Source organism: Rosa chinensis, chromosome 2 (assembly GCF_002994745.2).
Source record: "Rosa chinensis cultivar Old Blush chromosome 2, RchiOBHm-V2, whole genome shotgun sequence".
Classification (NCBI taxonomy): domain Eukaryota; kingdom Viridiplantae; phylum Streptophyta; class Magnoliopsida; order Rosales; family Rosaceae; genus Rosa; species Rosa chinensis.
Genome location: NC_037089.1, coordinates 67916642 through 67974820, shown reverse-complemented (window position 1 = coordinate 67974820; position 58179 = coordinate 67916642). Strand labels below are relative to the sequence as shown.

At 38.8% G+C, this 58179-nt stretch overlaps 2 protein-coding genes, 1 long non-coding RNA gene, 1 other non-coding gene and 1 pseudogene across 5 annotated transcripts; 3 read left to right on the top strand and 2 right to left on the bottom strand.

Annotated features, from left to right (window-relative positions):
- Positions 1-6090: 6090 nt before the first annotated feature.
- On the top strand, positions 6091-26533 carry LOC121051887. Of its 2 annotated transcripts, none has more exons than XR_005807377.1 (3): positions 6091-6156; positions 24972-25927; positions 26231-26533. It is a non-coding gene; the product is annotated as an uncharacterized LOC121051887 (long non-coding RNA). The 2 variants fall into 2 exon arrangements; XR_005807376.1 differs by lacking the exon at positions 6091-6156 and having other exon boundaries at positions 24897-25119; positions 25793-25927.
- A 536-nt stretch (positions 26534-27069) lies between these two features.
- On the top strand, positions 27070-30855 carry LOC112190227 (receptor-like protein kinase). The gene is made up of 2 exons (XM_024329651.2): positions 27070-30155; positions 30244-30855. Exons 1-2 carry the CDS (start codon positions 27470-27472, stop codon positions 30591-30593), a joined length of 3036 nt encoding a protein of 1011 aa, XP_024185419.1. The 5' UTR covers positions 27070-27469; the 3' UTR covers positions 30594-30855.
- A 98-nt stretch (positions 30856-30953) lies between these two features.
- On the bottom strand, positions 30954-39789 carry LOC112184838 (annotated as a pseudogene).
- A 3852-nt stretch (positions 39790-43641) lies between these two features.
- LOC112186802 (exocyst complex component EXO84B) lies at positions 43642-49727 on the bottom strand. The gene is made up of 7 exons (XM_024325323.2): positions 49381-49727; positions 49100-49197; positions 47064-48114; positions 46062-46577; positions 45423-45611; positions 44613-44749; positions 43642-44153 (listed from the first exon to the last, which is right to left on the bottom strand). The coding sequence occupies exons 1-7, from the start codon at positions 49525-49527 to the stop codon at positions 43991-43993; spliced, it is 2301 nt and encodes a 766-aa protein (XP_024181091.1). The 5' UTR covers positions 49528-49727; the 3' UTR covers positions 43642-43990.
- A 2759-nt stretch (positions 49728-52486) lies between these two features.
- On the top strand, positions 52487-52605 carry LOC112191039. Its single transcript, XR_002932755.1, has one exon. It is a non-coding gene; the product is annotated as a 5S ribosomal RNA (ribosomal RNA).
- The last annotated feature ends 5574 nt before the right edge of the window (positions 52606-58179 follow it).

Below are 58179 nucleotides of genomic sequence, written 5' to 3'. Positions count from 1 at the left end.
CTAGGAGCGTATAGAGCTTCGATGACATTAATATTCGTGCCATTTGGCAACAAAAATTGAGCTGGTCCTCGACCATGAATCAATTGTGATGATCCTGCCATCGTAGTTATTGAAGATCGACTAGGCGTCATCCATAAAAATAATTGCATGTGTCGTAATATAGTATGTGTGGTGCCACTATCAAGAATGCATTCAATTTCTCCGAAAAACATGCTGAAAAAGAATAAATTAAAGTTCGGAATATTAACACATGTCCATGACATTGAATGCGATACTTTATTGATAAGGAAAATAACCAATGATTACATCAAGGTTTCCAAAGTCTATTCCAAAATACAATCAAACTTTATACAAATTGTAATTGCTCATTCCGTTTGGTAATTCCAATGAAATATGACCAGGGAAGTAGAAAGATGTTGGTGGAGCGAGGCTCGCTTAAATACCATGATCTCAATTACTTTCCTAGACATCATATTTCATTGGGTACGCCACATGAGAAAAAGTCAATACAATTGTTATTGATTAAGGCACATTTGCCCTTGGAAAATAGAAAAGACTATTCTAATCAAAGTCTGCTGCATCCTCGTGCATTTGTTTAGCTTTGAAGTCCTCTATTGTGAGATTGACATCTTCACTATCTTCATTTTCGGCAAGGTTGGATTCTTGCTCCCTGAATTGCCTATACTCTTTGTAGCTTGCAGCTAGTTGAGTACTTGCACGGCATTGTTTGAGCCAATGCTCGATTGATCCGCACCTATGACACACGTCATTATGGTTGCCTCCTTTCATTGGAGGTGCAGTTTGTCCATGTTGTGGATATTCCCTAGGAGGGTTACTGCTACTACCACGCCTTATGATGCGACCTCCACGACCCATATTGTTATTATATTCACCTCTCCCACGTGTGGAGTTGCCACCACGTGTGAAGTTGCCACCACGAGTGTCCGCTTTAAAGTTGCGGTTTCTCTCTTTATTGGGGTGGTTATATGGGCCCGTACGCCTTTCTTGTCCCTTATTATTAGGGTGTTGCTACTTACGCCCCTTTTTGGGTGCATTATAATTTGTCTCACGGACGCTCTTGGTTCCAATGGGCCTCGAATGATAATTCTTTACAAGGATGTTGTCGTGCTTTTCAGCTACCGACAAAATATTAATAAGCTCATTAAACCTTGTAATTCGTCCAGCATTGAGTTCGGTACGATATTGCTTTGATATCACAATTGCTGAGACGAGAATGGTGGAGAGAGTCTTCTCAAGTAGCTCCTCTTCTGTGAGAGGCTTTCCACAGAACCTCAACATGGCTTTGAGGCGAAGAGCTTCCGAATTATATTCTGCAACAGACTTAAAGTTGGAGAAGCGTATATTATTCCACTGAACCTTCAAGTCAGGGAGGAGGGTATCTTGGATATTACCAAAACGCTCTTCTAGCGCTACCCATAAGTCTCGAGCATCTCTGATTGACATATATTCTAGTCTGAGTGCTTTATCCATATGGCGCCGCATCAAGATAATAGCTTGTGCATACTTTGTAGGTGTTCGTTGGAACACAAGGCCTAGATTAGGAGCTTGAATTATGGACAATATTCCTCTTGAAGTGAGGTGGTTCTCAACGTCGGTTACCCAACTATGGTATTCCGAACCCGTTGAGTCAAGCATTTGAAAGTCGAGTCTAGGTTCATTCGACATCCTGAAGATAAGAGAAGATATATTAGTTTCGGAGTTTAAACTTCCACGAAATCTAAAATCAATAATCTTTAGACCAAAACAATGATGTTTTGCGGACGCTCTTAGTCCGAATATTATGAACACTCTTAGTTCATAATTACGAACGCTCTTAGTTCGTTTAGCGTGAATTTCTTGGAATTCCGCTTTTAATTGTAAGTTCCCGAGAAAAATAAAGAGAAGAAGAATAGAGTAAAAACTAAAAAAAAAAAACGGGAACTTTTAGTAAATAATACCTTGGAATAATATTGCCAGAAAAGTTGTCCAAACGTTGTCCGAAAATCGCCGGAAAAGTTGCCGGAAGTTGTCCGAAAGTGGCCGGAAAGTTGTCCGAAGTCGCCTGAAAAGTTGCCGGAAAAGTCACCGGAAGTTGTCCAAAAGTCGTAGGAAAGTTGCCGGAAAAGTCGCCTGAAAGTTGTCCGAAAATCGTCGGAAAAGTTGTCGGAAAAGTTGCCGGAAAGGTGACCGGAAAGTTGTCCGAAGGTCGCTCGACAACTGCTCGGTAGGTATCGACAGCTGCTCGGCAGGTCTTCGGCAGGTGCTCGGCAGGCCTTCGGCAGCAGCTCGGCAGGTCCTTTCGGCAGGTCTTCGACAGCTTCTGTGCAGCTGCTCGGCAAGACTCGGCAAGACTCGGCAGCAGCTCGGCAGATATCGACAGCGGTCCGGCAGCGGTTCAGATCTTCCGGCAGCCGGTTCGGGCGGTTCTGAAACCGGTTCTGAGCTTCTTGAATCAAGGGCTTTGATATGAGCTAGGGTTTGGAGGTTTTTTGTGAGTTTGCAAAAATGACTTCGATCGGATTATGAACTACCTCTACTCTATTCAATTTCGATTCTAATTCTAGAGCAATTTCGTGCGGATAACGTGTTTGAGGACAAATATAAATTGATACAGAGAGAGAGAGTAATATTTCAAAGAGAATGGAGTTTCAAGTGTATTTATTCATCTCATACAAAGGGGTATATATAGGAGTACATTTGGTAATGTGAAAGCTCAAATAGAAACTCAATTTGATAACTATAACATTTACAGCTGCAGCTCTACATTGTGGCTGTGATGATGATAATTGCCATGCTTGTTTCCCTTTGGCATAAAGCTTGTCACACAAGTCTCTATACCTACATTATACACTCAAGTACCTATTGTATACATGATATAGACATTTATACCATGACTCATGTTGTACATGTAAATCATATATACTACAACACTTCTGAAGTAATTCTCAGCAGAAGTTTCTTTCTATTTGTAACAGGTACTAGGAGATATTATAGAGTCTCTTGGAGGGGCAATTTTTGTTGATTCTGGATACGATAAGAATGTTGTATTTCAGAGTATACGTCCTCTGTTAGAGCCCTTGATTACTCCAGAAATGATAACTCTCCATCCTGATAGAGAGCTGAATGAACTTTGTTCAAAAATGCATTATGACAGGAAGAAATCAATATCATTCAAAAATGATATGGCTACCATTACTATTGAGGTTGAAGGTAATGGTGTCACATACAAGCATACATCAACAGCTCTTGATAAGTGGACGGCAAGTAAATTAGCATGCAAAGAAGTTTTGAGGTCCTTCAAAGAGAGTGCTCATTTATCAAAAGACGCTCTCCCGTCTTCAAACAACCCCTTCACCACTCCACAACTCGTTTCCTTCACCAAGTCGACTCAGGAAATGGTTCTAGCCAGTGGAGCAGCAGCAGCAGCTCCCCCAACAGGAAGTGCCGCAGCTGCTGCAAGCTTGCGCTGAAGGAGGACGACGAGTGGTGGTCCTTCTGGAGGTGCAGCCGAGACTATGCTCCAGTCCTACTCTGATGATGTTGCAGGACTTAAGATCTCCCCAAATGTTGTTTTCATCATGACCATTGGTTTCATTGCCTTTATTTCTGTTCTTCATGCTATGGGAAAGCTCTACTTTGTGCGCAGAGAGGCTTAGAGAGGTTATGTGAGTCGATACTTCACACTACCAGTCAAATCTGCTCTTTTGGTTAAATGATATTCAAATCTTAAATGTTCTCACCAAGGCGCATAAAACACAGTTGTTTTCATGCCTACTCTTATTTACCAACTCATGATTTCCTTTGCTTTCTTTACTGAGGAGGGCTGGCTTCACTGCAATCAAGATGCCATCTGATAGTAGATCAAATATAGAAAGTAGAGTCCCGTTCCTAACCTTAACCAGAAGTCCAGACACTGAAGTATCATATTCATTAACCTACAAGTACTCTTTCGTTTTATTTGCAGTTTTTAAGCCTTCACACAGTCCACACACTTGACTGTGTGAAATTGCTGAATCTAATTTTGGCTGATATATTACTCAAACTCAACAATCTTTCCATGTAAATTCATTGATCATGCAATGTCAATTTGATTTGAAGTTTAAAAGGACATGATCTTTGGAATGCGGCTGGCTGAGAATTTCATAAACACCAAGCTGTTCTTCCTAGCTGATCATAATGCAAACTCTTGAGTGCAGCTCTGACAAATTGCAAGCTTCTTGTTGACTTATTTGTCTAGTTTTTTTATTTTTTTATTTTTTTGATACAAGACTTATTTGTCTAGTTGAGATCTTATATGAGATGCATTAGAAAATATACCATTTTCTGTACTTGTGGCAATCCATAAGTGAAATCGATCAATGGACATTGTATGAAGTTACATGCAGTTCCAGCTTTCCAAGTGCTAGCTGGTGTGGGAATTTTCTATCCTCATTAAGCTTGATGCAGAGCGGATGGCGGCCCAATTTGAGGAACAGTTAGATCGAGCTAAAGGAGGAAAACGAAAAGTGACTAGTAGACAGGAAACGGCAGTTCGGTGTCTGACGCACCTTACCTTTCCGGAAAGGGAATCGCGCTAGAAACAAGACTCATCGCTTTATCATGAGCTGTAGCGTTTTTCGGGCTTTTGGGATTGTTTAGGGCCTCAAAACTGCATTTTTCTATTTTACCCGTTTTTGGTTTTCTTAGTTATTTTTGGGTTATTTTCGTTTTTATCCATGGGCCTTAGGGTTTCGTTGTTAGTCGTCCTAGGGTACTTTTCTCTTATTTATGCAGCCGCAAGCGGCTGCAGAACGCATCTTTCATCTTTTATCAATAAAATTGAGATTATTCTCTTTTATCCCTGGTGGACTCCAGAATCTTTTGCTTAGATTTATTGCTGGTAAACCTAGTTATCAATCCGACTGTGTCAAAGCTTCTCCTAGCCAAAAGCAGAAAATTTGGCATTGAAATCCTTATCAAGCCTTTGATTCAATCATCCTTAATTGTGATCTCTAAGCAAACCACCCCCACAAAGTTTACCAGATTTTCTGAGTCTGGCTCCATCCACATTTAACTTTGCAACACCTGTTTTAGGAATCTTCCAATAGAGAATAGTTTAACTATAACTATCCACCTACTACATATTGGCTTGAGCACACCTCCATTCAACAGAAGCATTGAGAATAACTGGAGTGGTATTATAAGGCATCTAGAAACTGGCATCAAACACATGTTTTGCACACACGCGCATCATATATAAAAAAACCTCCACATCTTTGCTCTCTCAAGCTTTAGTTACTGCTAATTTATGAGTTACTGAGAAATCTAGTTATGGTTGATCATGAGTTACTTTCAAAAATCATCTCAAGCAAATCCATTGATTATGAAATGTCAATCCGGTATGCAGATGTGGTAACTTCTTTAGTTATATGCAAGCATCTGCACGGCGAAAATGTTTTCACAGAGGTGCCTAAATGTAAACTATGAAAGGCTAGCTAGCTTGTTTTTCTGCCACAAAACCAGTTTTCTCTGTTCTTATTTGACTACATATGCATAACTAATGACTCAAAATGATTCTTCATCCTCCTAATAATCCCATTGTTTTCAGATAAATGACAATATATTCTACTGAAGAAAGAAGAATCTGGCAGCTGTAAGTTGAATGGGATTATTTGACCACTAGTTTAGCTGATTCCACTACGGTACTGGTAGGAGTTTCCATCTAATTACCTCGCTTCCTTATGTTTACTCATACAATACTAATATTTGTTGAAAAAATACAATACTAATATAAAGAATTTCGATTTATGGAATCTGTCTTATGATGGACTGGAAGCTGGTGAGTGGCAAATAGCATTTCATTTTGTTGTGTTTCCCAGTTACTTTCTTCATCTCAGCTTCAATTTCTTTGTTTCAAATCTGTTAAATAATTCTTCTAGTTTGGTGTAGCTGTTCATGGTGGTTAGAGGCCTTCGTTTTTGGAGCAGTTATCAATTCTAAAGTTAGTTCAAGTCATGCATGCCTTAGTTGACCGTACATGATACTCTAGCCTTTTTGACCATATATACCTCCCTGGTATCAGAACTGTTGTAGTATATATGATTCACATGTACAACATGAGTCATAGTATAAATGTCTATATCATGTATACAATAGGTACTTGAGTGTATAATGTAGGTATAGAGACTTGTGTGACAAGCTTTATGCCAAAGGGCAACAAGCATGGCAAGCTGTGATCATTGCAGCCACCATGTGGAGCTGCAGCCCTCAATCAACCAAGAGAGATTGTTATCATTTTGAGTTTCTCTTAGAGCATTCACACTAGGTTTGTATTTCTATATAAACCCTCCATTGTGAGATGAATAAACACACATGAATCAGTCATTACTCTCTCCTCTCTCTCTGTTATTTTGTTCTTGTCCTAAAACACGTTATCAGCACGAAATTGCTCTAGAATTAGGATCGAAATTGGAAAGAGTAGAGGTAGTTCATAATTCGATCGAAGTCATTTTTTCAAACCTACAAAAAACCTCCAAACCCTAGCTCATATCATAGCCCTTGATTCAAGAAGCCCAGAACCGGTTTCAGAACCCCCAGAACCGGCCGGAAAACGCCCGAACCGGCTGCCGGAAGTTCTGAACCGCTGCCGGACCGCTGTCGAGTCCTGCCGAAGTGCTGCCGAGTCCTGCCGAGCAGCTGCGCAGAAGCTGTCGACAGCACCTGCCGAAGACCTGCCGAAGCACCTGCCAAGGGCCTGCGCAGCAGCTGCCGAGCACCTGCCGAGGGCCTGCGCAGCAACTGCCGAGCTGCTGCCGAGCAGGTGTCGACAGATCTGTCTAGCGATTTTTCAGGCGACTTTCGGACAACTTTCCGGTGACTTTTCCGGCAACTTTCCGACAACTTTTCCGGCGACTTTCGGACAACTTTCCGGTGACTTTTCCGGCGACTTTCGGACAATTTTCCGGTGACTTTTCCGGCAACTTTCCGACAACTTTTCCGGCGACTTTCGGACAACTTTCCGGCGACTTTCCGGTGACTTTTCCGGACACTTTTCCGGCGACTTTTCGGACATTTCCGACAACACTATTTCAAGGTATTATTTACTAAAAGTTCCCGTTTTTGAGTTTTTACTCCTTTTTCCTCTCTTTCTTTTTCTCGGGAACTTGTGGTAAAAAGGCTGAATTATAGAAATTCACGCTAAACGAACTAAGATCGTTCGTAATCTATGAACTAAGAGTGTTCATAATGTTCGGACTAAGAGCGTCCGCAAGCATCTATCTATGAATTAAAAGCGGAATCGTGGGGATTCACGCTAAACGAACTAAGAGCGTTCGTAATCTATGAACTAAGAGTGTTCATAATGTTCGGACTAAGAGCGTCCGCAAACATCATTTTTTTGGTCTAATCCAAATATTATTGGAAATAAATTTCTTGGTAGCATAGCTCGGAAATCTTATTATCTTAGCTTTCGTGGAAGTTTAAACTCCGAAACTAATATATTCTCTCTTCTTATTTTTCAGGATGTCGAATGAACCTAGACTCGATTTTCCAATGCTTGACTCAACAGGCTCGGAATACCATGGCTGGGTAACCGACGTTGAGAACCATCTTATTGCAAAAGGGATATTGCCCATAATCCAGGCACCTGACCAGGGCCTTGTGTTCAAACGAACACCCATAAAGCATGCTCAAGCAATAATCTTGATGCGACGCCACATGGATAAATCTCTAAGATTAGAGTACATGTCGATCAAAGATGCAAGAGATTTATGGGTAGCGCTAGAAGAGCGCTTTGGAAATATCCAAGATTCCCTCCTGCCTGACTTGAAGGTTCAATGGAACAACATACGCTTCTTCGACTTCAAGTCTGTTGCTGAGTACAACTCGAAAGCTCTTCGCCTCAAAGCCATGTTGAGGTTCTGTGGAAAGCCTCTCACAGAAGAGGAGCTAATTGAGAAGACTCTCTCCACCATTCCCGTCTCAGCAATTGTGATATCAAAGCAATATCGCACCGAAGTTAATGCTGGACGAATTACAAGGTTTAATGAGCTTATTAATATTTTTTCGGTAGCTGAAAAGCACGACAACATCCTTGTAAAGAATTATAATTCAAAGCCCATTGGAACCAAGAGCGTTCGTGAGACGAATTATAATGCACCCAAAAGAGGGCGCATGGAGCGGTACCCTAACAATATGGGTCCATATAACCGCCCCAATAAAAAAGGAAACCGCAACTTTAGAGCGGACACACGTGGTGGCAATTCCACACGTGGGAGAGGTGAAAACAGTAACAATATGGGCCGTGGAGGTCGCACCATGAGACATGGTAGTAACAGCAACCCTCCTAGGGAATAGCCACAACGTGGACAACCTACACCTCAAATAAAGGAAGGTAACCACAATGACAGGTGTCATCGGTGTGGATCAATTGAGCATTGGTTCAAGCAATGCCATGCAAGTACCCAACTAGTTGCAAGCTACAAGGGGTATATGCAATTGAGAGAGCAAGAAACCAATCATACTGAAGATGAAAATATCAATCTTGCTGAAAATATAGATGGTGAAGATAACACTCTCACCACTAAGGACTTCAAAGCTGCAAATAAAGAGCACGAGGATGCCGCAGACTTTGATTAGAATAGTCCTTTTCTATTTTCCAATAAACGGCAAATGTGTGCCTTAGTCAATAAATGACAATTGTATTGACTCTTTCTCATGTGGTGTACCCAAATGAAGTATGATGTCTAGGAAAGTAATTGAGATCAGGGTATTTAAGCGAGCCTCGCTCCACCAACATCTCTCTACTTCCCTGGTCATATTTCATTGGAATTACCAAACGGATTGAGCAATTACAATTTGTATAAATTTGATTGTATTTTGGAATAGACTTTGGAAACTTTGATGTAATCATTGACTATTTTCCGTATTAATAAAGTGTCGCATTATTATTCAATGTCATGGACATGTGTTAATTTCCGAACTTTATTACTTGAAAGATATAAAAGCCAATGGTTTTCATGTGAAAACACATTGTAAGAATGGACAAGAGTTCCTTTGCATCGCCTCTAATGACTATGGACATAAACGAGTATTAGAGAAACTTATGTGTCGCTCTAGTGGGTTGCATACAACCACTATTCGAGTCATTGAATCAAACCATGTCATAAGAGATGACTTATGGGATTCTGACACATATAGGCTTTGGCAAGACCTGTGATGCCCCAGAAATTCGTATTTATTTTCCGAGGATTTTCCGGAATTTAAATTATGGGTATTGGACGGTTCCGTGGCTCGTGGATGGAGCGGAAGTGTTTCGGGCGAATAATTAATTGAAGAATATGGTTTTAGGGGGGTTGTCAAGGGTTGACTTTTTATTCGTTGAGATTCTCCGAAAACTTCCTTCACGAAAGTTGTAGAGCGCGTCGATACGAGTTCGTGGACATGCGGAATACGTAAATCGGAGTTCGTATGAAGAAGTTATGGCTATGAAAAGAAGTTTCCATTTTAGTATAAATATGGAAAATCAGATTTTTTTTCATTATTCCTCATTTCCTTTTCCGGAAACCGCATTCCATCTCTCTCTTCTCTCTCGTCCGCGCCCTCAGAGTCGAAGATTTTCGACTGACCCGACCCGAACCCGGCGTTCCGACCCGACTTTTCCGGCCGACTGCGGCGGTCTCCGGCCGTGAAACTTGGCCAGACAGGATCGCCTCCGCCGTCTGGTCGTCCCTCTGGTGTTCTCTTACGGCGATTCCCCGTCTCAGTGGCAGTTCAAGACGGTGCAGACCGGAGAAATAAGACCCGACCGGAAAACACAGTTCCGACGTCGGCACGGCTTCGATTTTCTTGGGTTGAGTTCAGAACAAGCTCCCTGGTCGATCCTTGGTGTTTGTTTCGACCGGTTTACGTGAAAATTCGATCAACTCAGATTGGATTATTATTCACGGCTTGTGAGGTAGTTTTCGATCCCTTAAGCTTGTTTTCTGACTTCGATCCAGTTTTGAAAGTTCACAAGCATGCTGAGATGAAGCTTTTTGATGTTGGGAGTTTTGTGAGATTTTGAGTTTTGGCCGGCGGCGGTGCGCCACCGCCTGTGGCGGCGTTCCGGCCATGTATGGGACTGTTTCTAGTATTATATGTCTTCTACTCGTTGATACGAGCGTTTCGATATATAATATGCAAATTTTGGAGTTCGGATGGATTTGTTATGATTTTTGCCGTTTCATATCGGTGAATTTATTCGATCCGTGAGGATACGAGCGTCCGATCGACTTGTGGCTTGGTCACATCGATCGTGGGCGTATTCCGAAGACTTTGGGAGGTCTCGGATGTGGTTTTGCCTCGATTGGCGCAACTTTGGGGGTTTTAGTTCAAAACAGGGGTTTCGAACTTAAATCAATTGTGAATTATTACTAAGTGGAAACCGATTGTGATTAGGTACTTGACGAAGTATTTGGACGAGTTATTGGTGATAGTTTTGGTTCGGTTCTGTATAGAAGACGCAGCGGGAGTTTCGAGGTGAGTAATCTCACGAAGTTCATATCACGAACGGGTTGACCCTATTGCTTTGAGAGTTATTTAGTTAACTGCAAACTATAGATGGTGTTAGTGACATTTCTGAGTAGATGACTATGTGTGTATATATATATATTATGGGATGTATATATATGCATACGTATTCAAGTATTAGTTGTGGATTTGTGGAACAATATGCATGAGCGATGCTTTTTATTGTTTTGGGTTGTGGCTTTTGGAAAACAATTGGCCGGAAATGGTATTTCTATTGTTTTGAAAAGTGTTTGAGGATTTGAGAGTCACAGGTTGTGATTTCTCCTTTTGATTTGATTTGACGTTTTGATCTGAGGGTCAGGTTGGCCTAAGGATCCGGGGTTGCAGGTTGCATCCTCACGGCAATATTATATCGTAAGATTGAACCTTGGCCGGGTGACAGGTTACGATTCAGTTAGAGCTCTAGTCTGTCTGCCATCGTACTTTAGGGATCTAAGTAGGTTACTTAAGATTCCTGAGTACATGTTTTGTCCAGGTTGGACCGATTTGTTGTTTTGTCCAGGTTGGACTGATTTGTTGTTTTATCCGGGTTGGATCGATTTATCATATTCTACTTGTTAGGTTAACAATGGGTATGATTTATTTGTACTGATGCTCTGTCCAGGTTGGACCTATTTACTGTTTTGTCCAGGTTGGACCTATTTACTGTTTTGTCCAGGTTGGACCTATTTGTTGTTTGTCCAGGTTGGACCTATTTACTGTTTTGTCCAGGTTGGACCTATTTGTTGTTTGTCCAGGTTGGACCTATTTACTGTTTTGTCCAGGTTGGACCTATTCGTTGTTTGTCCAGGTTGGACCTATTTGTTGTTTGTCCAGGTTGGACCTATTTACTGTTTTGTCCAGGTTGGATCGATTTATCATATTTGAATTGTTAGGTTAACGATTTATATGATTTTGTCACGGTGTGACTTTCGTTGTTTCTTTTGGGAAAAGAGTATTGTTTTTGAAAGCATGGTATGTTTTCCTTATTCGCGAGTTGAAAGGTTTTCCTCGTTTTTGGCGTGAGTTGAGCATGTGTGGTTTGAGTTACTCATACGGGCTTGCAAAAGCTTACCGGGTTTGTTGTGTGGAAACCCGGTGCACCATTCCAACGGTGTAGGGGTTAATCCCGCAGGTTAGGATAATCGCGTTGAAGCTGAGGTAGCGCCTTCGCAGCTTTACGGTAGGAAGCCAATTTTGTGACTTTATCGTTATAAGGACTTCCGTTGTATAGTTACTCTGAGTAGCCTTTACGTTTTATTTTGTTGTTGACAATTTAATTCATAAGGTTGTGTAATATATAACTCTTTGGAGCGAGTGTATATTAACTTTGGGGGTTCAGAGCATCAATATGTGTGTAAGTTAAGGGAAAAAGATTTCAGGTATTTTGTATTGATGACTGGACTTTCACGCATATATAATTATGGGGTTATATATATCGATTTTCATGTGTGTAAAATCAGGGGCGTGACAGATTGGTATCAGAGCGTAAGGTGCATATTTGGTGACAATCAATACTCCTCGAGTGATGGCCCGTCTGCAGCGGATCCCCATCTGATGCTCTTCGGTATTGATATAGTCATTGGGTATGCAATGAGTGTTGGAATGTGAGTCTTCAGGGTAGTGTTGGCTCAGTGAGTAAGTTGTAGGAGCTTAAGGTAGCTTCTAGGAGTTATAGTCTTTTGAGGAATGAGGACCATTAGATTTAACTCTTATTTACGTAGGGGATAGAATTGTATCTTCTGACGTAGTGTGTGATTGATTTAGTCATAGCGATGACTTATACTTGTATTTGAAGATTTTACAAGTATTAACCAAGGTTGCTATGCTCCTTAGGTTATGGATTCACAAGGAGGACGAGCTAGGGGTCGAGGTAGACCCAGAGGCAGGGGTAGAGCCCGAGGTAGGGGCAGGATTCCTCCTCCTGTTGAGGAGATATTCGAGGATGAGTTCGAGGCATCGAATGTTGAGCTTCCTGTTCCACCTGTGGTGGAGGTTGCTAATGTTGTAGATCCTACTCGTTTGTCAAAGTTGGCAAAGGAGATTTCGAGGTTGGGAGGAGTTCCATTCCAGGGAGGTACGGATCACATGTTGGCAGATCAATGGATCGAGAACATGAAGACCTACTTCGAGATGGTCGTCTGCGACGACATTGAGAAGAGAAAGATTGCGGCGTTTATGCTCCAAGGTGATGCAAGGGTATGGTGGAGCGGCACACAGAGAGTTATGGATGTGTCCACTGTGACCTGGGATGGTTTTGTTGAACTGTTCAGGAAGAAGTACTTTCCACCTTCTGTGAGGGAGCGATTGGAAAGGGAATTTGTCTCGTTAGTCCAAGGGACTAAGAGTGTGAGGGAGTATGAAGCTGAGTTTTCAAGGTTGTACCGCTTTGTGAGACAGATGGATGCTGAGAGCTTAGCTTCGAAGTTTCAGTGGGGACTGAATGCTTCGATCAGGCGCGATGTCGGTGTTTTGGAATTGAAGACGGTGGAGAGCCAATAGCGCTGCCACAAACGCCTATGGTAGGTCCTTATAAATAAGTGAGCAACTTAGTTGGATTTGAGACTCCAACAATCGTCCGCCACTTAAATGCCCTTGCAAGGCGATCTCTTTCCCGTTTGATTTACGGATGTCACTTTGATAAGACAGTCTTCCCATCGTTAGGGGGAGATAAGAACTCGAATGTTCAGCAGGAACGACAGGAATTGTCGTGGTCTGTCCCCACTATGTCTCATCTCGATCCCTATTAAAAGTGACGAGATCACACACATTTGCTGCAAAAATGCCTGCAAGGAAGGACGTCCCTATAAGAGGACGTAGCACCACCCTACACAGAGGTAGGCAAGGTGCCAACGCCATAGAAAGTGGCACTCTGGTGTTATAGGCCATGGCCCCAGCTAAGATGCGTGGGAAGCCTGTGGATTCGAAGGATACTTTGGCACAATCCTTGAATCATCGACACTCAAACATCCGTCTTATGAGCATCTTCCAGATTATGGTTATCGTTGGGGGACGCCTCAACGTCAAAACCTATTTCTGAGAATATAGAGCTCTATGAAAATTACACTAGTGTACATAAGACGTGGAATAAAAACTCCATCATAATTGATGATGTATTTGCGCATTTTGATGCACATGAGTTTGTTGAGATCGATGATTTCGAACCACGCTCCGTTGAAGCATGAAAACCAACGTAGAGAAATTTGGCCTAAATGGAAAGATGTGATCCAGGTTAAGTAAGATTCTCTAACGAAGAGGAAGGTCTTTGAGCCAGTGATGCCAACACCTCCTTACATAAAACCTATTGAATAATGGGTCTTCGTTAGAAAGTGTGTTGAGAAAAAGAGATAGTAATCTCGCCTTATGGCGCAAGGCTTCTCACAAAAACACCCTGGTATTGACTACGAAGAGACATATTCTCTCGTAAATGGATGTCATTACACTCCACTACCCTGTCAGTTTGGTAGTTTCCAAATAAACTGAACATGCAGCTTATAAAATGTGGTCACTATGTATCTATGTGGGGATCTAGATACAGAATATACATGAAAGTTCATAGTGAAACTTTGGTTACCCAAATCAAGTGGCTCTAGACCACGGAGCGCGTTTGCAATAGAGTTGAAACGCTTACTAAATGTGACTACTTGATTGGGAAGGGATATGCCCGCGCGTTTCCATAACAAGTTTCGGATTTTATCACGGCTGTCATGCTGGACATGATCTTCATTAGAAGCCCTTAAAGAGTTAAGGGAAACCACTGAACACTTGAAATCCGAGTTTGAGATAAAGGATTTTGGGGGAACACGATTATGCCTCAGTTTGGAACTTGAGTATCGTGTTGATAAATGCTTAGGCATTTTGACAAAGGTCAAACCTTCAAGCACCCCATAATCATTCGTAGTCTTGATCCTAAAAAGGATCCTCTCCGTCTGAAGGATGATCAGACGAAGATGTGCTAGAGGCAGAAGTGCGAATAAACGCATTATTGTAAAAGATATACTTGTTAGCTAAAAGTATAGCTCTGCGCCAACGCGACACCATTGGATTGGTGTAAAAGATATCTTTCGGTACTTGAAATGTACGATCGATATGGGCTTATTCTATCCCTACAAAGAGATGATGGAATCAGACCCATCACACACTAGAAACGCCGCCAAACGCTGGCCTGCGTTTTCTATTTCTATCCCAAAATGACATAAGTGTTTTTGGAAGGTTTTGCTGATATTGGGTATCTGTTGACCCATACAAAGGCCTCCCCAGAGTGGTGAAGTGTTCACCATGGGTAAAGACCGCGATATCTTGAAAGTCTACAGAATAGACCTTAGTCACTATATCTTCGAACATTGCAGAGATTATTGCTCTTCATGAAGTAGTTCGTGAATGTATATGGACTGGATCCATAGTTACGCATGTTCGAATAATTGTGGTTTGAAGTCTACCACAGATGAGCCTATAAGCATTTAAGATAAATGCTGCTTATTTTGAAACAAATGAAGCAAGGCTGCATGGAAAGCGACAACATCAAGCATAAAAACAGCAATAACAGACTCTCCTCAAAAATCAATAAGAGGGGGAGATGTCTACATATATGGTCTCGAAACGTGAATAGTGTGTTGTGCTCTTTTTCCCTTTCGACCGAGATTATTTACTCGGCAAGGTTTTTAAATGAGGCAACGAGAGAAGCACCACGTTTGGGAGACACAAAGGAGATGTTGAAATCAGGGGGAGTATCCAGAAGTATACCCACTTGACCATCGTGTACTCTTTTTGTCCTTCGTCCAGGATTATTTTGTCTCATTGGGTTTTGTTACCTGGCAAGGTTTTAACGAGACACATCTTTAGCATGGTCGCCCCACTTATACTACATCCTGAAGATGTTTTGATTTCAACATATATGCTTTTGCTCATCTTTTCCCTTCGACCACGGGTTTTTCCCACTGGGTTTTCCGGGCAAGGTTTTGTTGCAGCAACTCTATTTGCATCCCTCTCGTAGACATATTATCTACTTATGAGGCTGATAAGAAGACTCCACTTATCTCCGAAGCTGTGATATTACTACTCCACACTCATGCGCGTTGTTCTCTTTTTCTCCTTCGACCAAGGTTGTTTTGTCCCACAGGGTTTTATTACTTGACAAGGTTTTTAACGAGGCAATTTCGAGGCGCACGACCTAGACAATACTATTGACATGAAATATCCAAGGGGGAGTGTTGTAGTATATATGATTCACATGTACAACATGAGTCATAGTATAAATGTCTATATCATGTATACAATAGGTACTTGATAGGAGCATTTTAATGCGACGTTTTAACTGCATTTCCCTACATTTCTTACGTTATTTCCTTATTAAAACCCTGTTTATGAAAGTTTCCATTCTTTGATTGGGAAAGTTTCTATTTGTAGAAAGTTTATATTTTTGTAGTTTCTATTTATCATTTTTAGTAAGTTGCCATTTTTCATTTTAGGAAAGTTTCTATTTTTCTTATTAGTTTCTATTTTTAGGACCTAGCCTCCAAGCAAGTGGAAAATCTTGAGGAGGAAAATCAAAGTTGCAACCAAGTGGAAAATCTAGAGGAGGAAAATCAAAGTTGCAACCAAGTGGAAAATCTTGAGGAGGAGAATCAAAGTTGCAACCAAGTGGAAAATCTTGAGGAGGAAAATCAAAGTTGCAACCAAGTGGAAAATTTTGAGGAGGAAAATCAATTCAAGTTGAACAAGTGATAAACAAATGGGAAGATATTTTTTACAAATTTGTCTAACATATCTAGCCCTTCATTTATGTTCATCTCCACCCTCCATTCATCATTTTTTGGGCTATAAATACACTTCTCCTCTCACTCTCAAAACACATTCCTTCATCCATCTCATCTTCTTTGTCTCTCCATTTCCTTTCCATTTTCCCACACACATTCCTTCATCCATTTCATCTCCTTGTCTCACCATTTCCTCTCCATTTTCCTTAGAGACCAATTCCTTCATCCATCTCATCTTCTTTATCTCACCATTTCCTTTCCATTTTCCTTAGTCACCATTACCAATTCCTTCATCCATTCCATCTTCCTTGTCTCACCATTTCCTCTCCATTTTCCTTAGTCACATCTTCCTTCATCCATCTCATCTTCTTTGTCTCTCCATTTCCTCTCCATATTTCTTTTCATTCTCTAGTTTTCTTGTTCTTCATTTTCAAGCCAAGAGAAAGAGAAGCCATGCAATACATCAATTTCCTAACCGCCATCCACCCTTGTGTCGTCCCTAGAAGATTGCTTGCTTTCAAGGATCTTCAAGTTCTTCGTCTCAAGGCTTTATCATTCATCTTTCAAGGTGTATTATATCCTTTCTCTTGTTTTCTTTGTTTGATTTTGTAAGACTATGAATTCTAGTTAACAAATAATGTTAAGGGCAAAGTTTAAAGCCCGTTTATATGTTTTGAAATAAAGTTGTGATTTCTATATGTTGATTTTTATGTTGCTTATGTGTGATTGTTCGATTGAATTTGCTTGATAGAAAACTTTTATATGTTTATCTTATTTGGGTCGACACTTATAGGATTTGCATGTAATTGGTGCTAGGTTTAAGAACATGAAATCGACTTTTCGTTTTGTGTAACTTGAATCAAAAGTAGTAAAGGTTCTGGACAAGAATCGAATTTAATTGAAGAGGATTGCAATTAGGTGGACTTTTCCATAACTAAGTTGTACACTTGAGTTGATAGCCTTTCTCTATGTCTAATGCGTTGAACATGTCATGATTGACTAGCTTTCTAGGGCTTGATTGCATGTTTGATAGGATTAATCTAGGTGCTTTCGCTTAGGTTAATTAGCATTGAAAAGTAAAATATGGGAAATCATTTGCTTTCGAATGTTTCACATGATCAACTCCTCTCTCATGACATTTAAAATCAACTATAGGAATTGTAATTGGATTTCTTGCATATGGATGTGGTTTTGATCTTTGTTCCTTGCGATTCACCCTTGTATATATGTTTTTACATTTTCTTTATTTTATTTATCTTAATTTTCAATTCTATAAATCTTAAACCCCCCCATTTATTTGTGTTTACTTGTATATATTTATTCTTTATTTTATTTTTGTAAATAATACTTTATTATTTTAATTCTTTATTTGTTTATACAATTGTATATATTTATATTCTTTATTTTATTTTTGTAAATAATACTTTTCTTTATTTGTTTCACAATTACAAGTGTACCCTCAATCCCCGGAATAGAACGATCCCTACTTACTTATACTACTAACGACATTTCAGGGTTAAATTATGCGCTTCCCAAAGGCGCATCAATTTTTGGCGCCGTTGCCGGGGATTGAAAAATCACTTGCTAAATTGTATCATTTATTGTATATATTTGTTGTTTAAAAATTGTTTAAAACTTAGTTTAAATATTATTTATATTATTGAACACGAATTTTAATTGTAGGTTGTAAATTGAGAGGAATAGGTGAAGTCTCTTTTGTTAATATTGGCCTAAACCCCTTATTGGTACCTAGCTCAGGTCCCTTGAGGTTGAGGGCAGCCTTTATTAACACTTGTTGAACTGTCTTCACACTTATGAACTTTCTCATCTTAGTAAGAAAGCCTATGTGAAATGGTGTCTAGGAAGGGGACAACGTTCATGACGGGTTTTTGAATCCAGAAGTGCTTGCAAATGGGCCTAAACCACTATGTGGGAGTAGCTCATGCCAAAATGGATTTTTCCTCTCTTGTTCGTCCTCCCCCACCTGGCCATTTCAGTAAGGTTGCCCAAACGATTTGAAAGGGAGTTTGTGTCTAGGCGACTATACTTGGGCCGCACGTCCACTTGATTTGCCGCTTGGAATTTGATTCGATATCAATAATGTTTATAATAAAAGAAATACTTGTGAATACTCTATATGTGTAAATTATTTTGTTGTTTCACACTTTAAACTTGTAAAAATACTTTTCACGTTTTATACTCACTTGTATACTTAACTTGTGTCTTATGTACAATATACTTGTTAATTATACTTGTAGTTTGTAATTAATAGTTATACTTGTTTTTATTTTGTATTTCTTTGTTAATTATAGTTACTAACTTTATTTAATGTAGGTATCGTCTGGCTGCAAGACGTAAAATACAAGCGCTACTTGGGAGGCAACCCATGCAAATCAGATTTGCTTTCTCTTTCCCTATTTCTTTTTATTTTTCAATTTTTCTCTTTAGTTTTTATTTTAGGATTTGTTTTCGTAAATGTCTTCTATCTATGCTTACTTATTACATTGCATGCTTTTACTTGATTACATTGAGGATAATGCAATATTTAAGTGTGGGGGAAGAGATTTATATTTTTGTCTTTCATTTTGAGTCCTATATATATATTTGTCTTTTATTTTTGAGTCCTTTATATATAAAAAAAATAATAATAATAAAAAATATTAAAAAAAATTTGCATTCATTCAGTCTTATTAAATTCAGCTATTTACAAAAAAAAAAAAATTTAAAAAAAAAATATAATAATAATAATAATAATAATAATACTAAGCCATGTCTGCATCTTTGTAGGAGTTGAGACTGAGCTCAAGGGAAATGTGAGAGCCACCGCCATAACCGCCACCTCCCTCGGAAGTAGTCTTCATGTTGCCCAAGATGTCCTCACCATGCATGGGGAATAGTGGAAGGGTTTCAATCTCCTGGTGATATTCTCCTCGTTGTTCCATGATCGATCCATCAGCACCATATCCGACACGTGACCCAAAGTTTAGATCAATGGATCTGTCAGTGGATCTATCATTACTAGTAGAACCAGTGGAACCAAAATTGAGATCGAGAGATCCACCAACCGGAACGTTCCGAAATTCCTTCAACTTCTGCTTCTCACGAGCCTTGAGGTTCTGGAACCAAAAGAAGACGTTTTTGTCCTCGATCTGCCCATACTGTTTCAGATGAAGGCAGATCTCTTGAATCTGCTCTGGAGTTGGGTACTTAAAACCCTTATCATAGTAAAGGCCCTTGAGGATTCTTAGTTGAGGCGGTGTGGGAGCCCACCGGTTATTAGTCCCGGCTGCTTGGTTGTTTCCTCCACCCTCGATTTGTTGCTGGGTTTGTAACTCCATTAGTTGCAGAGTTCGTGGTTCCATGTTGATGAAGAAAGGATTTGAGTTTCGAAAGAAAGGCTGAAGGGTTGAGAGAGAAAGGCTGGAACTCGGAAGAATTTTCTTTTGGAGTGAACAGTCGCTCAGAATGCACCTAATTATAGAACGAGTGAGCAGATCTCCACCGTTGGATGGACGACCTCTGAGATTAAATCTACGCGTTGGATTAAAGTCACCCGCAAACACGGAAAAGTTGTTGGCGCGTGGAAGACACGTGGGGGAACCAAACGAATCTCGAGGAGCTGTGACAGACAAGCTACAGCCGAAAGCAGGTTTAATTGCCGTGAATCAAGGAAAAGAAAGGACGCGTGGGGGAATCAAACGAATCTCGAGGATCCGTGACAGACAAGCTATAGCCGAAAGCACGCCATAAATCCAGGAAAAGAAAGGAATATTTACACGTGGGGGAGTTTCTTGGGCCGTGAACTATCATAACTCTTCTCCTTCCCGGAGAAGCTTTGTTAAAACCGTGTGCCTGTTGAGATTTCTACCCTATTTTGTGCTTTACATATACATCCTTTTTTGTCTCCTCCAGATTTTACTAAGGTTTGTCTAAGCGTGCAGTTTCAAATTCCTTCTACTTCCTCATGGCTCGAACCAAGGTAACCCCTCGCAGGGGCGTCAATCAACGCCGTGTTCTCTCTTTGGAAGAAGAAGGTCGTCAAGCGGCCACTAGAGCTGGGCTTACTCGTCCATGGGACCATCGTCCTATCCGTGAGCGTACCCGCAGTCCCCCTCCTCTGCCTCGTCGCTCTCCCAGACTGCATCCCGGAGAGTCTTCTTCCTCACCAGCTGCTCGTGCTCCTCGGCCTATGGCCACCCTGGAAAGCTTGTCGGATTTGATTGATGATTTGCGTTCCTCTCTCCGTGATGGTATTATGGTGACAGATTGGAGAGTCAATTGCATGATCGATTACATCTCTGAGATGAACTGCTCTTTGATCCGCTGTCACACTGCAATAAACAAGCTTGCTCAGGAAGTCAATAACTTGCAGAGTTATCCTCCTGGGTTTCCTCGCAAGGACGCTACTGCATCACAACATGAGGACCCGCCTCCGAAGGCTGAAACCAGCAAGAGGGCTGCCACTCGCCCGCATACCGCTCCTCCAAAGGAGTAAATGGAGGTACAAGTCTAGGCTGAAAGACTTTAAACATTAAGCGCTGCATGGGAGGCAACCCATTTCAACTGTAGCTGTGGAGGAGACATCAAACGCAGATTTGCTTTCTTGAACTCTTCCTTCTATTTTATTTTCTTAAATTTTAAGTTGTTTTAGGTTTCGTTGTGTTCATTTTCTCTTCTATGCTTGATTTATGCTTTGCATGATTTATATTTGTTTATACATTGAGGACAATGCATGAATTAAGTATGGGGGAAGGGTTATTGCTTTATTGTGTTTTTAGTAGTTAGTATATAAAGAAAAAAAAAATAGTTGATGTTGTGATACACTAAGGTATATTGGATTAAACATAGTCTTGAAAAAGGGTAGCTGTTTCAGTCCCATTGCACATCGAGACTCCCTGTTCCCGTACCTAAGTGTTGAAATTAAATTAAATTGTTGAAAAAGAAAAAAAAAAAATTACTTTTGTTTTTGTTTTTGAGTCTTAGGATGCCCTTTCAACTGTCTAGGATGATTCTATATCTCTGAAATCATGATTAAAAGAGGATCACAAAATTGAGATGATTTTTAAAATGGTATTCTTTGGTTAATTGAGATATATGAAAAATGCATGCATGTGTAGTGGATATGGATTTCGTAACCTTGGTACAGAATATGAGCATGTTAGGATGAGTTTTGATTCATAAAAGCCCATGTGAGATATTTGAGCCATGTCCCTTTTTCTTGGAGTGATCAATGAAAAACATATTCTTAATTTCTTGGCGATGTTTTGATGATCTCATTATTCTTTCATCTTGATTGATTGCTTGCCATAGATTAAGTTTAATGGACTAGAGAATGCTAGAATTCACTCTTGTGCTTGTTGAAACGTTATATCAATACATGGCCTTGATTCTGGAAAGGATAGAGGCACCCTAGGAATTACCACCATTGCCATATAAACTTGTGTCCCTATTTGTGCCCGTCGTGGGACTCCCTTAGATAAACCCCTTTGAGCTTACATTAAGCATTTTCTTTCATCACCCTTAAATCCTTAACCCAGAACCTTAGTATAGCTACACTCCTACCCTTTGTTCTAAAAACTTAGCGGAGCTATATTTTGGGACTTTACTTGAGGATTTGGCATTGAGAAAGAAGATTGAGAAGAGGTGAAAGTTCAAGTGTGGGGGTAGACTTGTCCATGAGAAAAAAAAAAATTTATGTGAAAGCCGTGAAAAAGAAATGGAAAAGAAAAAAAAAAAATTGTGTACGGCTAGAAAAGAAAAGAAAGAAAAATGTTTATGGATTTTAGTCCTCCATACTTGGTGAGTTTGGAGTTTGTTTTGAATTGAAGACCCACTATTGGAAAATTTGGTCTTTGTCCAATTCACTAGTTCGAGGGAAGTTTAGAGTGAAGATTGGGCCTAACATGAAGACATTTGGCCCTTTCATAAAACCTCTATGGGATGTGACGTTTTGATATATCTTGGTGGATTTCTTGAGGTCTCTACATCTACATGTGCTCTGCTAGGTTTTTAGGACACTTTGATAAATCCTTACCTTTCATTTCTTTAAACCTTGAGCCTTAGCCCCATTACAACCTTTGAGAAGACCTTCTTGATCCTTAAGATGGGACAGCCCTTGATGTGGAGATGAGTTACAAGAGTTGAACCTATGGCTTGGGTCCATCCGTGCAAGTAATTGATATCATTCATGAGATCTTTTCAAAAAAATTATATTCACAAAGTGCTTTTCGTTTCTTATATATGTGAGCTATTTGATTGCCTCAAAATATTTTCTCTCACATATAATTGAGTGATTATAAGCTTTTAAGCATTGTCTTGAATTCTGAGAGAAGAAAGAGTGGATATACCTTGTGAGGATATGAATCATACTTGTTCGAAGCATGCTTAACAGAAACCATCACCATTATTACAACCAAGTCCTACTTGTGTATGTGTGGATTATATGTTTTAATTAACTCTTGAATATCTACATATTGATTCTTGGTTGAGTGCTAATCTTGATATTGTGAAAGTAGGAGATTTCTGAGACAAAAAGTTGAAGGGCAATAGAGTCATTGTTTTTGTAGAGTCTTTAATTTTCGTTGAGTCTTAGTGTGTGTCTTAGTGTGATTTTGCTAAGGGACTAGCAAAAGCTAAGTGTGGGGGAATTTGATAGGAGCATTTTAATGCGACGTTTTAACTGCATTTCCCTACATTTCTTACGTTATTTCCTTATTAAAACCCTGTTTATGAAAGTTTCCATTCTTTGATTGGGAAAGTTTCTATTTGTAGAAAGTTTATATTTTTGTAGTTTCTATTTATCATTTTTAGTAAGTTGCCATTTTTCATTTTAGGAAAGTTTCTATTTTTCTTATTAGTTTCTATTTTTAGGACCTAGCCTCCAAGCAAGTGGAAAATCTTGAGGAGGAAAATCAAAGTTGCAACCAAGTGGAAAATCTAGAGGAGGAAAATCAAAGTTGCAACCAAGTGGAAAATCTTGAGGAGGAGAATCAAAGTTGCAACCAAGTGGAAAATCTTGAGGAGGAAAATCAAAGTTGCAACCAAGTGGAAAATTTTGAGGAGGAAAATCAATTCAAGTTGAACAAGTGATAAACAAATGGGAAGATATTTTTTACAAATTTGTCTAACATATCTAGCCCTTCATTTATGTTCATCTCCACCCTCCATTCATCATTTTTTGGGCTATAAATACACTTCTCCTCTCACTCTCAAAACACATTCCTTCATCCATCTCATCTTCTTTGTCTCTCCATTTCCTTTCCATTTTCCCACACACATTCCTTCATCCATTTCATCTCCTTGTCTCACCATTTCCTCTCCATTTTCCTTAGAGACCAATTCCTTCATCCATCTCATCTTCTTTATCTCACCATTTCCTTTCCATTTTCCTTAGTCACCATTACCAATTCCTTCATCCATTCCATCTTCCTTGTCTCACCATTTCCTCTCCATTTTCCTTAGTCACATCTTCCTTCATCCATCTCATCTTCTTTGTCTCTCCATTTCCTCTCCATATTTCTTTTCATTCTCTAGTTTTCTTGTTCTTCATTTTCAAGCCAAGAGAAAGAGAAGCCATGCAATACATCAATTTCCTAACCGCCATCCACCCTTGTGTCGTCCCTAGAAGATTGCTTGCTTTCAAGGATCTTCAAGTTCTTCGTCTCAAGGCTTTATCATTCATCTTTCAAGGTGTATTATATCCTTTCTCTTGTTTTCTTTGTTTGATTTTGTAAGACTATGAATTCTAGTTAACAAATAATGTTAAGGGCAAAGTTTAAAGCCCGTTTATATGTTTTGAAATAAAGTTGTGATTTCTATATGTTGATTTTTATGTTGCTTATGTGTGATTGTTCGATTGAATTTGCTTGATAGAAAACTTTTATATGTTTATCTTATTTGGGTCGACACTTATAGGATTTGCATGTAATTGGTGCTAGGTTTAAGAACATGAAATCGACTTTTCGTTTTGTGTAACTTGAATCAAAAGTAGTAAAGGTTCTGGACAAGAATCGAATTTAATTGAAGAGGATTGCAATTAGGTGGACTTTTCCATAACTAAGTTGTACACTTGAGTTGATAGCCTTTCTCTATGTCTAATGCGTTGAACATGTCATGATTGACTAGCTTTCTAGGGCTTGATTGCATGTTTGATAGGATTAATCTAGGTGCTTTCGCTTAGGTTAATTAGCATTGAAAAGTAAAATATGGGAAATCATTTGCTTTCGAATGTTTCACATGATCAACTCCTCTCTCATGACATTTAAAATCAACTATAGGAATTGTAATTGGATTTCTTGCATATGGATGTGGTTTTGATCTTTGTTCCTTGCGATTCACCCTTGTATATATGTTTTTACATTTTCTTTATTTTATTTATCTTAATTTTCAATTCTATAAATCTTAAACCCCCCCATTTATTTGTGTTTACTTGTATATATTTATTCTTTATTTTATTTTTGTAAATAATACTTTATTATTTTAATTCTTTATTTGTTTATACAATTGTATATATTTATATTCTTTATTTTATTTTTGTAAATAATACTTTTCTTTATTTGTTTCACAATTACAAGTGTACCCTCAATCCCCGGAATAGAACGATCCCTACTTACTTATACTACTAACGACATTTCAGGGTTAAATTATGCGCTTGCTTTGAGCGCGTCAGTACTTGAGTGTATAATGTAGGTATAGAGACTTGTGTGACAAGCTTTATGCCAAAGGGCAACAAGCATGGCAAGCTGTGATCATTGCAGCCACCATGTGGAGCTGCAGCCCTCAATCAACCAAGAGAGATTGTTATCATTTTGAGTTTCTCTTAGAGTATTCACACTAGGTTTGTATTTCTATATAAACCCTCCATTGTGAGATGAATAAACACACATGAATCAGTCATTACTCTCTCCTCTCTCTCTGTTATTTTGTTCTTGTCCTAAAACAAGAACTATATTGAAACAGAATAAGTGGTTATGTGGGGATTGATGTGTTTTTTTCTTTTTCTTTTTCTTACCTAATTTTATCAAGCGTATGTGATTAGTGGGAAACTACCACACTTTCTAACTTATGAAATTGTGATGTTTTTCCGTAAAATTAAAAAGTCATGTGTGTCTCTTTCATTACAGAAAGTTGACAAATAGAAGAAATTAAAGAGGGAGAATTTGTATTTTCGAATTCACACACATACGAAAGCAACTGGTTGGAATCTATAAGCAAACCATGCCATGTAAAGCAAAGCTTTCCCGCCTGATCAACTACTCTGATTTTGTTCTGTCTCCTAAGTTTCCTTAATCAGAGTAGTAGTTTCCTTTTTTTTTTGAGAAAAAGCTCTGATTTTGTTCTGATCAACTACTCTCCCTCTAAAGTCTCAAACCCAGTTACAATGTAAAAAAATAGAAGAATTAAAATCTGGGTTCTTTGCATTTCCTCAGTAGCTACATGGTGAAAAGGCCATCAAGTTTCATCTTTAAAACGTGAACTTTTACTAGATTAATGTATTGTTGATTCCACAGGGTACAGAGCAATACGCAAGGATGAAGATTGCTTAAATGTATCGACTATCGAGAAGGTAGACATGCCATGTTGACGGTGCGGGGGCCGAATGAAAATATGCCACGTGAAATTTACTATCCCAAAATACCCTTAAGGTATCGCGATTATTAGAAGCTCATTAGCTGTGACGCTACCATACGGCTGAGTGGATGATGAGACATTCAAACCAAAAACAAGCTTCTAAACGGGAAGAATATTTATAATTTTTGAAACGTGCTAATAAAAGTTAAATGTGAGAATATCATATTAAGATTAGTTTGCCCTCATATCTACTCAATATCTAGATGGGAAGAACATCACTTTATAATAAAGTCTCCTTATGCTTGGCGCTATGAAAATTAAATTATAACATGAGGACATCAAGTTTATTAATCTAATGTTGGTGTGGTTATATGCAGTCATGGCCAATATAATACAGCGGTTTACTTGAAACTTACAACAGCACGCGTATTCGTAGATATCAAGGAGTCCAGCCACAACTCTATGTGCCTTCTTTCACATTGAATTTCACTGCTCCATCTCTATCACCCTGCATTCATATTGCAGCTACCGGAATTGCTTAATCCAATGTCGCTTTAACACTCTTGCTGGAGCAGGGATCGGAAAAAGAGCCAAGCTGTACTGTACAAGGATGGGGAACATAGCAATTAGGGCATATGTTCTCTCTTCAAGACTAACTACAACAAGCTCGTAACTCTATTAAAAAGACACTCTTTTCATAGATATATATATATATATATATATATATATATAAAGTTCTTATAAAAAGACACGTGTTCATTAGTTGGTTCAATTAAATACTTAAGTTTGTTTCAATACCACCAAAACAAAAAACACATACTTAAGTATGTTTTGTTGGACTCATAATACAAAACAGACCGAACAATGAGATTTGTGTGGTTTTGAAAATGAGAACACTTTGAAAGATTAGATATCATTATTATAAATGAACGAATATCACAGAGAAGTTAATATCATTTAATTATCACTTTATTTAAAAAAGAAAAAGAAAAGAGTAATATGATTATATAGGCTAATTGCAACTCACTAACTATAAATCAGAAACCAACAAACCATATGGTGGACTATACAATTTTAACTTGAAGGAATCATTTCCTAATTGGCTAGTTGGTACTCGGTACAAGACCTATGATTTTGATCAAATGGGTCTACACAAGTATCATTCTCGTTATGGTTGTGGTCAATTTGCATCTTTTCAGACCAGGTAGGGCATATCCAACCTTCCAAGTATTGAGTTCACACTGCAGACACAGAAGAATCAAAACAAGGTCCTCTGTAGTCTCTATTTTCTTCTCTTTGTCAGTAAAATCATGACTCTGGGTCCAAAGATACGTTCCTTGAAACGTGCCAGAGACCTCAGACCGCGTCCTTTAATGGCTTCACACCCCCTCATATCGACTATTTAACCCCAACCGGCTAAACAGACTCTTCAAGCTCCTCATTTTATAGTTCATTCTTCTCTTTCTTCACCCAAAAGTTTCAGCTCCCTGCAAAAGGACAACTCAACCACTGGTGGCTCTACATTTCTGCCCAGAAGCTCTAATCTTTGTCAACTTTTCTCATCAGTGAGTGGTTCTACTACTTCTTCTTCTTCATTCTCTTCACCTTAAAATACCATGCAGCTTTCTCTTTGCCATTTCCTTTTCTTGTTCTTGTGCTGCTCTGTTTCCATAACCACTATAACTAGTTTGAACTCTGATGGGCTTGCTCTACTGTCCATCTTAAACCACTGGACTTTTGTCCCCAAACCCATTTCCTCAAGCTGGAATCTTTCTGATTCCACACCATGCAAATGGGTAGGAATAGCATGTGACCCTGCCCACAATGTTTTTGCCTTGAATGTCTCTAGTTATGGAATTTCTGGTCAGTTAGGACCTGGAATTGGGAACTTGAGTCACTTACAGACTCTTGTTTTGAGTTTCAATAATTTTTCTGGCCAAATTCCCATGGAGTTGGGCAGTTGTAGTCTTCTTGAGACCTTGGATTTGAGTTATAACCAGTTGAGCGGCGTATTGCCCGAGAGTCTGAACAACCTTAAGAACCTCTCCTATCTACAAGTCAGTAATAACAGTCTTGAGGGTACCATTTCTTTTGGTTCAGAAAATTGCAAGAATTTGACTTTCTTGGATTTGTCAATCAATCAGTTTAGTGGAGGTCTTCCATCAGCCCTTGCCAATTGTACTGGTTTAAGGGAATTTTCGGCTGCAGTTAACAATTTAGTTGGTCCAATACCGTCTTCCTTTGGCCTACTAGATAAGCTACAACTTCTATACCTTCCTGAGAATCAGCTGTCTGGAAAAATACCTCCAGAACTTGGCAAGTGTAAGTCCTTGACCGGACTACAATTGTACACAAACCAACTAGTTGGAGAAATTCCCGATGAGTTGGGAATGTTAACCAACTTGCAGGACCTTCAATTATTTCAAAACAACTTGACTGGTGAAATTCCAGTTAGCATATGGAAGATTCAAACTCTTCAATATGTCCATCTATACAAGAATAACCTCACTGGGGAACTGCCTCTAGAGATGACTGAGCTCAATCAACTGGAAAACATCACATTGTACAACAACCAGTTTTATGGAGTTGTACCTCGAGCTTTGGGGATTAACAGCAGTTTAGTTCAGTTAGATTTTATGTATAATATGTTCACTGGTAGCATCCCTCCAAATCTTTGCCTTGGAAAGAAGCTAAGGGCATTGAATATGGGGTTCAATCAGTTTCAAGGTACCATACCTTCTGATGTCGGAAGTTGTTCAACTCTAAGGAGGTTGAGACTCGAACGGAATAACTTGACCGGAGTACTTCCGCAATTTGCAAAAAATTCTGACCTTTCATATATGGACATCAGCAGCAATGAGATTAGTGGAGAAATTCCATCAAGCTTGGGAAACTGTAGCAGCCTCACCTCCATCAACTTGGCCATGAATAAGTTAACAGGAGTTATACCAGAGGAGTTAGGATACCTTGCAGATCTTCATACTTTGGATCTTTCCCACAACAGTTTGGTGGGTGCTTTGCCTTCTAGCCTATCCAATTGCACCAAAATGCTGGAGTTTGATGTGGGGTCCAACTTCTTGAATGGCTCCATTCCTTTGAGTTTGAGTAGTTGGACAGATTTATCTAAATTGGTATTAAGTGAGAACAGGTTTACTGGCGGCATTCCAACCTTCTTGTCAGAATTTAAAAAGCTTTCGGAGCTACAACTTGGTGGAAATTTGTTGGGAGGTGTGATTCCATCGTCAGTTGGAGCACTGCAGAATTTGTTTTATGCTCTGAACCTTAGCAATAATGCATTGACAGGTGTGGTTCCTTCAGAGCTTGGAAAGTTGACAATGCTACAGCGATTAGATTTATCTCATAACAATCTGACGGGGACTTTGAGGGCTCTTGATGGGATGATTTCATTGATTGAGGTTAATGTTTCATACAATAGCTTCACAGGTGCAGTACCAGAAACATTGATGAACCTGTTAAACTCATCCTCATTTTCCTTTTCCAGCAATCCCTCCCTATGTGTCAGTTACCTTCCATCATGTGGCTTCACTTGTGCTGGAAACAACACTATTAAGCTCTGCAATAGTCAATCAAGCAAGCAGAAAGGACTTAGTAAAGTGGAAATTGCATTTATAGCCCTAGGATCATCGATACTAGTTGTTTCTCTGCTGTATCTACTGGTGTATTTGTTTTGCTTGCACAAAAGGACTACGCAGGAGGTTGGGGTCTCAGCTCGAGAGGGCCCATCTTCCTTACTCTCCAAAGTCATGGAGGCTACAGAGAACCTTAGTGATAGATATATCATTGGGAGTGGAGCCCATGGAACTGTTTATCGAGCTTCTTTGGATGAAGACAAAGATTTTGCTGTCAAGAAGCTTGTATTTGAAGGGCATGAAGGAAGGCGCTTGAGCATGATTAGAGAACTTCAAACCCTTGGGAAGATCAGGCACCGGAATCTGGTTAAATTGGAAGACTTCTGGTTAAGAAAGGACTATGGCTTAATCTTGTATAGGTACATGCAAAATGGGAGCCTTCATGATGTTTTGCACGAAATTAGCCCCCCACTAATTCTGGAGTGGAGTGTCCGCTACAAGATAGCACTGGGAACTGCATACGGCTTAGAATATCTCCATTATGATTGTGATCCCCCAATAGTGCATCGAGATATCAAGCCAATGAACATTCTGTTAGACTCTGATATGGAAGCTCATATTGCTGATTTTGGAATTGCTAAACTCTTGGATCAGTCTACTCCTTCAACGGTGTCCATCTCAGTTGTTGGTACAACCGGATATATCGCACCAGGTAATTCTTCTATATTTTAATTATGGTTAGAAATGTTTCTGCTTGCAAGTTTTTGAGCAGAACTAATATTTTCCATGGTTTGTTACAGAAAATGCATTCAGAACAGGAAACAGTGTGGAATCTGATGTGTACAGTTACGGGGTTGTTTTACTTGAGCTGATAACTAGAAAGAAGGCATTGGATCCATCATTTATGGAGCAAACTGATATTGTAGGATGGGTTAGGTCCGTGTGGAGCGACACAGAAAAAATTGATAGGATTGTTGATTCAAGCCTTGTGGAGGAACTTCTGGACTCAGATATCAGGGAACAAATTGTTGATGTGCTTCTTGTGGCTTTCAGCTGTACTCATAATGATCCTAAGAAGCGACCCACGATGAGAGATGTTATCAAGCAATTATTAGATGTAAATTCCCCAATGAGGAGGACAAAATTCTAGCTTTTGGACATTTCCAAATTGGTTGTTCTAATTATTGGATACCCTTGTCTTAGCACTTTTAATGTACTAGCATTTCGTCGTTATGGGATTATAGTCAATAGACAATCTCTTCTCCTCAGTAGTGGTGTTTCTTCAAATATAAATCATAGTCTCTTTTAGTAGCCATTTTCATAGTTTAGTAAAAAAAAGTAAACAATTGAAGACTGATAGAAGTTCAATTATAACAAATGTCAGGCAGAGACAGTATGAAATGATAAACAAATTTTCTTTATTATACAGTATGAATGAGGATCGGGTTGGGTCTTACACCATTCCAATTTTATTGTAAACATCTGAAGAAATGAAGAATGGGGTTGATGTTTATAATGAAGGTCCTTCTAGTCTTTTGTAGTCATACATGATTCCTCGGAAAGGTGATCCACCGTTTGGCTGTGTTAGATAGATTGTGTTTGTTCCTTCATGCAACAGAGAACTTGGTACACTTGCACTGAACAACGAGTCAAACCATGAATTCCATGTCTTGCTATAGCATTGTCCACACCTAATCTACCTGTTGAAAAATGTGGTCGCTTGGCGTTCCAGTTGTTAAACCGAACTTGCAATTTTGAATAACTGGCCGCGGCCAATGCCAATTGGAGTGTAAAACTTCCGGGATGAGTCACATTGTCAAGTTCAAACTGAATCTGCCATGTGGTTCCTACATAGGTTTCATTTCCTATATTCCTGGTCACTTGAGCCTAAAACCAATCTTCAATGTAATTGTTAGCACCAACTTTGTAGATGAGATCAAAGTCAGGATATCGATCTTCATCACGTGCCCACAATCCATATTGCCGAAACTTTTCTTTGAAAATGTACAATTTATACCGGGTATGTAGAACTCGGAGGCAGTGCGATCAGGGATGCCAATTTCCCATAAAGTAGGACCATTTTTTGGAGGTTTGTAGATAAAAACAGGCACTTGGATTTTGCTTCCTGGTTCAATTGTAATATTGTTGTAGGAGAATTGTAATTGTGTTTATTATTGATAATATGAGCCCTTTAAATAGGGAGTTACAAGGTACCTAAAAGGTAATAAAATCCGAATACAATTGAATACCTAGAACACTTTCCTATTACAACTATAAACCCCAGTTTGTAGAGGCACACATTATGTCGACATCCTTCAACACTCCCCCTTGTGCCGCTCAAACTTGGTGAGGACGCTTTGATCGTTGCCTCACTAAAAACCTTGCCAGGTAACAAAAACCTTGTGGGACAAAAATAACCCTAGTCAAACGGCAAAAAGAGCACAACACGTCCTTCACTATTCGAGATCGAACATGTAGACATCATACCTCCCCCTGATGTCAATATCTCCCCCTGATTGCTACAATCATGGGAGTTCGGATAACTTTTTTAATCCGATGCTTCTCACATGTTTCTCGAAGGTCGATTTAGGTAACGACTTAGTAAATAAGTCCGCTACATTATCCTCTAATCGGATCTGATTCACTTCAATATTTAGAAGTGCTTGTTGTTGCTGATTGTAAAAGAACTTAGGCGATACATGCTTGGTGTTGTCGCCCTTGATGAAACCTAACTTTATTTTCTCAATACAAGCTGCATTACTTCATAAATGCATGTAGGTTCATCTGTGTTAGACTTCAAACCACAAGTTCCTCGAACATGTCTAACTACAGACCTTAGCCATATGCATTCTGGCACGGCTTCATGTATATCAATAATCTCTGCATGATTTGAGGAAGTAGCAACAAGGGTCTGCTTTGTAGACCTCCAAGATATCGTAGTGCATCCCATGGTAAAGACATAACCAGTTTGGGAACGACCTTTGTGAGGGTCAGAGAGATATCCTGCATCAGCAAAACCCATCAAGACATTTTTGTCATTTTGATGGAGGGGAGGAGGAGCACGGAAGGTGGCGTTTTGCCTTGTGGAGTCCGATCCCACACTTCCGTTATTTCTCTTCTCTCTGTAGGGATAAAATAAACTCATATCAATCGTACCTCTCAGGTATCGAAAGATTGTCTTTTCACCAATCCAATGACGGCGTGTTGGCGCAGAACTGTGTTGGGCTAACAAGTTCATAGCGAATGAGATGTCCGGTCTTGTGCATTGAGCTAAGTACAATAATGCGCCTATTGCACTTAGATATGGCACTTCAGCCTCTAATAATTCTTCGTCCTCATCCCTTGGACGAAACAGATCATTTTCAGGCTCAAGACTACGACCGATCATGGGAGTACTCACAGGCTTTGCTTTATCTTCATTAAAGCTCCTTAATAATTTTTGAGTATATGCTGACTGATGGATCATAATCCCATCACTACAGTGCTCGATTTCTGGTCCGAGACAAAACCGTGTTTTCCCAAGATCTTTCATCTCAAATTCGGATTTCAAGTATTTAGCAGTTTCCTTTAACTCATCTAGAGTTCCAATTAGGTTCATGTCGTCGACATAAACTGCTACAATTGCAAATCCGGAACTTGTCCTTTTTATAAACACGCATGGGCATATTTCATTGTTCTCATATCTCTTCCCAATCAAGTAGTCACTTAGACGGTTATACCACATCCATCTGGATTATTTCAATCCATATAGTGAGCGTCTCTATCTTATTGAAAACGCGCTCTGTGGTTTAGAGCCACTTAATTTGGGTAATTGAAGTCCATCTGGAACCTTCATGTATATCTCTAAATCTAGATCCCCATAGAGATATGTTGTAACCACATCCATAAGCTGCATGTTAAGTTTTTCGGAAACTACCAAACTGACAAGGTAGCGGAACGTTATAACGTCAATTACGGGAGAGTATGTCTCCTCGTAGTCGATTCCAGGGCGTTGTGAGAAACCTTGCGCCACAAGGCGGGCTTTGTATCTAAGAACCTCATTTTTCTAATTATGCTTTTTAACAAAGATCCATTTATGGCCAACATGCTTTATACTTGGGGGTGTCAGCATTATAGGCCCAAATACCTGTCTCTTTGTTAGTGAATCAATTCAACCTGGATCGCATTTTTCTATTTAGGCCAGTCTGCTCTTCGTTGACATTCTTCAACGGAGCGAGGTTCAATATCATCATGTTCTATAATTCCTTGAGCGATAGAATATGCAAACACATCATCAAGGATAAAAAAATCTCGACTCAACGTCTCATGTGCATTAGTGTAATTCATGGAGATCTCTCTATTCTCTGGAATTGGTTCTGACATTGGAGAGTTGCCCAATGATGTCTCTTGGACATAACCATAATCCAGAATATCTTCATGAGACGGGTTATTTATGTCGATGATTAATGGATTTTTTTTGTGCCCAAGTCGCTTTCTTTCTCGGGCTAGAATCCATCGAACCTTTGGGTCTCCCACGTTTCCTTGCTGGGAGCCCGGCCTGAGCCACATTGCCATCACCATTAGTGGTGGCGGTGGCATGCCCAATACCCATAGGGGTGGCGCCATATCCACTATTTTTAGGGACATCAATCCTTGCAAGTATATGTGATCTTGTCACTTTAGCGATATCAGAAAACACATCAGGCATAGAGTCTGCTATGTTCTGAAGATCGAGAATTCTCCGCACCTTAATTTTGGATTGTGCGGTTCGGGGATTAAGATGAGAAAAAGTGGGGATAGACCACAACAATTCATGTCGTTCCTGTTGAACATTATTGTTCTTATCTCCCCCTAACGACGGGAAGACTGTCTCATCGAAGTGACAATCGGTAAATCCAGCGGGAAATTGATCGCCTGTCAAGGGTTCCAAGTAGCGGGTAATGGTTGGAGAGTCATATCCAACATAAATGCCCAATCGTCTTTGAGGACTTATTTTGGTACGCTGTGGCGGCGCAATAGGCACATAGACTGCACACTCAAATATGCGTAAGTGTGAGACATCAGGCTCATATCCAGTAACCATCTGAGACACAGAAAAGGGTTGAGTGGCAGTAGGCCTCAGACGAATAAGCACTGCTGCATGCAATATTGCATAGCCCCAAGCAGAAACAGGGAGATTGGTGTGCATAACCAATGCTCTAGCAACCATTTGAAGTCTTGTAATGGTGGCTTCTGTGAGACCATTTTGGGTGTGAACGTGAGGAACAGGGTGTTCAACCTCAATCCCAATAGACATGCAATAGTCATCAAAAAATTTTGATGTAAACTCTCCAGCATTGTCAAGACGAATTGACTTAATGGGATGATCAGGGTGGTGAGCCCTTAACTTAATGATTTGTGCTAGGAGTTTAGCAAATGCAGCATTTCTGGTAGGCAAAAGCCTGACATGTGACCAACGTGTCGATGCATCAACCAACACCATAAAATATCTAAATGGTCCGCAATTTGGTTGGATAGGTCCACAAATATCACCTTGGATTCGTTGCAAGAATGGAATATTTTGTTTAGTGTCATTTGCATAGGATGGTGTCGATCCTAATTTTGCTAAAGAGCAGGCTTTGCAAAACGAAAGATGGGCTTTAGAAGCAACCATGGAAGAATCCGGTTGAGCCACGAAGTCACAATTAACTTTAGAAGTAGAGAAAGGAATCAAGGAGGCATTAGTGGTGTCAATACCACTGTTGGGCCGTAGGGGGTAGGCAGCTCTGGCCCTACCTTGGACCGAATTTTAGTTCTGACTTCTTTTCGTTTTGATAAATGGATGTCCGCGTGAAGTCTTTAGTATACGGATCATCATATCACAACTTGGGTGTCCCAGATGATCGTGCCAAAGCCTATATGTGTCAGAATCCCATAAGTCTTCTCTCATGACATGGTTGGATTCAATGACTCGAAGAGTGGTTGCATACAACCCACTAGAACGACACATAAGTTTATCTAATACTCGTTTATATCCGTAGTCATTAGAGGTGATGCAAAGGAAGTCTTGTCCATTCTCACAATGTGTTTCCACATGAAAACCATTGGCTCTTATATCTTTAAAACTCAATAGGGTCCTTCCAGCCCTAGGAGCATATAGAGCTTCGGTGACATTAATACTCGTGCCATTTGTCAACATAAATTGAGCTGGTCCTCGACCATGAATCAATTGTGATGGTCTAGCCATCATAGTCACAGAAGATCGACTAGGCGTCATCCATAAAAATTGTTGCCTATGTCACAATATAGTATGTGTGGTGCCACTATCAACAAGACATTCCAACTCTCCAGGAAACATACTGAAAAATAATAAAGTTCGAAATTAAAAACATGTCCATGCCATTGAATAATTCGATACTTTATTAATAAATGTAGCCAATGATTACATCAAATGGTCCAAAAAGGTCTAATCCAAAATAAAGAAAATCAAACTGAGACACATTGTAGTCACTCTATTCGTTTGGCAACTCTAATCAAATATGACCAGGAAAGTAGAGAGAGATGTTGGTGGAGCAAGGCTCGCTTAAGTACCAATTATCTCAATGACTTTCCTAGACATCATATTTTATTGGGTGCACCACATAAGAAAGAGTTAATACAATTGTCATTTATTGACTATTACATAATTTTTGGAAAATAAAAAGCACTAATCTAATCAAAGTTTGCAACATCCTTGTGCACTTTATCTTCAGCTTTGAAGTCCTCTATGGTGAGATTAACGTCTCCACCATTTTCTTCTTCTTCTGCAAGGTACACTTCTTGCTCCCTCAGGTCCCTGTATGCCCTTTATCTTGCAGCTAGTTGCTCTCTTGCCTTGCATTGCTTGAACCAATGCTCACTTGATCCACATCGATGACACATATCATTGTGGTTGCCTCCCTTTAATTGAGGTGCACGTTGTGCAGTTGTGCATGTTGTGGGCATTCCCTAGGAGGGTTGGTGCCACCACCACGACCCATGGTGCCTCCACCACGAGCCATGGTGCCACCACCACGTCTAGGGATGCCACGACCCCCTCTTCCACGTGTGGCATTGTCACCACGTGTATCCGCACCAAACTTGCGGTTTCCTTCCTGGTTAGGGCGGTTATATGGGCCGATACGCCCCTCATGTCCCTTATTCTTAGGGTTCCGCTCCTTGCGCCCTCCTTTGGGTGCATTATAATTTGCCTCATGAACACTCTTAGTTCCAATGGGCCTTGAATTATAATTCCTCACGAGTATGTTATCATGTTTCTCAGCTACAGATATGAATATTGATAAGCTGATGAAATTTCGTGATCCGTCCAGTATTGACCTTAGTACAATATTGCTTTGAGACCACAATTGCTGAGATGGGGAAGGTGGAGAGAGTTTTCTCAATTAGCTCTTGCTCTGTGACAGGTTGTCCACAAAATCTCAACATGGATTGTAAGCAAAGAGCTTATGAATTCTATTCAGCAACAGACTTGATTGTTCCATTGAACCTTCAAGTCAGGGAGGAGGGAGTCTTGGACATTGCCAAAGAGCTCTTCTAGCGCTACTCATAGCTCTCTTGCATCCTTGATCGACATATACTCCAATCTGAGTGCCTTGTCCATATGGCATCGCATCAAGATAACTGCTTGAGCATGCTTTGTAGGTGTTCGCACAAACACAAGATCCGGGTTAGGTTCCTGGATTATGGGTAGTATTCCCTTCGAAGTGAGGTGGTTATCAACATCGGTTACCCAACTGTGGTAATCCGAGCCTGTTGAGTCAAGCATAGGAAAGTCGAGCCTTGGTTCATTCGACATCCTGAAAATAAGAAGAGAAGATATATTAGTTTCGAAGCTAAACTTCCACGAAAACTAAAATAATAGGATTTCCAAGCTATGCTACCAAGAAATCAATTTCCAAGACCAAATAATAATGTTTTAATATGGTCACAATTTGATGCTTGCGTACTCTCTTAGTCCAAGCATTATGAACACTTTTAGTTCATTCGAACGCTCTTAGTTCGTTTAATTATGAACACTCTTAATTCATACGAAGACTCTTAGTTCGTTAAGCGTGAATCCCCACAATTCTGCTTTGTTAAATACTCAAAACCATTTGGCAACATATATTCCAATATTCTGCAGAAAATAAAAGAAATTTAAATACAAGAAAGCAACAACTTTAATTACAAAAACTTACGTGATGATTTTGGGCTTGAGAACACGCGCGTGTTGATGCAGGCATGTTAGGATTGCAGATGCTGCTTCAATCCTAAGTTAGGATTGCAGTGGTCTCAACGTAGTGCAGTAGCGATCTCAACGTAGGGCAGCAGCAACAGGTGCGTGGTGCAGCAACAAACAACGGCAGCAAGGGCTTTGAGTTAGGCAGCAGTGTGCAGGGCAGTAGGGAGCACCAGGCAAGAACTCGCGGCAGTTTTGCAGGCTGCAGCGCACGGGCATGCAGGGACGCAGACAGGGATGGACGCACGCAGGCAGGCAGGGCACAGGCGAACTTGCAGGGACGCAGCGCGCTAGCTTGCAATAGTGGAAGGAAGACCAGCAGCGTGGGTGCGCAGGCAGTGTGCAGGAGCTGCGGAGGCAGCAGCAGTATGGGTGTGCAGGTGGAGTGCAGGGGCTGCAGGGGCAGTAGCAGTGCTTGGGCTGGAGGCTGCAGGGAGGCTGGAGGCTACGGCAGGTGGGCTGGAGGCTGCAAGGGAGGGTTGCAGGCTCGGCAGGAAGACTGTGGCAGGGAGGCTGCTGCAGATTTTGGTGTTTAGGTTTTTTTTTTTTTTTTTTCGGCAAGGGTTAGAGCGTCATGCTGATAACCTGTTGTAGGAGAATTGTAATTGTGTTTATTATTGATAATAGGAGCCCTTTAAATAGGGAGTTACAAGGTACCTAAAAGGTAATAGAATCTGAATACAATTGAATACCTAGAACACTTTCCTATTACAACTCTAAACTCTAGTTTGTAGATGCACACATTATGTCGACATCCTTCAACAAATATCAGCCTCATATTTTTAGTCTCCAATAATGCCTGGAACTGATGCATACAAACAATAATTTCAAAGTCGAACATCTTTAATGATGAAATAACCTTTTTTGTCAGCATGAGTCCATAATAGGTATCCCTTGCTTTCCTTTTGCCATGATCCCACTTCTCCAGGCGGAGCAAGTCCCACATAAGCTGAACTTGCTGAATGAAGGGACTGATTATTGACTTACCGATCATGTACTAGTAATCGGCAGGACAGTGAACCCCTTTGATCAGAAGAAGGAAAGTCTTGAGACTGAGTGAAATTGTATGGCCAACTCTTGACTTCTTTGAACATTTGTTGTTTAGCATTGTTCCAGAGAATACTCGTGGAATTATTTGATTCCGGTGGAGCAGAATTAAGATAGACAAAAACAGGACAGAAAACCTTTTCCATGCCTCACCTTCTTGGAAGGTCATCCCAGCATTCCCAGCGGAATGGGTACTAACAAACACTGAGAGGGTGGTGGGACCAACGTGGGAAGTGAGACCCTGCTTGAATGGACCGGCCATGCGGAACTCATCACTTGGTGTGATCATCTAAAACCCAACATGTGATTCATCATCGGTACAAATCCAACCATGCACCTTGTTATCCTTGTCCTCAATTGAGTACTGATACTTGTCATCTACCTCTCTTGTATTGTTTAGGAGAACAAATTCTTTGTAGGCGAGTTTCATACCATAATATCCACGTTCATAGGCTGTTGGCATGAACCTTTGTCTAGTGTCCGATAGTGCCATGTACCAGAACTTGGCTTGTTGAAGCTTGAAAACCATTCTTATTTGATAAATCACCACTTTGGGCCACCCCTCTAAGTGCTAAAAAATGGCATATGCATAGAACCCAGAATGATCACGCTGCAATATTTACCTTTTGTCCACATTAAATGGAACTGTCACACCCTAGGGAAGGGAAACATTGTATGTTCTGGTGAAAGAGATTTCTATTTGGTCTTCCGTAGCTGTGATCACTCGAAATTCTGTTCCCAATACTCGTTCAAAGATACTGCTCTTCTCTCCCAGATTGTTCCAGTTCAAATCGCAGTAACCTCTATTAGTTGGCTTATTGTGGATTTCAAGCAAGTTATCAATTCCCCCATATCTGATTCCAATAACGTCGCCAGCGGGATTAGAGAACGTTAGTTGGACAAGGCCATTATCCAACACAATGCTGTCAGATGTATTTACCATCTTCACCCTATAATGTCGTCCAGAATCACTCCGCAATGATCTTTTTGTTGGGGTGCTGGTGTCAAATCCAAAACCAACCAAGAGAAAAACCAGAACCAGCAGCATTGTTAGTGTCCCAAGAAGCCAACCCCATTGCCTCATCTTCTTAACCTTATGTCAACCCTATTGCTAAAACCCTTTCTTTGTACTTGTTAAAACGATTTAGAACTGTTGCCGTGGTATAGTAATAAAAACACCAAAGCCTCTGATGCAATGTTGGGTTTTAACTTTTAAGAGAGAAGATCATCGTTAATATAATGAGAGGCAGTTATAAATATTACGATAAAAACAATAGAAAATTACACACAAGTGATTTTTTGAAACTTTAATTAGTCACGAGGCCATCTTATATTTTTTGTCTTCATAAGGCCACCAAATGCTTCAATTTTTTCTCCAGTTGACAAATTTGCCCTTCCACCTTATCTAAACAAGCTCAAATGTTCTGCTCCACACACACACACACACACACTCTCTCTCTCTCTCTCTCTCTCTCTCTCTCTCTCTCTCTCTCTCTCCCTCCCTCCCCTTCAGTCCTTCACAAACCCACACGACACCGTTGCCTCTCTCTCTCCCCTTCCCAAACCCACATGACGCCGTTGCAGACCTCAGACCTCACAAGCTCGCCTGCAAAACATCTGATAGTCGACGGCAAGCAATTCGAGCCTAGCCCTAAACATCTGGTTCTCCACAAGCAGGTAAACCTTCGGATCTTGGATCGCGGCTGCAGTGGATTGAGCTCTGATTGAGGTCGGGAGATCCATTGTTTCGATTAACGGCGAGAACGAGGTCTGTTGTACTCGTGGTCGAACGCGGTTGAACGCCAGCAAGTCCAAAGCGTAGCGCAGCCGTAGTCAAGAAGCTTCAGTGAGCTGAGGTCGTGGATCCGGACGATGACCTTCGACGACTAGAAGCCTGGAACCTCCGGTCTACACTCTGTAACTTGATTTGGTGAATTCTGGCACTGTTATCCTTGATCTCGTATTAACAAATCACCAGATTAGTCATGTTGTGATTGAAATTGTTCCATTTTGATTGAAATTGTTCCAGTTTGAAATTGTTTCATAATTGTAGGATAGAATGAGAATTGTTGAAGTTTCTGTTAAGAAGGATTGTCATTTTGTTCTGGTATAGATGGATGAATGTGATGATTACTTTATCAAGTTCTTGAGTTGTGTTTGTTTGAAGTTGAAATCAGAGTAATTTGATTCAAGTAGTGGACATTTTCAATTTATATTTGTTTGATGTTTCATAGTAGCTTCTGTATTGGTTGGGAACAGATTTCTTAGTCATTGTGAGTAGCGTTATTAGTCTTAATTTAAGGGATTAGCTTTTGTGTTACTTGGTACTAGATTTTGTTATTGGTGATAATAGATTTTGTTGTTTGTTTGAGTAGCTTTTGACGTTATTGAGAGTAACTTTTATTGTTGATTAGAGTAGCTTTTGTTGGTGGTGATCATAGTTTTTGTTGTTGGTAAGAGTAGTTTTTGGTGTTGATGAGAGTAGTTTTAGTAGTTGGTGAGAGTATATTTTGTTATTTGTGAAAGCAGCTTTCTGATGTTGGTGATAATAGTTTTTGTTGTTGGTAAGCGTAGCTTTTATTCTTGATAAGAGTATATTTTGTTGTTGATGAGAGTAACTTTTAGTGCTGATGACAATAGCTTTTCTTATCTCGTCGAAACTCTCACTAGAGTAGTTTTTATTGTTGTTAAGAGTATCTTTTGTGGTTAGTGAGAGTAGCTTATACTATTGATGACAGTAGCTTTTCTTACCTCGCCGGAAATCTCACTGGAGTAGTTTTTGTTGCTGGTGAGAGTAACTTTTGGTGTTGGTGACAGTAGATTTTATTATCTCACCGAAGTCTGTCGAAATCTCAGAAGTAGCTTTTGTTGCCAGTGACAGTAGTTTTTGTGACCTCTCTGGAGATCACTGGAAATCTCACCAGAGTAGCTTTTGTTGCTAGTGACAGTACCTTTTGTTGCTAGTGATAGTAGCTTTTGTGACATCACCGGAGGTTGTCGGAAATCTCATCAGAGTAGCTTTTGTTGCTAGCCACGGTAGCTTTTGGTGTTAGTGACAGTAGCTTTTGTGGTCGCCAGAGTTCGCCGGAGGTCGGTCAGAGACCCGCCGGAGTTGACCTGAGACCTCGCCGGAGGAGAGAGAAAATGATTGTTGACTTTTTACTGTAGTGACATTTATGTAAATATGTTAATTTTTATATCTAAAATATAACATCTTTTTTAATCAAGTGACCTTATGAGGGAAAAAACTAATTGGTAGTCTTATGGTTAAAAAAACATTCAAAGATGCACTTGTATGTAATTAACCCTAAAAACAATATAGGTAAGTGCGTGGTTAGCTATATTTAAGCTAAGATAAGAAACATAATCCAATTCGACTAGCTAGGAGTAAGAAGCACAAGACTGGATTGTAGAAATTTAAACTAGCTTGAGAGACGAGAAAACTCAGTTGGGAGACGAAACTGAACTGCTTAGTGTCCTTACATATTTGTTCATTAAGATAACTAGACTAAATCACTAAAGAGGGTTTAAAATAATCTTCTCTTCGGTACATATCAGATATATCGTACTCTTATTATTAGCCTTCTGTGCTTTAAGCTTATCACATATCTTAGTGATATATCTCATCTCGATCATATCTTAGTGAAAGGGCCTTCTACTAAATCATCCTTTTGTTAGATCTTATCTCATATCAGATATAAGATATTTCTGATATATCAAGATATGTCTTATAATAAGTAATTTTCATGGCCTATCAGATATATCAGATATACATGTAGTCGGGTAGACCTAATATGCTACGGACATTGGCCATCCAGATGCTGGAAATCGAATACTCTTGAGAAGTATGAAGTGCTTATACAAATGCATTCTCAAATGTGTTTTAAACCTCTCAAGATATATAGGACTATGAGCTCCATCCTTTTAACCTTTACAGAAGCCTATTCTTGTGTCAAGTCATGACTCTTTCCTTATTTCTTTGATAATAGATTTGGTTAGGCCAATGATTTCCATACTCCCCAATTACTTTCCTGTCCCAAGTAGGGAAAATAAGAAAATTGCATTCGAACCAGGAGAAGAGCCTTAATGAACTAATGGACTGCTTCATTTGTTTTCTTGTAAATGTTGTTTTTGTTAGTGTAAGTTTGCTTATTCGGTTATTCAAGAGAATAAAAGATAAATAATGTGAACCACATTATTGCATCTCACATAGAACTCACTTTATTTAGCACAACCACATCATTTAATGAAACATTCTGATTGGGTGGTGCATATGTCACATCAACCAACACATAAAGTGAGCTATAGGTGAGATGCAAAAATGTTATTTACCAAAATATTGTTGTTCACCTAACATAAGACCTGCTCACCTAAGAGACAGTTTTTAAGAGACTGTGAGGGACAAGTGAATCTGATGGCTGAAAATAAATGCACAGTTTTAAGTTGTTATAATTTCTGCTTTTATATTTAATACATGTGGTTGAGATGCATTTGTCCCTCACAATCCCTTAAATCTGTCCCTTAGGTGAGCAAATTTGCACCTAACATCATTTTGGTGAATGACTTTCTTAAAGTTAGGACCGTCAGCGTTAATGCTCTTTAGTATGTTGTGGAACTTCTAACTAATAGCCCAAAAATAATAATAATAAAAAAATAAAAAATAAAAAACTAAACTAAACTAGGGGAAATGAAGCATTTTTACCCTTGATGCAAATAAATTCGCCTTATGAATGAGGCTTTGTTACAATTTTTGCGAAGAAGTACTAAAATCATAGTAACGGTGCAAAGAGAACTAGGGAAAGCGCTCGATCAGCCGAGACTTTCATCTGATATTCATGTAAATATTAACACATTAAGGATCAACATACAATTCGTCCTCTCATGCAGCATCATACTTGACATGATTTCAAAAGTAATGATTCAATATCATCCACACTAGTTTCAAAGAATTGTACATACATGTATTCAGAGTAAACAATGCAATCAACAACTTTACAAACTCAATTATTCATAAAAGAATCCCTAACCTTGTATTCAGAGTAAACAATGCAATCAACAACTTTACAAACTCAATTATTCATAAAAGAATCCCTAACCTTATGACAGCAAATACAGGCCCTACAGAATTGTCGAGCCTTATCCTAGAAAATAAAATAATTAAAAAGAAACTACCGAAGGGAACCAAAAATGATACGGGGGAATAAACTACTTTGAATACAAGGATAAAATCCATGAGCGGATTCTGTTTTCTATTTAATTTACAAAGATGAAACTGGCTGCAGGCCTCAGGAACTCCCATGAGATCTAACTGATGAGATTGATTGTGCTGAAACCGAGGCCGTTGGGCTGTTAAGGTCTCGATCTCCATTGATGGCCTTTGGTTTTCCACTCAATCTTTCCATTGCTTCATGGCAGATGTCATCAAACCACTCATCTTCCGGGAGCTCACTGATACCAAATTAGAACTCAGTATAAAGTAAACCAGCTGTTAAAAGGTAGCAAAACTATGTGTCTACACACAAATAGTAGCTGTTGCCTGATATATAGTGAATGTGGTAAAACTTCAGAATAATATTTAATATGGCTCAGCTGTTAAAAAGCTATATGGGTAACCATAGCAAAACTATGTGTAGTAGCTGTTGCCTGATATACAGAGACCGTGATAAAACTTCAAAATTATATTTAAGTATGGCTCAGCTTTTAAGCCAAGGACATTTTACCAACATAAATTTCTTAACCATGTGGGGATAAGAAACCACAATAAATTTCAGTTACCAGCTAATATGCATATGTTTTGTGAATTCTATGGTTATGTCTCCATGTATAGCAATATATGGTTATGTCTCCACGTATAGCAATATATGGATATAATTGTATTTTATACATAATTTACAACAAGTAGCATACCTATAGGGATCCATGCCTGTTGCAGAAAATGCTGTCATTGCTTTAGATATGATCTCATTGATAACGCGTTGCAAATTTCGGGATAGGAAACGACCTTGTGAAGCAAAGCATATGACGAACTTCATGTCTAGATAGAACTGCAAGTACATACAAAATAAGTTAATATGAAAATAAGTCAATATGAACATATTAAGTAGACCTGGCAGGAAGCAGTGGGTGTTCAATGTGCAACTCTTCCAATTAAGACTTTAATGCAGGGTTACATGAGTATAAATCCATAATCTTTTTAAAAAATTGAACTTGTTGACCACCATTCCTGTAATCTGTACTAATAACAATACTAAGCTTATATTTCTAATTTCAGACCAGTAGTTGTTCAACACTTCTTAGCAAGGTAAGGTTGTAAAACTAAGCATTTAGTAAACTGGAAAGCAATATAGCCTTCTGAAAGGGCAGGTTATAATATAGCTGATAAATGCAGGATGTTATTAGCATGCAAATAGATCTCTGTAAACAACTAACAGCTTGAGCAGTCACGGCCACACTGAACATTTACATAATCCCCCAAATGTTCAGTTGTTTTTCTGCATGTTAGATGTTGATTTACTTCCTTTCCTTTTTATATGATATAATTCCTGGTTACCTTCTCATTTGCCTAATTAAGAACAGCATTTCATGCAAAGATGTCGTGCTTTCTATTATTATATGAGGTGTTAGTTGCAATATTGGAATCACAATCCTTAATAAACAAAAGAGACAAGGCAATAGATTCAGATTTTAAATTAATTCATTTGACCAGAAATTACTTGCCTGTTGTAAGCCAAGAGGACCCAAAGGCCTTGGCCCATCCTCAATATCATCCCAAAAGCTTTGATCTTCGGAAAGCCACAAGATGACAGTTTCTGTTAGTCTCATAAATAGCAATGTAGTAAATCTCTCTCTGCCAACAAACATATCTGCCGCTATACTGGTCATCCTGTTTAGTTTTACAAAAAGTTCCTGTATTGGGACAAATTAACAAAAGAAAATTTGGAATTAGAAAACTCCCCATTCATTTAACTTTATAAAAAAAATAAAAAAATTAAGTACTATTAAAAAGAAGGCACTACTTTAACAATAAGTACATTATAATAATGGGATACACATGCGAAGAAAAGTAGTGAGTTATTCTTATCAATAGACAACAGTCAATTTATATAAACTATCTATACTTCTAATAGCAAGTTTGACATTATCCAATAACTCAGCTAAGGGAAGTAAATTAAGTGCTAAAAACACCAGCGGAGGCCTTTATAAACTTTTTGAACCATATGTGAATGCCAATGTACTTTTCCCTAATGATGATATTACACCACCAGAGGATTCTTTAACAATAGCATGTGGGACAAAAGAAGAAAACATAAAGATCAAGCAGGATTATTAGTATAGAAAGTCATTATTTCAACAAACCTGGAATATTAAGGATGGAAACCACTCAAATTCATCCACATTCCCATCCAGGTTTATGTACATATCAGCAGTAAGATGACTATCACCCTCCTCTGTAAAAATGAGATCTAGAGCATGCTGACGACAAAAACTATCTTTTAGTCTATCAACCGAGCTGACAAGCCGTTTCTTCCATTCTCTTTGCTCAGGATGGCGATTTTGCCTATCTGATGATCTTCTACGAAGATCGTCCTTGAATGCAACCTTAATTATTGGAGCCAACTTCATGGCTGCACGTGGAAGTAGTTCATCTGCTAATAATGATGCATTTGCCAGCAATGCCATCTGTTGGGCTTCATTCCCAGCCATGCGCACAATTTTATTCCCAGATCCTTCATAGTTTGCTTCTTCATCCATTGAACCTGGTAATGCTTTTATGAGCATGTTCACGTATGAGTTAAACACTTGGAACAAACCTTCTAGTGTTTGACCTCCCAACTGCATACTCAACAACGGTCCAACATCCTCAAAGAAATCCTGCAAGGGGAAAAATCAAGTGAGGATCAAGTAATGCATATTAATGATCATAGAAGTGAACGGTAGACAGCTGGTAAAAGCATTTTCTCATTCAAGTATGTTGTCCAATGAGAAGCTTTCCTAAATATATAAAAGAACGCACTAATGAGTCAAAGTAACACTCACTGCTACTTGAAATAGTGAAATAAGAAACAAATTATTCAAACATATAATGTTTAAGCAAAAATACACTACACAAAAATGAGTTGACATATCAAAAAGATATTTCAAACCTACACAATTACTCTGACAGACAAACCAGCAATATTGCGGAGTTAAAATGAGTACTAGAGCTTATAGACAATGCTTTCCATAAATTAGAATGGATCCCACATACATGTGAACAAGCGGACGCACATTCAGTGATCGACTGATGAAATGTGCAAATAGATGCAACAAGCACGCAAATTTAATACTTGAGTTTCATGTGGGAGAAAAAATTGTTACCTGGACCATCAAATTGAACCGATGGGCACTACTTGTAAGTTTATGTTGAAATGCTGTTGTATTACCAAGGGATGTACTTGAAGGCCTGCCAGGTTGACGTGTCGCTGTTGGAGCAGTCGTAAGTACCCAGTCATCAGCAGCAGCTAAGGCAGCAGTACTTTCTTCAATTCGTTTTAAGTTAGCCTCTAATGCTTGCTCAACACTAGGCCTAAAAAGTTTCAAAAGCACAGGACAAAGGGCCAAGCCACGAGCTTCTAACAAGGAACAGTGACCTAATGCAATTTGAACACACTCTGCAGCAGCTCTTAAGCCTCCAGCAGCTGCTGATGAAGCTAACGCATGTCTTTTAATGAGAAGAGCGAAAGCCTCGGTTTGCTTTATGGCCCACATAACAAGCTCAGAAGTATAATCTGGTTCATTCTCAAATATAGCAGCAGAATCAGTGGCAGCTTGAGCAATAGCAGAGAACACTAACTGTGAGAGAGCAGCAGTATACGCTCCTCCATATGAAGTGCTTGATGGACGAAGGCTTTGCATATTATACTGATATCTCTGGTAATGTGCATTCAGAAGAAGACTGTGTGCACGAGGGCCATCCCCAAGTTTCTTAAGTGCAGATATAGATGAACGGAGTTCACCACCACGAGTCGAAGGCTGGCAAGCAGCCTCAGCAAGCTGATCAGCTAACTTTTGCCTGCGTTCAGTAATAGCATTCTGTAGAGACAAGAGTAGAGCTGGATCCAACATCTTTAGTTGTTTTGCTTCAGAAGCCACATGTTCACCTTCCTCCAGGGCAGCTAAAGCTTCATCGACTCTCCTCTCAGCTAACAAAACATCCAAGAGATCAGGAAATTCTGCCAACCAATTCTCCAAGTCTGAAGGCTCTCTATCTTCAAAAGTTAATGAACCATTTTCAGTAGACCCTTCCACTGATTTAGATAAATCAATCTTTACCCCCTCAGCTAGATCATGATTTACAGTAGCAAGAGTAGATAGCAGATTTCTGATAGAGGAAAGCTGCCCCTCCAAATCTGATATCTCTTTTGAAGTTCTGTAAATGAGAAATACAGTTCACATATATTCAAATTATACTCAACTACAACGTTGTATCAAAATAAACACTTCACAACTAAAGAATAGACTAGCATAACCTTCTGAGGTAACTGTGCACATGAGATTTAAGTTACCTAAGTAGATCAAAGTAACCCCAATGGAGAAACAGAGTTGAATGTGCAAAAGGGTGCACAAACATGTAAAGTTCTAATAAAAAATTACGACAACCAGAAAAAGGTGTGTTTAAAGAGATTTACAATCACTGTATTTTTAATTGTAGTGACACTAATATGACCTTCCATATCATAAAATCCGAAGCACCTTGAAAACAAATAAATTTACAAAAAGGGAAATTGAGTCTCTTACTTACCATGTCTTTCACCAAGTACAAATTAAACTACCGGTCTCAATTTAACGAGTTATGAACTCTGAAAGCTAAAACTAAAAAATGGGTACACCTAAAACAAAGCAACAAAATTTCATATTACTTATTTAAGAAAACTTTAAGCAGCCATGCACTCACCTCAATAATGGCATTCTACATTGTGTGAGGAACGATTTAATAGAATAAAAGGAGGGCTTTCTTACACTTTACTACGGAGGTGGTGGCGGTGAGAATAATTTACATACTACAATCTAGAATTTTAATTATGTCAGCATCCAAATTTCAGTTGAGTCAAACAAGTCAAGCTAAGTCACCAAAATATCCAATCACATATCAAGCATGTCAATAAGTAAAGAGTCAAAGGCACTGTTGTTATGGTGAAGCACCTCAAAACATAAGCATACACATTGCAAAATCTCATTCCTAAAAAACAAGACGAGTGGATACCAAGGACCAAACAGCACCGGCTAATTAACTCAAACACATCAAACAGGCAAGTAAATTTCTTATCCGATGAAGCTAACAGACAGCTGCACTACAATCTGAATGATATTACTAACTAATCAGCTTTAAAATAAAGCATTCAACGAAAACTCACTGTATGAATGCCGAATAATTAGCATAGACACTTCTACGCATTTCCTCCGCAGCTGCCTTCTTTAAATCAAAGAGATTTGAGCAGAACTGTCTCAACTCCTGCAAACAAAGCCGAAACACAATTCAATTCAACTCAATCCTCCTAATTCCGCAATTTCTACACAAAACCAAACTCCACCGCCATGATCATATCAAATCAAGCACCAAAACTAAGCAAGAACAGTAGAGCTCTAAGCATTTTCGAGAATCAAAAATGTAAAAGCAACAGAAAAAAGAGCAAACCTTCTCGTTGAGGGAGCAGCGCGACTGGACGTAGCCCTGAGCATCGAACCTATCAGACTTGAACACATTAAGCCCTTCCTCGAGCTTGACGCCGTTCTCCTTCACCGGCGTGCCTCTCGACCGAGCCGTCTTCGCCGTTAACGCCATCGCCTACCGGATCAGATCAATCGCCTCCAAAATTAGGGCTGAGGAAGCAGCGTCGGATCCACGGAGGGCAAAAATGGAAAAAGTGAGTGCGCAACAGCTATTAGGCCATGGAAGTTGAGCTTCTGAGCTAAGCGAGAGAGAGAGAGAGAGAGAGAGAGAGAGGCTCGGGAGCAGATGGAGCCAACGCAACTCTCTCTGTCTAAAAATTGTTAATAGAGGGAGGGGGGCGGTTTGGTTTGACTGTAATTTACCTCCGTTTTTTTTTTTTTTTGACAGTTATTAATTGTTGTGAAGGATTTCTTTGGAGAAGGAATTACAGAGGGTGAACAGAATAACCACCTTTGATGGTCACACCAACTTCTTGTGTACAGTCAACGCAGCCGTTGTTTGGTATTTGATGGCTGCGGCAACGGTTACATAATCGGAATCGAGTTGATTCGATACGACGGATTAGACATTTTAATTTGATCTCGTGATATGTTATGGGAAAACTGCAAATTCGGTGATGCTGATACGGTGTGGGGAAATTAGAGATTGGAAATCCTTGCGTATATAGGAATTTTTGAGTTGCTTGAACTAAGAGTCAACTTGGATCGTAGAAAAAACCTCGTATTGCGACATAAATGTTTGATCGAAAGTTTGTGATTCGTATATGATCCCAACAAATTAGGCAAGTAAATATTTTTTAGCACTTTTAATCTTTTTGTCATTTCAACTCTAAAATTCTTTGAGACTCTTTTGCCTAGTGTTTAGGATTCCTTCAACAATTTTTCTTTCCTAGGTTGTTAATGCAATTGGCATGTGTTGGTGTTTTACTCAATTCAAAAGAAACGAAAAGATTACAATACCATCTTACTCTAGTGAAACATTATCAAGGAAAAGTATATCAAAATATGGTTTGGTATAGGAAAAAAAAAACTTAAAAATCTCAAGCATGAAAATGTACGTCCAGATTTCAATTACATGAAATTCAAAGTACCATAATATATTGACGAAAATAGCTAAGAAATTCCCAAATTCTATATCCACTCCCTAATCATTTGAGAAGAGTTAGCTGGATTCATCAACCGCCAACATTCTCAAGTTTGTTACTTTGTTTGGAATTGCAAATTATTTATTGCAGTCTCTAGTTGAAAAATAATAATATAAAAGAAAAGCAATTATTCTCTGCTAACTGGCCTTCCACAATCCACATGCTCTACACTTTTTTGCTTGTTTGGTGTAGTAGATATTGTTATTTTAGTGGAATGACTATTTCTACACTGCATTTTGTAACAATCTTTTAGGCCTTGTTTGGGTGAGGGAAAGAAAGTCGAGATTTGAGATAAACACAGGATTTCACAGAGAGAAAAATAATCCCAGTGTTTGGCAAAGCTGACGAAGAAATTCCCGAATTATGCGCAGAAAAATCTCTAGAATTTGGGAGCCTCAACTTCCGACTTTTAATTCCATGTAAATTGGCATCATTCTTCAATTCCCAACCAAGGGGTAATCCAATTTTCCAACGCGCCAAAAAAATTTTTTTTTACCAAAATTTAGAACGTGCTTCTTGATCAACACTGTATAAGAGATAGAAGTTTCATTTATTTATTATTTTTCTTTTTATAAAAGTGATGTAAGAGCTAACTCAACGCCCTTACTCGAATTTATTGATAATCCAAAAAAATATACTAGCAAGGGGGATTAGACCAAAACCTCTCCAAGAGAACATACAAAAGTGTAAAGTACAGATGAATATTCCCAAGGAGTTGGGAGTACATAAGATGCTTGTGAAACGAGGGACTAGGCCAAGATAGTTTCCAAAACAAACTTGGTACTAAAAGGAACAAAATGATCAAACAGTACAAAGTGGACTTCAAAAGATGAGCCCAAGTAATGACAAAACTAAGAGAAACGATAGGTCGTACGTGAAGAGAAATCATGACCAAACTAGAATTAAATCAATTAATATAAGAGATAAAAGTTGGGAAGAAATTGAGCATATCCAAATCAGTTCATTTGTGAATGTACTCCTTTAGAGGTTTAAATCTTCATTGTGGTTTATGTGGTGAACTTTTTATGGTTTATGTTATTGAAGCACAGCATATTTCAATGCTAAGTAATTTAATCATTTATCTCAAATTTGTTAGTTGTGTTGTACGCTCAAGAAACATTTTTTTTTTTGGATTTAGACGATATATTAGACATAAATCACATGATTTGTGCTGCTTACAATAAAAACTGTATATCGACATACAGACGTAGAAAAAAAAATTCTATGGAGATGTCCAAACAAGAGGAGCGTTTTAGAGTTAATAGGCTAGTTTCATTTTAATAAGCTAAATATATTTTGTACCACTTTTTAGGTCACATATCAGCATCTCCACCGTTTAGTTTTTAGGTCTCTATGAGTAGATCGCTTCTATAAATTTTCAGCCAAATTGATGATCGTTTGAGTATTTATAATCGTGATTTACTAATTATGAACACGAACGGTTCAGGTTGGACAAATTCGGTTTGTTCATTGATTTGATCTAGTTCAGTATCCAAACAATCATAAATTTGGCTGAAAATTTATATAAGTGATATACTCATAGGGACAAAAAAAAACTTAACCGTGGAGATGCTGATATGTGACTTAAAAATTGGTCTAAAAGATAGTTAGCTTACCTCTTGAGCGTTCCTCATCCAAACAATTAAGTTCACAATTTCTTCATTTTCTAAATTCTATACACATGATATCCAAACACTAAAAATTGTAATTTCTAGAAATTTAAAATGATGGCGATGTAAATTCCAGAATTTAAAATTTCTACGAAAATTACAACTACCGCATCCAAACACAGCCTCAAGAAATATAATTGTAAGTATCATTTGCCTTGCCTTCTTACATAAAATAACGGTTGATGAGGATTTTAATACGTTTCTCAATTGCATCCACTTCTGCTTGCATTTTTCATACGCAACTAAAACATACTTAAGGTGCGATCATTCCAGCAATAATGCAGCGGATCCCATCAGAACTCCGAAGTTAAGCTTGCTTGGGCGAGAGCAGTACTAGGATGGGTGACCTCCTGGGAAGTCCTCGTGTTGCACCTCTCTTTTAATAGTTAAAAAAAAAAACTAAAAAACTAAAAAAACTGAAACATACTTATAGCTACTTAGACTCTTGGAGCTGTTGGAGTTCAAAGTTGCTGATTTTTAGAGTTTATTCTGTTAAAAGTTTGATAGGATTCACTTCATTTATGGTTAGTCAATAACTCCTATTTATTAGGAGCATGTTATTTACTTGAGGGTTTGGCCCTTTCTCTAGTTGATTTACCACGTTCTTAGAGTTTGTTAAAACGTGGGTTGTATTTTTGTTTTTCTGTTTCATGTAATGGCTTTATAAGCCGAGTTACTTTCAATCAATAAATAAGAATCATTCACTGAAAATTTGAGTGTTATTTGCAGTAGGGTTTGATTTTTCAACAATCTGGTATCAAAGCTCCTATACGGGGCCTGATTGTGAGAGAAGAAAAGGTTAGAGAAAGAGAGAGATCAAAGAGAAGAGATGAGGAGTTATCTTATACAACAAATATCATTAGCCATAAAGTGAAATCCAAGTGAAAAAAATACAACTCTTTATTTACCTTGAATGCATAAGATTGCCACAACTGCTCAACACATGTCATAATTAACTGCTTACACTCCAAGACTTTGTGACATTTCATTACTCGCAAAATTGCACAATCAATCTGATACTTCTTGTCACCAAAGTCAATGAATTTATGTTTTTCATATCATGAGGAGAAGAAACACAAAAAAAAACTGCTATTAGTATTCAACTCCAAAACCAAAATTGTAGTGAGAAAAGTTAATGGGAATGAATGTCAACTTGAATTTTCGTCCTGCTAGATGTGAACCTTCTTTTCCTCTTAACTCTGAAATTCGTGTTGACCTCGACCTAGTCATTTGGATTCACAATAAAGATTTCATGGTCGCTACTTGACAATGAAAGAAAGCAATTCATCCAACAAATCGCCTGTCAAGTTTAACTGAGTCGATAATTTAGAATGACTCAACCTATTCGTGTGATTGAAAAGTAGCAGGACAACAGCCTGTCAAACAAACACAATTATCAGCTAACGCTAGCATAATGTTGGAAGATTAATCTCGTGAGGACTTCCATAAAGATATTAAGGCTAATATCGCCCAATCCTTACTAGTTAAAAAAATTATTTATTTTTTTTAGCTTGAGAATTTTGTATGATCGAAAGGAGAATCATGCTGCTAACAAGCATCTTTGGATGAGATCAAAATGTTATTGCGACAATTTTAGATAATTTTGTGTTTTAATGTGCCTAGAGAATGCAAGAATGTCGCGCATGCATTGGTGCTGTTTGCAGCAAGCCATTAGGTGAAACAAACTTAGATTACAAATTTGCGCTCATGGTTGAACGTTTGTAACCAGAATAACTTGTACTTGCTCACTATGGATGGTCTACTTCAATAAAAAGATATATGTAAAGAAAAAAGAATTCTCTGTTAACGGCCTTCCACACTCCATTAATCTTTATAAGCAAACGACATTATTTCTGCAAAGATATTATTTTGTACTCATATTATGTTTTACATTGTTCCCTCTAGACCAAGGATCATCATAATCAAAAAGCTTAATATCCCAAACATGCATAGGCAACATACACTATTCTCAAACATGCATAGGCAACATACACTATTCTCAAAAAGCTTAATATCCCAAACATGCATAACTTCAAAGTATTCTGTTTATTTTTTCCGGTCAAAACTAACCATAAAGATAGTATAGAACTTTTATAAATAAATTGCACAAAATTCTCCACTATTCTCAAAACTTGATATACTTTGAAGTTATATCATGACTCCAGCCATCAAGGAAGAATCAAGAAATATACTTGTAAGTACCGATCGTTTTGTCACATTTCATGTATTCACAACATATGAGGTCTTCAAAATTACCCAATTTGCTAGCATTTCGTCATATTAATTTGTCCTTCTTTTTTTTTTTCTTCCAAACATGGATTAATTTTAAAAGATTCTTAGGTTCACCCCTAGGGTGAACGAATATATTCACCCTTTCTTGCGATTAAGGCATAATAACTTTATAATTTTATAATCCGACCATTCATGTTGTATATTAGCTCTGTAAAAAACCAATCAAATTGAAGACCTTTTAGTTAATCATTTCTATGAAATACATGGACGGTTCATCATAATAGTAGTAAGTGTTGTTAGAACCATCCATTTGTTTGAATCAATTAGATAATCAAACGATTTTTGATTCGATTTTTACAGAGATGATCTTTAAAGCCTTATTTAAGATATGGACCGTTGGATTATAAATTTATTAAGTAAAAATATGTTAATCGACAATGAGGGTGAATATACTCGTTCACCCTAGGGGTGAACCTAAGAATTGTTCATTTTGAAAATCTAAGGTAGCAAATGGCTAATTTTGAAAATGTAGGAAAGTAAATTAGTTAATCTTGAAAGCTTAGAGTAGCAAATTTGATGGAAGGGTAACAAATTGGCTAAAATAAAACCTAGGGTAACAAATTAGCTAATTTTGAAACCTAGGGTAGCAAATTGGCTGAAATAAAACCTAAGGCAGCAAATTGACACTAAGGTGAAACCTAGGGTAGCAATTTGGCAATTATGTCTTTTTCAAAAGGCCCAGCTATTCTTTTAGCTTTTGGTTAGATAAGAAGTTATTTCAATTATAATAGAGAAAATCGGAAGCCGTTTTGCACAAGTGTAAACACACTCTGATTTTTGACAATTAATTTAAAATTTACATTAAAAAAATTCATAAAATCTGTCACCCAATTAGGCTGTGTCAAAAAACGTTTTTTCTTTGAGCCACCACAAAAAATGTGAAGGTGTTTGAAAAGAACTATAAAAAAATTTTTCATTTAAGAAAATACCATCAGTTCCTTTCAAAAAAAAAAACTATCAATTTTGAAAATGTCATTAAAAATGTCACTATAGTCATCGTAAAGGCCTGAAAACTGTTGGCCTAAACCGCATAATAAAAGCACACAGTTTTTTAAAAACTACCTAAAACTTTCTCAAAATGGCATACACGGGTTTTGACCAAAGCGTCCTTTTCTAGAACCCTAAACCCTAAAAAAAATATAAAAAAATATGAGGACGGTTTTGTCTTAATATTAAATTGGAAAATTAAGACAATGTATTGGTTATAAAGATGGATTTTGAAATAGGATAAGTAATATAAAGATGCATTTTGAAATAGGATAAGTAAAACAAGAACTAGCATGTCGTACAGCTTGTACCTCTTGATGAGACATTGTCCTAAAGTGAAAATTAAATTGGAAAATTAAGACAATGTATTGGTTAAAATGATGAAATAGGATAAGTAAAACAATAACTAGATTTTTACCTCCTTGTAAAAACTGTAGTATAAGTATGAAATTTAGCAGAAAATATGTTGGCAGAAATATCTAAGATCATATGCATTTATGAGAAATGACTACTACATTTTCCACTTTTTTTTTTTTTGACCAAGTAATAGAGATTTCATTTAAGCCCAAAGCCAAAACGACACATACAAATAAACCCTATATGCTTGTACCCTAACTCAGTGGTCAAGCAGGTAAGGGAATACAGGTACCATCCACTAGGTCATTGTCGCGCAAAAAAACAAGAGCCTACACAACTACATATCTCATCTTACACTAAGAAAACTACCTTGAATCTCTCTTCGTCAATGCACTCAATTGTTGTACTCCAGGAGATTCATTAACTTGGTGTAAAAAGAAACCATAGCAATGTAGACTAGAGCTCACTAAAAAAGCAAGCATAAATTGGGCCAAAACCCACTACCTTTCCCAAACAAAAGGGAGTTATTGGAATAAAACTAAAACCTTTAAAAACCCTAAAGCCTGAAATAAAATATTGCTGCCTAGAAGCCCAAAAGCACAACAAACTGGCATGGCCCAAACCCCTGCCGCACTGTGCAGCATCGTCGAAAGCACCACACCGGCCACCACAGCCACCACCCCCAGAAGTCTTGACGCACCTTGACGTCGTCTCCATAGAGTTTGATGCAATGCTGCGACCAAAACCCACTTGGAAACCCACAACTACATATGTCAGTTTACACTAGAAAACTACCTTGAATCTCCCTTCGTCAATGCACTCAATTGTTGTACTCCAGGAGATTCATTAACTTGGTGTAAAAAGAAACCATAGCAATGTAGACTAGAGCTCACTAAAAAAGCAAGCATAAATTGGGCCAAAACCCACTATCTTCCCCAAACAAAAGGGAGTTATTGGAATAAAACTAAAACCTTTAAAAACCCTAAAGCCTGAAATAAAAGATTGCTGCCTAGAAGCCCAAAAGCACAACAAACTGGCATGGCCCAAACCCATGCCGCACTGTGCAGCATCATCGAAAGCACCACGCCGGCCACCACAGCCACCACCCCCAGAAGTCTTGACATCGTCTCCATAGAGTTTGATGCAATGTTGCAACCAAAACCCACCTGGAAACCCAAACATCTCGATCCGCCATTGATCTCCACGAGCCGCCACTGCCTAGAACCAACCCATGATCAACCGATGCTTGCTATCTCAACCAACTCAGCGCTGCAAAGAAGCCAGATCTGATGCCGATGGCCATCACTGTCCCACCTCTAAGCCAAATTGCCCCAAGACCCGAAGGCAAGGCAGATAACCACCATTCGTCCGGCAGCAACCCCCACATCATCGCGACCAAGATCAGCGCTGACACTAGGCTGCCGCCGGATGAGTACCGCTTGACGAACGCCAAAGTTCCTAGGGTTTGAGAGGAAAAACCAGTGCGGCTCTCTCTCGAGTTGTCTCTGTTAGAAGGCTAGTATCCATTTTGATGCTCATTGGATTTTTGTCAACTTACTTCAATTGACTTTATGGACACATCTATGCATTCTACCATAGGGATAAAAACAACCTACTACATTTTCCACTTGTATTCTACATTAGTGAAGATAATAGTATTGTTGAAATTGGATTACTAACTATTGAAATTATAAATTGAAACTCAATATTCAACTTTTCTTTTTTTCTTTTTCTTTTTTCGTGGAGTATGTAATATATTATAGGCATGCTGTTAATTTCATTATAAAAGACATCATTTTAGAATATAATATTGTTCAAAGCTATCGTCATACGAAATCATCTTCATACTTAATTAAATTGTAAAATGACTTGAGAGTTGCATATAATTGTGAGTTCATATAAACATTTCTAATTTTCTCAATTACCACATTACGGGTGCAATTAGTGAACTTGAATGGGGTTGAGAAGGGAGGGAATGAGTAGGGGTGAAAAATAACTCTCTATTGTGGAGATGCATGAAGTAGACTTGTTACGGGGGAAAACTCAATCGCGCTAATAACATGATCACATTTTTAACAATGAAAAATGTCAGGAGGAATGCTTAATTGCTCAAGAGCTGTATCACCTTTGTGATCATGCATGAATGCTACTTGCTATTTTTTAGTGATATTAAAAGCCGAGAGAACTTAAGAGAGCACTAGTCCCTCCCCCTTAGGGTTGAAACCGGCACCATCTTCAGCCTCCTCAGTAGCCAACAACCTCAGAAACAGGTTGCTCCTCGAGCTATTCTTAAAGGTCTGCAGCCCTTCTCCA

Excerpts from the sequence above, each read along its gene's own strand:
- LOC112186802 (XM_024325323.2), bottom strand. The coding sequence starts at position 49,527 with ATGGCGTTAACGGCGAAGACGGCTCGGTCGAGAGGCACGCCGGTGAAG. Across the intron at positions 49,198-49,380 it reads GCTGCTCCCTCAACGAGAAG|GAGTTGAGACAGTTCTGCTC; the intron begins GTTTGCTCTTTT and ends CTTTGTTTGCAG. Across the intron at positions 48,115-49,099 it reads AATTATTCGGCATTCATACA|AACTTCAAAAGAGATATCAG; the intron begins GTGAGTTTTCGT and ends TCTCATTTACAG.
- LOC112190227 (XM_024329651.2), top strand. The coding sequence starts at position 27,470 with ATGCAGCTTTCTCTTTGCCATTTCCTTTTCTTGTTCTTGTGCTGCTCT. Across the intron at positions 30,156-30,243 it reads AACCGGATATATCGCACCAG|AAAATGCATTCAGAACAGGA; the intron begins GTAATTCTTCTA and ends GGTTTGTTACAG.